A 72,089-nucleotide genomic window follows, 5' to 3' on the forward strand; every position below is an offset into this window, starting at 1 on the left:
GGTTTACTGACATTGACAAAGGCCAGGAGGCCGAAACGCGTTTGTCCGTTTCTTTTCGATGGTTGCATGATAATAAAATAATTACCTATAATTATCTGATTCTACACCCTTGCTCAGCATTATTTTCAACAAGTAGTATTTTATATATATATATACATATATATATATATATATATATATATATATATATATATATATATATATATATTTAAAAATATGTATTCTATATATATAAATATATACATATATTATACAGATTTATAAGCACCTGTGTCGTACTAACGCTTAATTGGTGAACCTCTGTACCTATGATTAAGGCAGTCGCCTAAATGTGTCAGCATTATATATATGATCATGGTGCATTTTATTATATTTTTTATTATGGTTTTATTGTATTGTTCCATGGACTGCCAGTAAACGGATTTCATGTAAATATATTTGCTGAGGGTGAAGAAATCAGTATCAAAGCAGCACACTTTAAGGCAGAGAAGACTCCACAGGAATATGAATCAGTTATGAAACACACAAAAGACAGGCAGGCTGTAATTTTATGTCAATTATGCAGAATCGCTGATTTAGGTGGAACACAGGATATTCATATTATTAAGTAAGAGCACTACATTCAAGGTACAAATTAAAATGCATGACTAACTTCTGGATGCTTGGCAATTAATACGAATGAGTGGGTGAAACTTGTCTTCCTCAAAAAGACAATAAGCAAATGTCCTACAAAATAGAGGCTAGGTCTTTTGTGATCTATGGTCTCCAGTGTCCAAACTTGAAAGGCAGAACTCAGTGATTCATCTAAAAAGCAATGGTTATTCAGCTGACAGCAGCTATTAAGGAGAGGATTGTTGCACAGTCTACTGTTGCAATTTACCTCATGATTAATATTTTAACTTGCTTGGGAATTGTTGTACATACTATACCATAACATAACATACCATACCATAACATAACCATGATAAGTGGTAATGCCCTGATCAGAGAGGGGATTTAATGTGTAAGATTCCATACTAACATTCTAACATTCCATACATGCATGTAAGATTTCGTACTAGCATTCCATATTAAAATAGGAACGTAATTTTTTCCGAATTTTGAAAAAGAACTGCATGAAATAGGGTACATCAAAAGGCCATGGACTTGATTCGCCGAGCTATGCGTGTGTAGTAATCAGTCCGCTCTTATCTACCTTCATTTCCTCCCTTTACATAAAATGTTCACATTTCTTGGTGTTCACAGTGGTCAGAGATCTGGCAGCAGAATGAGTACTGCAAATGTGAAAACATCAAAAAGAATGTAATCGATTTACTTTATTTTTTACTCATTCTTTCAATTGGAGGAACGGCAATGCCCATAGATAGACACTTATGTTTCTGCTCTAATTCACACAGACAGCACGCCGCACTTTGTCTCCCTCATTAGCTCACCCTGGACCCGCCAAAAGATCAGTGTGTCGCATGACAAGGCATATACCGGTGGCAGGGCACAGGACACGATTGCACCTTGACCTCTGTGAAGATTGAATAAGAGGATGGCAGCAAGGGGGCTTGCCCTGAGCAGTGGATTGTCTTCAAACCTGTGGGGTCTGTCTGCGGTGCTAGTGGTAGCCGCCATCCTTGATCTGGAAGGCATATGGGAGAGACAACTTAAGCCATTTCACAGCTATTACACCAGCTTATTTGACAGGATAGATAGGTTGAGTTGTAATCAGTGTCTGCTGTATATGGGAAGAACAGGCCATCTGATATTGAGTCCCAGTGACTGTTATGTTATGTTATGTTATGGTATGTTATGTTATGGAATATTTATATAGCGCCTATCATCGCCGGTCTCTAAGCGCTTAACAGAAGAACATAACACACTGGTACCCATAGAACCCTCAGCTGTTCCACCGACTAAACTGTCATCAATGCCTTTCTGAATAGATGGGTTTTCAGTTTTTTCTGAAGGGTAGTAGCTGTGATTCTTCCTTCAGGGTGGCCGGGAGCTCATTCCACAGTTGACTGCAGCAGTTGTGTAGTAAGAACTGGAGTGTTGTGTATTCAGCATTAGAGAAAAGGCAGTGACAAAGTCAATAGGTTTAGCCCATTAAGCATAATGGTTTTGTCAATTATTTTTTCCCCTCGATGGTAGCTTTGCATGCACTTACAGGAGATACGACCACATTAAAAATGATTTTTCTTAAAACCAAACAAAAAGCATTCAAAGATGGTTGTCACAGATGTGTGTGAAGGCATGGTGGCCATATTTGAATGTTTTTTTCTTTTGTTAACTATTACAGGGGTAGCAGTTGTATGATTGTTAGCACACATTCAAATGATATCAATAATTGTTCTAAGAGTCATAGATTACATGTTATTTTAGATAGTGGTGGTACACAATAGGAAACCTTGCCATTATGGTTATCAATACGAAAAGGCTAAAAAAGATTTCCAGCCAAAGCAAACAATTACAACTGTAATCAAAGCACACACATACAATTAATAAGTAACATATGCGATCAATAGGTTTCTATCACCAGAATGAAAGTGTATTCATAACCATGGCAATTTAGACCCAAGTCATTTTGAAATCAGAAACAATTTAGATAATAAATGCAGAGATATTTTTACAAATGAAAGCAAAATACCAAGGAGTCGTCATGTGTTTAATCCCTTGAGGACTTCTTCAAGGCAGAATAATTAAACGTAATCTGTTATCAATGTGTCTTGACTTAAACAGGAAATTACAAAAAAGTGTGTTTATTTCACTCCAAGTACAGGCTTCTTTGTCTCGTTCTTTGCTTTCAAGAGTGATCACCGAGACTACCCAAAACAATTACTTTCTTTTTCTATTTCTGTCTTGCTTTGTCTCTCCCTCACTGAGGACCACTAATTGGTTCACACAGACATCCAGCCAGGATTAACCAATCATGTTCACTCCCAGAGACTGGCTTCAGTGTTTTTCTGGATGAGAACACAACGTAGAAGTTGGTGCCCACCTTCAATGTCTCAGGTTTGTGGAAATCCACCAGACTTCTGTGGGTCATTTTCCATTCTCAATAGGCGCATACATGTACTTCTTTCAAGGCCATAAGTAAATGTTATTTGAGGTTGGTATAGGATTTTTTTTTTTTTTCAAATGATAGGGGCATAGAGGGAGAGGATTCTCAATTATTAACTATAAAGAAAGCTTTATATGTGCAAATGCACTTTTGTAAATTTCCACACATGTAAATGTACACCTGCTTCATTTCGGTATTTGTAAATGGTTAGGCAGTGAGTGTGGTTATTTATTTAAAGCATGCATAAATATTCAGGCATACTGATACAATTGTGTCTGAATTGCAAACAAGTTCAAAAGTTACTGCACTATACTTTATTCATGTAGGATTTCGTTTTGATAGCATTTCTTATCTGTGACAGGTCTGTGAAATGGTCCAATTCACAGTGCACTGCTGATGCACATAGGAGTGCGCGTTCAGTAGTGTGTGAACTCGAGTTTCCCTACTTTATTTTTCCTTGCAATATTATATAGCGCGAACTCGACAACAATGCATGAGCACAATTTACATTACAGAAGAACACATTAATTTGTGGAAGGCACGGGGAGACAAAACGATTTGCCTGGAATCACAGGATGTTGAGCTGATGCCGAGATTCGAACGTAGCTCCTCAGCTCTAAAGTTCGCAATTCTAGAACTTGTGGCGGGAGGTGTGTCTAAAAGTGTATGTCGGTGCTGGCCACCAATGAGAGAGACCTGTGCATTTTTCAATTGAGTGGTGAAAAAATATGAGTATGTTGCTGGGGATGTGGGCCTCTGTGCCACCAATGTACTTACCGGGCGAGGGTAAACACCCATTGATCAGCAACTTTCTTTCCGCATACCATCACTCCACATACTTTCATTACGAAAGTACCATGACTCCGCAATGCCATTATAACGCATGGCATTACATTTTATATGCTTTTACCACACATACATTTACAACGAAATTCGTTGTAAATGCTTGAATGGTAAAAGCATGTTTTTTTAATGTTTGGATAAGGTAAGTATGAATATAAGGGTATATGTTTTGGGGTACTGAGGAATATATTTTATGGTGTTTGGGTATTTTAAGGGTTCAGATATAGTTTTGGGGTATGGGGTACAGGGGTAGTTTTAGGGTTTAGGGATAGGTTTCGGTTTTGGGGTACAGGGGTATTTTAGGGTTCAGGGCTAGGTTAGGGTTTTGGGGTATTGGGGTATTTTTAGGGTTCAGGGGTAGGTTGAGGGTTTGGGGTACAGGGGTATTTTAAGGGTTCAGGGCTAGGTTTGGGTTTTGGGGTACAGAGGTATTTTTAGGGTTCAGAACTAGGTTTGGGTTTTGGGCTACAGGGGTATTTTAGGGTTCAGGGGTAGGTTTGGGTTTTGGGGTACAGGGTTATTTTTAGGGTTCAGGGCTAGGTTTGGGTTTTGAGGTACAGGGGTATTTTTAGGGTTCAGGGGTAGGTTTGGGTTTTGGGGTACAGGGTATTTTAAGGGTTCAGGGCTAGGTTTGGGTTTTGGGGTTCAGTGGTATTTTAGGGTTCAGGGGTAGGTTTGGGTTTTGGGGTACAGTGGTATTTTTAAGGTTCAGGGCTAGCTTTGGGTTTTGGGGTACAGGGGTATTTTTAAGGTTCAGGGGTAGGTTTGGGTTTTGAGGTACAGGGGTATTTATAGGGTTTAGGGCTAGGTTTGGGTTTTGGGGTACAGGGGTATTTTTAGGGTTTACGGATAGGTTTGTGTTTTGAGGTACAGGGTATATTTATAGGGTTAAGATTGGTTAGTGTTTAAGGGTGTTGGGGTATTTTAAGGAGTAAGGGTGGGTTATGATTATGGAGTGCCGGGGTATTTAAAGGGAGCAGGGTGGGATTAGCACACGATATGAGACATGACATGAAGGGTGGAACGTACCACATGCCCCCAGCGTTTGTCACGCCCCCAGTACACGCCCACAGCAAAATGCAGACACGCCCACAAGGGACTACTTTGCTGGCACGGTTCTTTTACCTTTCACATTTATACGGTGGGCGTCTACATAGCCTATGTCCGTCTGCTGCAACTGCCCTTTCCAACGCTGTATTGGGTGTTGTGATTGGTGCTGTGGTTCCTGAGATTACCCGCCTCAAAGGTTTGGGCTCTCTCTTTATTATATTATAGTATGGATTTGTTTTCTTTTATTTAGGTTGTTCTAAGAAGTCTGTTTACAGAACAATCAAGAACAATTTGATTAGAATTTGCATACAGAATAACAGCACGTTCCATATAGGATTGAATTCCTATCTTAATCTGAATGACCTAACCTATCCTAGCAAGAACCCATAAGGAGTTCTTTTGGGAAGAGCAAGAGAAAATTTGGACAACATGCTAATGGCTGTGAGAGGTCAAACTCCCCATAAAGAGTACGGTAGTTCTGAACACTCAGCTGAGTTCCCTAACAGCTGCAATCTCAACTGTTAACACAGGTGGAAGGAACTAATTGCAGCAGTTGCTATGATCAGCATGAAGAACAGTTTAAAAAAAAGGCATCAGAATAAGGGTTAATCCCCGTTAGCAGTAGCTCTCAGCAATTTAAGGTGAGAGGAGCACAGTCTATATTGACACACATTTCCTAAGTCAATGTTAAGACATATTTCTACATTGTCATGTGGTTACTTTACATTAAAAAATTCAACTTCCTCAACAGCAAGACTTAAATACTGTGCCCTACGTGCAATCATACACTCTAAGTTGGTGAGAATAAAATACAGGCAAAGACTAAACATTAGCGAAGATGGATTATAACAGCTTTACTAACAGATAGGCAAGGTATCCTATGTAGTAAAAAAATATAAAAAAAGAAACATAGTTTTGAAGGAAGGATGAGTGAAATATTAATGGTAATGTAATATAACTACATAGTGTACTGATGACATCTTTTGAGAAATATATGTGTAAGAAATCAGGTATTGGTTTAGGTGGTTGGAAATCCCACTGAGGAAACAGCCATAATCCTTGTCAGGATGAACAACAAAAGTCATAAAATTAAACTTTGCTTAACCATCTAGTAGCTTGGCACAAAAACATTCAGGTTTAACTAACAGGCAATGTTTAAAGTATTCTTGCAGTATACAAACAGTAATAAATTAAAAACACAATACAAATAAAATCCCAAACCAATTTAGAAAAATAGAGTAAATTGTAATAAATAAATTTATACCAGAATGGCAAAAATCAAATCAGTGTAACCTGAGATATTTAATTACAAAATTAAGTGTCAGTAAGTCAATTTTTTTAGGCCAATTTAGCCCTAAAATACAAACAGATTTTATACACCTGAAAGCTTTGAACTGGCTTCCTATTGAGGCTAGCATACAGCTTAAACTGGCCTGCATCACACACAAGACCTTATACTCAAACTCCCCTCTTTATCTTGCACAGAAACCTGTGGTATCCGGAGGAATCAGAAACTCCTGATCCGCCAGAGACCTACTGCTACAACCTGCACGCTTCCACAAAAAAAAACGTACAATTGGGTTTTCTCTGGGGTTGCTCCAAGAATATGGAACTCTCTCCCGCCAGCAAACATCAGGTGAATCCCTTCTCTAGCACACTTCAAAAAGGAGGCCAAAACCTTCCTTATGGGTAAATTCCTCGGTTAAATGTTGCCTCTAACCAGCACAGAGACCCTGATCAACTCCCGACTAGCGCCTCCCCTTGGATTACCAAGTCACCTCTCCTAGAAACTTGGGGACTTGTCTCGAGTAACTATAAAATGCAAACTGTACATATGTGTCCTCTATTCTTTATATGTCCTACACCCTGCCCCTCTTTACCTTTTGTATATTATTGTGATTCCAAGCCTATTGTACATTTCTATGATTCCTGTAAAGCGCTCTGATACCCTAACAGGTCAAGTTTGTGCTCTATTAAACACAAAAATAAATAAATAAGTAAAATAAAGCAGAAGATAAGATTATACAAGGGAATGATCATAAAGTGATAATGGTGATTAAAGTGTAAATATGTTGCCATAATTAGTGTGATAAATATAAAAAAAATTGTCAAGTATAATACATTAGAACATTTTAAAACATTGAATAGATAATAACCCGCTTGAAGAAAGGACATATCCGCTTGAAAAATAAATGAAGCAAGAAAATAATGTGTCAGGTAGAGTCAAGTCATTCAGTTTGCTCCTAATTCTCAATACTTGGTGAACATTACATAAAAATAAAAAAATCCAGCCGCTGTAAAAACAGAGGCTGGGCCTGCAAAATCTTAAATTGTTTAGGCGTAAAAAGGGCCTTAAGATCTGGACTTCATGAATAGCATAAAAACCACAAAAAAAAAACATTAAATGACGACAGACCATGTCCATAACCTGGGTCTTGTGGTTGCTCTATAATATCAAAAAAAGAGATTTTACCCTAGCCCATGATTTTTTGTCGATTTCATTTGGGCAATTTAACAAATTTTGTAGTCCGAGTTCTGTGAATGTTTTTATAATTTATATGAGCCATGGGATATAATTCCTGTGATCCAATCTGATAAAATCCACAAAAACTTGTTGTGAAAAGTTGGTGTAAGGTGAGTGCCATATCTTCCACCGCAGTAAGAGGGGAGCAATTTTTATTTTATCATCTATTTAAGGAAGACCATCTTCTGTGTGAGGTAAAAAGCTGCCCATACACTTTGGGACCGCTAACTGTCTTCCAAGGAATTTACTTTCGATGACCTGCAAACACTCTGAATCGGTGTAGCCCCAAACACTCACTCCATATGTTATAATCGAGAGACATTTGGCATTTTAGAGTGAAATTAGTTCATCTATGGTTTTCGACCACATTTTGAGCAAATTCGAAAATGGCCTCCACAGCCCCTGCAGTTTTATAAGCTCTCTGTGCTAAAAGCTTATCCTGCTTAAATGTGAATCCATCATGTTTCCAATTTAATTAAAATTAGGGACCTTTATAATAGGGATCTCACCAATAATGAAACGGCGCAAACGAGTATTCTTTGGCACACAGGTGCTACTGTATGATTTTAAATGGTTAAGTTTTAATTTCAATTTACCCATGAATTCATTAAAACAGTCAAGATAATACTGTAGGCCATTTGCAGTGTGAGAAATAAGCACTGCATCAACCACATTGAGGAGGACAGGCATGGATCAGTCACCAACCCTTGGAGGGTCCTTCCCTCTGAACCTCAAAACAAGGAGTGAGTATGCAGCCCTGTCTAATCCCGCTTTTTGTCCCAAAGAGAGGAGTACATTCTCCTTCCTGGTCATACCACACTTCGCCGTAGTATCCCAATGACAGTGTTTTAAGAGTTCTACCAATGAGTCCTCGATCCCTGCCTCCCTCATTATGTCCCAGAGCCTGCCCCTGTCAACCAGGTAAGAGACACTGGAGATGTCCGTATAGATAGATGGAGCGAACCTTCCCTAGCCTTCATATACTTATCCAAGAGCAGGAGCAAGTTCAGGGACTGTTTAACTATGCCGACACCTGGACGGAAGCCGAATTTAACCTCTGAAAGAAAGCCCTACTCCTCCACTCACTCTTCCAATTTATTGAGGATCCCCCTCCCTAAGATCTTAGTGGAGGAATCCAAAAGGGAGATAGGGTGATAGCATGTCGTTTGCCTTCTATCGCCCTTTTTAAAAATGGGAATAATAGTAGATTTCTTGCAGGACATGGAATTTCCGGTCTAACAGCTGCACGGAATACATTGGTGAGTAAAGGGGCCCAATATTTTGGGTTTTGCCTACAAATATCTATAGCAACCCAATCTGGCCGGTAGCCTTGCCATCAGCACTCTTTAAGATAGCCATAGCTACATTGCTAACATCAATAGAGTTGGCAAAATGATATGCGCCCTCTAAACCAAAATAAGGCTTGCCTGGCGAAGAAGAAGCAGGGCTCTCTTGATAAAAATCCCTAAAAAATGACATACCCACTCCTCTGAAGTGACATGACATTCCATTTTAAGATTCTTGTCTTCGGAAAAGGAGGGCCAATAGATAACCGCCCAAAAGGCCTCAGGTGGCTTGAGTTCTGCTGCTGGTTGTAAGTCCTCTCCCATGCCTTTATTTTAATTCCTTTTATTCCTTTATTACAGAGTAGCCTTGTAAATCTGAATGGTATGTCTAATCACTTCTACATTTTGTGGTCGGAGTTAGGTAGCCAATTTCAAATTTTTAGATACACGCGAACAGGCACGGTTAAACCCTCAACAAGTAGTAGATCTAATAGGATTATTTTTAAGTTGTTATGTTGGTCACTGTTTTACAAAAGAAATCAGTTTTCTAAAACTTCATGTGACTTGACATCATCTGATAGACAACACATCACATTATCGTTGGATTCTTTTGTTAGGCCCTCAAAGACTAGAATTTGGTCCAAGTTCTCCCATTAAGGGGTCAATTCCGAATCAAGGAAAAAAACGTCCGTACGATTTGTATCCGGAGCCCGCTCCTTACGAATCGTACCCGTCCGTCCGAGTCGCTTAGTACGATCCGTATTCCGTGAATCCGTCCGAATCGTCGCGATACGTACGTATTGCAAGGCTGAAACCGTGAACCGTACTACTCGTACACATGCCGTACGACTCGTACACATGCCGTACGACCCGACGAGTACGATCCAGACCGGGGTATGAGGACGCAATTCGTACGGTCCACATCAGGTAAGGGCTAGTCGTACAGAAAAGCACACAAACACATGCACACCGTACGGTCCGTACACCCCATGATCGCAGGGGTACGGTGCGTACCCCTGCGATCATGGGGTATACGCACCGTACCCCATGTACAATGGGTGTATGCACCGTACATGGGGTATGGTGCGTACACCCATCGTATATGGGGTACAGTGCGTGCACCCCATGATCGCAGGGGTATGCACTGTACCCCTGCGATCATGGGGGTACGCACCGTATCCGGGGGGGCCATTCCGTACCTGTTTTGACGTGAACTCTGTTTTTACGGCTGTTTTCAGCTCCCGTATAAAAAGGGTCGTACGGTGCGTACCCGACACGTATCGTACTTGCTGGGTCATAAAAACCAGCCGCGAACCGCACAGATGTCGTACGGAGATTAGAGTCGTACTGTCTCTGTACGACTCGTACGGAGTATGGCTCCTGGTACAAATCGTACTTCGTCGTACTCACGGGGGACGTTGCAGGGTACGATTTATATGGGAAAAACGCTCCGAACGGCTATTCGGAGCGGTTTTTCCCGAATCGGAATCGGCCCCTTAATGTGCATCCCCTATTTGGACAGAAATGTAATTGGGGGTAAAAAATGCTTTTGAAATCTTTATGATAGGACAATTTAAACTGAGAGAAACTGGGTTATGGTCACTAATGCTGGACACTAAAATATTTTATTCTATTACAAGTGGGGCCAAATAAGAAGAAAGCAGAATAAAATCAATGGTAGACCCACTACCCTATCTGTAAAGGTTTGGTATAAAGTGCATCATCACAGAAAAAAATCAGAATTAAACAGTAAATTATATTCAGCGACAATTTGATGTAATGCCCCACCATATGTATGATGCAAAAAATGATCAAGTTGTCTCCTTACCAGTTAGTTAGGCCACACACATGATCAACCTGTAAAGGACATGTTGTTATATTAACATCATCCAACCATACAATGACCAACCTCTCTGCATGTTTTTCAGTAAACTCCACAGTAAAGGCACCTATTTCTGAAATGAGTTCTGATGGTTGGTTAGCAAAGAAATTAAAATAACTATTTATCAACAAAATCACATCAAAACCGTACAAAAAGTAGAATTTGGAAACAGGAAGTACACAACATTGCTTTGGTTTTGATATTGCTAAGTTTAAGCGATAGACCATCCATAAAACTCCCTTAGGTCAACCAAAAGTGGAAGGAGTTGCTGCGAAACAAATGGATTGAAAACCATTTAGATACAGGTTTTCAAGAGCCCACATCTCTTGAAGGCGATTGGCACTGACCATAATGGGCGGAGCAGTAGTTCATGTACTTAAATTGGGATACTCACCTGCTCCTTGTTCGTCACACCCACGGCGCTGAAGAAGGCTAAAGACGCCGAAATGCCTTCGCCACTGCGGGTGTTTGTGAATTTCTTTGCCGGCTGTTTGTGGAATAAAGCTGCTTTCAACGTTTCCCCCGCTGTGGCCTTTTCTTCCTTTGGAGGAGTGTTCTGGACATAATCACAGTGTGTTTTCCAGTGTCGCGCTTTAAAGGCTCCCGCATCATCAAGGGCTATGGTCTCACTGGTTTCCGCTTTGGTGGGACATTTTCGTTATCCTGGTTGCAGGAATGCCCTAAGCCTGCCTACTCGCACTGGAGGAGAAGGGGCGGAGTAGTTGTCTTTGACATCATGAAGGGCGAGGTAACATTGTTACTGTGCCCCCGCCACGGAGTATCCAGTGACGTGGTGGGAGATGCGGTTTGGGGACTAGAGGAAGGATCCTATTTCGGGACTGCTGAACATTGGGGTTCCAGGCGGCACTGTTCCACCCTTCGCATTGCCTTCCAGCAGTTTTCTGGTGCATGCTGGAACCTGTAGGTGCTGGATGAGAGAAGTCTTGCAGGAGGCTAAGGCGATTGGCATTGACCATAATGGGCGGAGCAGTAGTTCATGAAGCAGGTTGTGGAAGGATACTTAAATCGGGATACTCACCTGCTCCTTGTTCGTCACACCCACGGCGCTGAAGAAGGCTAAAGACGCCGAAATGCATTCGCCACTGCCGGTGTTTGTGAATTTCTTTGCCGGCTGTTTGTGGAATAAAGCTGCTTTCAACGTTTCCCCTGCTGTGGCCTTTTCTTCCTCTGGAGGAGTGTTCTGGACATAATTACAGTGCGATTTCCAGTGTCGCGCTCTAAAGACTCACGCATCATCAAGGGCTATGGTCTCACTGGTTTCCGCTTTGGTGGGACATTTTCGTTATCCTGGTTGCAGGAATGACCTAAGCCTGCCTACTCGTACTGGAGGAGAAGGGGCGGAGTAGTTGTCTTTGACATCACGCAGGGCGAGGTAACATTGTTACCGTGCCCCCGCTACGGAGTATCCAGTGACGTGGTGGGAGCTGCGGTTTGGGGACTCGAGGGAGGAGCCTATTTCGGGACTGCTGAACATTGGGGTTCCAGGCGGCGCTGTTCCACCCTTCGCATTGCCTTCCAGCAGTTTTCTGGTGCATGCTGGAACCTGTAGGCGCTGGATGAGAGGCGTCTTGCAGGAGGCTAAGGCGATTGGCACTGACCATAGTGGGTGGAGCAGTAGTTCATGAAGCAGGTTGTGGAAGGATACTTAAATCGGGATACTCACCTGCTCCTTGTTTGTCACACCCAAGGCACTGAAGAAGGCTAAAGACGCCGAAACGCATTCGCCACTGCCGGTGTTTGTGAATTTCTTTGCCGGCTGTTTGTGGAATAAAGCTGCTTTCAACGTTTCCCCTGCTGTGGCCTTTTCTTCCTCTGGAGGAGTGTTCTGGACATAATTACAGTGTGATTTCCAGTGTCGCGCTCTAAAGACTCACGCATCATCAAGGGCTATGGTCTCACTGGTTTCCGCTTTGGTGGGACATTTTCGTTATCCTGGTTGCAGGAATGACCTAAGCCTGCCTACTCGCACTGGAGGAGAAGGGGCGGAGTAGTTGTCTTTGACATCATGCAGGGTGAGGTAACATTGTTACCATGCCCCCGCTACGGAGTATCCAGTGACGTGGTGGGAGATGCGGTTTGGGGACTTGAGGAAGGAGCCTATTTCGGGACTGCTGAACATTGGGGTTCCAGGCGGCGCTGTTCCACCCTTCGCATTGCCTTCCAGCAGTTTTCTGGTGCATGCTGGAACCTGTAGGCGCTGGATGAGAGGCGTCTTGCAGGAGGCTAAGGCGATTGACACTGACCATAATGGGCGGAGCAGTAGTTCATGAAGCAGGTTGTGGAAGGATACTTAAATCGGGACACTCACTTGCTCCTTGTTCGTCACACCTACGGTGCTGAAGAAGGCTAAAGACGCCAAAATGCATTCGCCACTGCGGGTGTTTGTGAATTTCTTTGCCGGCTGTTTGTGGAATAAAGCTGCTTTCAACGTTTCCCCTGCTGTGGCCTTTTCTTCCTTTGGAGGAGTGTTCTGGCTATATATATATATATAAACGGTTTAAACCCTCAGTAATGTCAGCCCACTAGAGGGCACCAAATATGTCTGATGAAATAAGACTTGGAAAAATAACCCTGCTTTCTATAAAATGTTTTACGTTTTTTTATTTTGAAAATTACTTTATAAAAATTTTGGAGGTAACACCTCATTTACAGTTAAAGAGAGCAAAAATTATTAATAGCAGGGAGAGGGTACTGGAATAAAAAACACTAAGTAGGTGTGAAATGCATTTATGTTTACATAAATTGGAATGGAAAACTACAATTCCCAGAATGCCATTGTGAAAGTTAACAAATGGTTGTAATCATGTGACCGAGATAGGAGGGACTCCCTTTTTAAAATACATCCAGCAAACAGTGTTTGTAACAACCGTGATCAAGTTAGTGGGGAGCTAACGAAACGCGTTGGTTTTGCGCTGTGAATAATGCTGCAGAAGATCTGAAAATAAATTAACTTGCCTCATACAAATCGAGTGACTGGAGTGGCGGCTTCTTTTGTTTTGGACCGGGTGATTTGGGATCCCTGGGGGAAACGCAGTTTGAATATAGAGCGGTTTTGGTTCCACCGCATGAAGCTACGCACTTGCAAGCAGCGCCTATTTCGGAAGGAGACTTGAACCACCCAAGATTGAATATATATATGGTTATTGGTGACCTAAATTTACATTTGGATAACCCTAATGATCTTTCTGCTGATAATTGTATAAATGACCTTGCTGCCATGAATTTGACTTTACTTAATAAGGGCCCTACCCATAAGGGTGGTCATCTCTTAGACCCTATTTTTTCAAATTCCTCACATATTATATGTTCTCCTGCCTTGCCTGTCCCCTGGTCTGATCATTATCTTGTCAAATTCACTATAACAAAAAACAAAACACAGACTGCAGCCAATCCTGCTATGTATCTTAAAAAGAGAGTTTGGAAAAATCTGGACATAGCCGCTCTCAATAAAACTTTATATGATCTCATGTCTAAATACCCGCTCAACTTAGACAATATAAATGCATCTGCTAACTTGGTAAATTCCTGGCTCTCCGAGGCTATAAATACTTGCCTCCCTCTTACAAATAAGAGAAATACTGTCCACAATTCCCCTGCTCCATGGTACAACGAAACCCTCCGTGCTCACAAATCTCAATGCAAGAGACTTGAGCGAACCTGGAGAAAAGACTATTCAACCGCGGCTGGGCTTACATATAAAGCTGAACTGAAACTTTACCATAAGGCCTGTGCACATACTAGAGCTACCTATGCCAACAACTTGATAACAGTAGCCATTAATAAATCCAATGTTTTATTTAAGGTGGTAAAAGACCTTGCTGGATCACATACAGCTGCTATACCCCCCCTCTCTCCAACACGAAATGTGATGAACTTGCTCAATATTTTACATCTAAAATTGATACCATTTACAAAGACATAACAGCCCAAGAGAAATCCGTCGTTGACGTATTTCATTCCTTCACCACTTCTTGTCCTCCTCCGGCCTTATTGCAGACCTGGCCTAATCTTGTACCCGCTACCCTTTTAGGAATTTTAAACAACATTAAATCTGGCTCACCTTTGGACCCCCTACCTATTTCGGTTTTACGTCAACTTGAGTCTTCTCAATTAGATGTAATCTGTACTTTGTTAAATGCTTCTCTTGATTCAGCCACGATGCCTCAGAGCTGGAAGCATGCAATGGTGACCCCACTTCTTAAAAAACCTACTGCAGATCCAAACGTTGCTGCCAACTTCCGTCCCATTTCGCTGTTGCCGGCTTTCTCTAAAATTTTGGAACGGCATATTCATGCACATTTATCTCGTTTTGTTGTTACCAACAATCTTCTTCACCCCTCTCAGTCAGGCTTCCGTCAAGGTTTCTCCACTGAATCCACTCTTTTAGGAGTAACTGAGAATATTCGCCAACTACTCGATCGAGGTGAAACAGCTGCACTGATATTGCTTGATCTCAGTGCAGCCTTCGATACTGTATCGCACAGTATCCTTCTCAGTAGCCTTGCCTCTTTTGGTATATGTGACAAAGCCTTACATTGGCTCTCTTCTTTTCTTACTGACCGGACCTTTCAAATTTTTTCCAATACTTCCACCTCTAATACTTATCCTTCTCCATATGGTGTCCCCCAAGGTTCTATTTTAAGCCCTCTTCTCTTCAATCTTTATGTTGTTCCTTTAGCACATGTTGCTCATCACTCTGGTCTTAATCTTTTTACTTATGCAGATGATTCATAAATTGTGTTTTCCTTATCCCAAGCTGACCCTTCATCACCTTCAATTCTTTACAATCAGGTCTAAGGGACATCTCCTGCCCCTCAAGCTCACGCCCAGCGAATAAATGTAACCACTTTTTCAGAGTCTCTTTTGGCTAATCGGCCAATTTTGCCGTCTAACCTAGAGTCTGCTGTGGATTTATTCAATGCCTGGGTTAAACAAAGCGCCGTCGTGCCCACCAATAGAGGTGGTAGTAAACGGGTCAGGTCATCGCCCTCTAAACCCTGGTTCTCCCACGCTCTCAGGGAACTCAAATCCGGCTGTAAAAAACTGGAGCGAGCCTGGCGCCTTGAATTTCGCCCTGACCTGAAGAGCGATCTGCGGAGGGCGCAGAAGGTTTACTATGCCGAAATTAAGGCTGCTAAAAGTAGGTACTTCTCAGAAAGGATAGAGAAGGCGGACAACAATGGCAAAGAAGTCTTTGCCATTGTTCAGAGTTTCCTCTCTCCCAGTGCTGCCACCCCAGTTCTTCCGGCTTCTGATCTTTGGTGCGAGGAACTGTCCTGTTTTTTCGACAATAAAATCGCTAAAATCCAAGAAGAGCTCCAACATTCCTGTGGTCTTCTTCAGCCTTTGTCACCCTTTGCCAGCTCTGGTGGAAAGCAATCCATCAGTCAATTTTCCATCTTCGAGCCAGCTCTGCAAGCGGACGTGCTGGCCATCCTGGAGTCATTAAAGTCGGGTTCGCCCTCTGATCCGTGCCCCGCCAGGGTTCTGGGAGGAGCGGCGAGCTTGGTATATCAGGAGGTCACTCAGGTTGTTAATCTGTCTCTGGCCTCTGCCTTTGTGCCCATCTGTTGGAAACAGGCGAAATTACTTCCCCTGCTAAAGAAACCTGGCCTGGACCCTCTAGCCACATCCAGTTATCGTCCGATATCGCTGCTCCCGGCATTGGCGAAGGTCTGTGAAAAGGTTGTCTTCAGACAACTGAATAATTTCATTGAGTCCTCTAAAGCCCTTCACCCGGCTCAATCGGGTTTCAGGGCGGCTTTTAGCACTGAGACGGCCCTGGTGGAAGTCTCAGAGGCTATTAGGGAGTGCCTTGACGGAGGCGGCAGAGCGGTCCTGGTTTTGCTGGACCTATCTGCCGCCTTCGATACGGTACCCCATGCTCTGCTGCTGAATCGGCTGGCGGAGGTGGGACTGTCAGGCGCGGTTCTGGCCTGGCTGTCCTCATTTCTGTCGGAGCGGACGCAGCAAGTATGGATACCTCCTTACGCCTCGTCTCCCAAGAAGCTCAGCACAGGGGTCCCTCAGGGGTCGACGTTGAGCCCTCTGTTGTTCAACGTTTATATGACTCCGTTGATCCATCTGGCTGAGCAGTGGGGAGCCAAAATAATGGCGTATGCCGACGACACACAGCTGTTGTTTACCTGGCCTAAGAACTGCTTAGATGCCAGTGTCGTCTGCTCCTGTCTATCTAATGTCTTTCGGTGGCTCCTTTCAGCCCAACTCAAATGTAACGAGGACAAGACAGAGCTGTTGTTTTATGGCAACTTCCCGGCCAATTTTAAGGATCTTATTTGGCCGCCTGATTTTGCCTGTCCCAGCTCTCTCAGAGGCCTGGCCAAAAACTTGGGGGTCTGGTTTGGACAGGATCTCAGGTTTGAAGTGCATCTAAAAAAACTTACGGCGACTTGTTTCCTGACCCTTAAGTCACTAAAAAGGTTCCTCCCACTGCTTCATAGGGAAGCAAAAGAGACGGTTCTGCGTGCTCTGATCTTATCAAGGCTAGATTACGCCAATGCCCTTTTTAGCGGTCTCCCTAAATATCTTATCAATCGAATGCAGATCATTCAGAATGCTGCGGTTCGACTTTTATTTCACCTCCCGAGAAGAACTAGCGCATCTGCCCATCTCCGAATGCTCCACTGGCTTCCTGTGGCCCATCGTATTGTGTTTAAATCACTGGTCCTGGCCTTTCGTGCCTTGCACCAACAAGGACCACAATACTTGCACAAGAGGTTTACTTTCTATATTCCTAGCCGTGCACTCCGATCAGCTAATCTCCTTCTGATGACTACGCCTAAAGTCAGATATGTGAGATTGGGTGGTCAGTCTATTTCTGTCCAAGCAGCTCGGTCGTGGAATGCCCTGCCGCTCTCTTTGCGAGCTTCAGCCACATTGACAGAATTTAAGAAGGGGTTAAAAACCCACCTTTTTAATCTCAGTATCTAATTGCGTTTTTCTTTCTCCTTCTGGTTTGGCCCTGTTTAAGCTCACATATCGCGCCAGGATACTCTGTAGTAGCAGAGCGCGTAATAAAATATTTTATACATACATATACATACATACATCTCCCGCTGGATGAGCTGTAATTTCCTAAAGCTCAACAGCGATAAGACGGAGGTGCTCATCTTCGGTAATAAGCCTGACCTATGGAGCTCGAGACATTGGCCGTCAACTATGGGCGACTTACCCATTCCATCGGAACGAGTGAGAAATCTCGGGGTCATTATCGATAGGGAGCTATCTATGAAGGATCAGGCTAATAAAGTTGCAGCCACCTGTTTTATCATCCTTAGATGGCTGCGAAAAATCTTTTGGATCCTACCTTCTGACACCCAGAGATCTGTTGTGACGGCGCTGGTGACCTCTAGATTGGATTATAGTAACGTGCTCTTTCTGGGGGCGACCAAGGCGGTCATGCGCCGTCTCCAACTAGTCCAGAATGCCGCTGCTCGGCTTCTGTGTGGCTGTCGGAAATATGATCCAATTACTGAACGCATCAAACAACTCCATTGGCTCAACCTTGATAAACAAGTCAAATTCAAGGCACTATGCTTTATGCATAAGATAAAAATTGAAGTTGCCCCCACTTATCTGCAATCCCTGGTCAAACCCTATGTTCCCGCACGCTCCCTCCGTTCCTCCTCCCAACACCTTTTCTGTGTGCCTAAGTTTAGGCTCACTAGAGTGGGTGGCCGTTCCTTTTCTGTACTAGGACCCAGACTTTGGAATTCTCTTCCTCTGGACTTACGAGTGGAGCATTGTCATCTTCGTTTCCGCAAAGCCGTTAAGACCTGGCTTTTTGCCCAATAACTCTTTCGGTAAGCCGCAAAGCTTTCTTAAGTTCTGGCTTTTGCAATATATCTCCCTCTGGATTACTATGCTATACTGCCAATCAGCGCCGGGAAACCCTCACGGGTAGCTGTTCGCGCTCTACAAGATAAATAAATAAATAACTATATATATATATATATATATATATATATATATATATATATATATATATATATATATATATAAAAGCACAAAGTTTGTAGCTGTTCCCGAGCCTCTATTTCGGCAGGCTCACGGCCGGGGTAGCCACCCCCAGAAATTCTACACGTACAACCCAGCGCAATCCTTCCAAAGTTGGTCGAAAAGGAATCACACAGGAGCCGTGGCCTCTTTTCAAGTGCAGGTTTATTGCAGACACAACGTCCTATGCGTTTCGCATTTCATCATTGTTAATAAAGTAAAATAACGTGTCACGTGATACAATCAACATAAACAAAATACTGCTTCATATTATTACATCATATGAGTATTTCAAGTTTGTTAAAAAAGGTTTTTTGGAGGGAAAGGTGATTGACTAGCATAGTTTGAACACTATTGTAAAGTCCCAAATGTATTATAGGATGTAATCTCATGGTATTCGAGTAACGCGTTAGACAAACCACATCAATTTGTAACGGTTTACGGTCACTTCTTATACTTTTCGTCCATGTACTTAAATAAGACTGATATTGCTTACAATTGTGGACGTCCAAGAAAAAATATACAACATTTAAACATATGTCAACCGTCCTGAGATTCGAACCCGTCATCTCAAAAGGCAAAACCAATACTTGGGTGTATTAACCAATGGTGCTACGTGCAATTCATATTGCTCCACCCCGAAAGTTGCAGTAATAGCAAGTAAAGTCGGCTTTTTCTTGGCTAACCTTACAAGTAATCAGATACAATGGTTAAGGAACATATATTATCAGAATGGATTCGTGATTTACAAAAAGTTAACGCCCAAGTGGGCAAAAAATTCAGTTTGCTGCACCCGGTTTTAAGGGCAACAGGATTACTGACTAGCATGGTTACAATCATACTAAGTCACAATTGAAATTACTTAGGGTAGCGAGTTAACATAACATCATAGGATTCTTTTGCGTCACAATTGGAATTACTTAGGGTAGCGAGTTAACATAACATCATAGGATTCTTTTGCATCAATGTAATTGATAATTCATGCACTTTTGGAAAGCAAAAACATTTCAAACATGATCAGCCATCCTGAGATGCGAACCCATCATCTCAGAAGACAAAACCACTGCGTATGTGTATTTAAACACAGAAGCTACGCGTAATTTGCAGACTATTTAAGTGGAGTCAGCTAATACTTGGTTGACTAAGCAAATGTCCAAATACAGTATTCATGGAGCATAAGGATCTGAGAAGGACTCATACATCCCGGTCAGCACTGGAAGTTAACGCCCCAGTGGGCAGAAACTTCCAGTGCTGATGCGAAACGCGTAGGACGTTGTGTCTGCAATAAACCTGCACTTGAAAAGAGGCCACGGCTCCTGTGTGATTCCTTTTCGACCAACTTTGGAAGGATTGCGCTGGGTTGTACGTGTAGAATATATATATATATATATATATATATACATTACCTACTGGCAGTAGCCAGTAGTTATATATAGTTAGGACCTAGTTTCCATAGGAAATCCACAACATTCTATTGGGAATAACTTTGGCTTCGGTTAATGAATCTACGTGAATTTCTCAAAGAAGATGGCCCGTTATGCTCCGCTCCTTCCCTGAAAGTTTGAGGGGGGTTCGTCAAGTGGGGTCTGAGATAAAAGGGGGGTCCCAAAACGTGTTTTCCCCATGCAAATTTCCATAGGACCTTTAGACACGGCTACAGCCCGAACGGCTGAACGGAATTATTTGAAATTTGGTAAAATGGAAGGGACTGGTTCGCAGATTACGCTTTTCTTTAAATGGTGTAAATCTGTCCAGTATTTGCTGAGAAAATTGCATTTAAAATCAATTATATATCTATCGGCGCGCACCCGTGCGCGCACTGTCCCTGCCTGAAATCGGGCCGCCGCCGACCCGGAAGTGCTGGGGCCGGCCGGCCAATCCCAGCGCGGCAGGCTGGAAATGCCCGCCCCCGCCGCGAGGGGGAAGAAGGAAGATTGCGGCTGATTCTGCAGGGCTCCCGTGATGGGAGGGAGCCCTGCCACCTGCAAGAGAAGCGTCGTCTGCGGCTGAATGCCCACCTCGTTTTTGTCCCCGCCTGCCTGCCTGAAATCGGGCCGCCGCGCTGCCCGCGGCGACCCGGAAGTGCTGGGGCCGGCCGGCCAATCCCAGCGCGGTCGGCCGGGAATGCCCGCCCCCGCCGCGAGGGGGAAGAAGGAAGATGGCGGCTGACTCTGCAGGGCTCCCGTGATGGGAGGGAGCCCTGCCACCTGGAAGAGAAGCGTCGTCTGCGGCTGGGGCTCCCGTGTGCTGAGGGAGCCCCGAGGAGAGAAGGAAGCCGCCGGCACCAGGACGAAGAGGAGGCGGGACGGACAGGTGCGGGCTCCCCTGTGCCGAGGGTGCCCCGGAGACCAAGAGGGAGGCTGGAGCAGTGGCGGAGGGGGCGTGGGGCACATTGTCGGTGCCCGCCCCCACCGCAGAGCAGCCGGTGAGTCATAGCTACCAAGGACGGACAGGTGCGGGGCTCCCCTGTGCCGAGGGAGCTCCGGAGACCAAGAGGGAGGCTGGAGCAGTGGCGGAGGGGGCGTGGGGCTCATTGTCGGTGCCCGCCCCCGCCGCAGAGCAGCCGGTGAGTCATAGCTGCCAAGGTTTCAAATTGCCATGTGTGACATTTTCATCATTTCAGTGATATTATGAGTGACATTTCTACGAATATGAGTGACACTTTTTAGCGATTAAAATCATGCAATGGAGAGGAGGGAAACTTAAATAGCAGAAAATTACAGCCATTTGAGCAACAAGAAACGCCATGAAGTTATTAAAACTGCTGCAGAGCACCAGAAAGGGAAGGGCACTAAGTCTGGATTGGTAACCTAACCTACATACATACTGCATCTCCGAGTCAGTCAGTGCTACCTGATTAAACACAGGGGTTTCGTTTCCATTTAGTTGCCACTATTTTATGCTACTAGTACCTGTTCCACCAAATAAATTTTGCAAGCATTGATGCTCGAGAGGACGTGCTGAACAAACATAAATAAGAGACACCGGCGTCACGTGCGCAGCGCGGGCTGACACTTACTTATAGTTGAGTGACCTGCTGCTGCCCCAGTCACGATGTGCAGCACTGCCACTGATTATCTTCCTCCAGGCAGCTGCTGCTGTCTACTCGAGTCGGACACTCCTCGGCCGGGCCCCTGCCGTGGCTGCTCTCGTAGTTCTCCTGGTGGTGGTGGCGGCTGGCTTGTGCTGACTTTCGCCAGCTCAGGTGCCCAGGAGGTCAAGGTGCTGCAGCCTGCAGTGTTTACCGGGGCGCAGGCGGCCGCCCGCAATCGAATCATGCGGCCCCCCCTGCGGCCGCGGTGGGCAGCCATGGCATGAGAGAGACTGTGAGCAGGCAGCCTGCACTCTTTCAGATTTTCCCGCCGCGGCCGCTTCTGCTTACTTCCTGTTCATCCGGACCTGACAGCACTCTTATCGCCGCACATCCGGATTTAATCCCGGCCCCCTGGTCGGTGATTGAAAGCTGCAGTAATTGAGTGAGAGACAGTCCGGCCCCCCTGCAGTGTGCTGAGTGAGTCTGAGAGCTGAGCGCCGCGCACCGCGCTAGCGCCCGGCACCATTTGCAGCATCTTGTTTCCCGGGCACAGCCTGGTGCTGCTGGTGGCACCCCTGGCAGCAGGTGCCAATTATGCGTGACAATGCATTTCAGTGCGGTGATGCGGATTACCGCACTGAAATGCGTAAGCTTCACACCTGTTGCGTGACGCTTGGCAGGACTGGTGAGTAACGCCGATATCCACTGAAAACAAACAGCTCTGCTAAGCGTAAGTCTTCTGTACACTGAAGTCAATGGCATGCGCAGCCCTGACAACTGCCCGTGCAGCATGATTGAAAAGCACTGTTTTACATTCAGTCACAAAAGTAGAATGAATGCTGCTTCTTAAGGAAGACATACTCCTAAAACGGTTTTGGGAGATTATCATCACAGGGTGGAAACTGATTTTGGGAGCAGTGGCTGAGCCACATGAAATTTTGGATCCTCTCACTAAGCAATACATAGAAGGAAGCACAATGGACACGTATTTGAGTGACCTAGGTAACGGACTATGATTTCAGGTATGAAGTACACCAGTCTGTCAAAGTAAACACCGGAGCCAAAACATACCTGTCCTAATACCATTCACAGTAAGGCTAACTGACCCTCCACACACACACACACACACACAGTGAGCAAGGGCACGGACTTGCCCGAAACGCGTCTGATGAGATTTCTTTCACCCATGAGGCGTCTCACGTGGCTACGTGATACGTCACGTAATAAAGAATATATTTTATAGCTATAGATATTAGCTTTTAAAAAACCAATGAAATTCACTGAAAAAACCATAGGCTATAGACTATATATAGTTAGGAATTTGCATTTACAAAACCTTGAAAATTCACTGAAAAAAACATAGGTTAGAGACCATTTATATAGTTAGCTGCACATTTTATTGATATAAAACCAATGAAATTCCACATATAGTTAGTTGCACTAACTATATATTTTGCGCATCCGCAATCCAATGCTGATGATGTCACATATTACATCATTCATGACATGGTCAGTGACATCACTGATGACATCACTGATGACATCTCAAATGACATCACTGATGACATCACTGATGACATCTCATTTTACATCAATGATCACACCACTGATGCTATACTTCATGTGATAATACAAAGCACCTCCTTAAACTCTAATATAACCTCTGTTACACCTAGTGTAAAATACAGAGTATCATTTTTGAAACCATTGACACACGAGTAACATTCACTACATACGCACTCACTGATTTCTACATGTACCCACACATTCACTCATTCACCCATACAATCACTCGTACATACAGTCACTCATCATTACAACACTATCATATGCACTCATACACCTATGCAGACACTCACACACTGCCACTCATCCATGGAGTTACTCACACACCTAGTCAGTCCTGTAAAGAATCAATCATACTTTGATTTCTTCATCTATACAGTAAAACACAGAACACCTTACATTTTCACACTTATACTAACACATACTTACTCACTGATACAATCAAATTCTTCATCCATACTCTTATACATCCAGTCATTCTTCAATATGTAAAACCTATTTAAAATTTTTAAAAACACACAGTCACTGGATGATGTCATCAGTGATGTCATCAGTGATGTCATTTGAGATGTCATCAGTGATGCCATCAGTGATGTCACTGACCATGTCATGAATGATGTAATATGTGACATCATCAGGATTGCGGATGCGCGAAATATATAGTTAGTGCAACTAACTATATGTGGAATTTCATTGGTTTTATATCAATAAAATGTGCAGCTAACTATATATGGTCTCTAACCTATGGTTTTTTTAGTGAATTTTCAAGGTTTTGTAAATGCAAATTCCTAACTATATATGGTCTATAACCTATGGTTTTTTCAGTGAATATATATATATATATATATATATATATATATATATATATATATATATATATATATATATATATATATATATATATATATATATATACTATATATATATATAGTAACATTTTTTTGGGTTGGTGGGTGGAAAAATCTTTATGGGCTGTGATTTGAGAGCAGTCAGTATCATTGGCATTCATAACCATTAATGACACCAGTATCACAGTTAACACATTTGTTGGTGTTAGAGCCTGATCAGTGTTTGTTCTTTTATGTAAAGCTAATAATTGCCATAATTGTATCCTCCCTATTCTTTGCTTTTTCCAAATTAATATTTTTAAACACTTACAGAAAGACAGTCCTTATATCAGTGCATTCTTCAACTCTTAATTCCTATCGGTCATTAGAGATGTAGGTATATTTTCATTCTGTATGCAGTATTTTTCTGTAATGAGTTTCTATAGCACTAAAATAAGTGTGACGAAAAAAATGCATTTTGTATGACTTCAGTTTAATTGGAGGAAATACTCGAGCACAAAATATTACCATTTATCTGTTCATGTTCATTTTTCAGCTACGCCTTTGTCCTCATATTTCCTATATGTGTCTGGAATGTTTTGAAGTATTAAGATCACTATTAATAAGCCCACTCAGTCTCTGGATAGTGACTCAATGTTCCTGTGTATGTACCCTTTTTATGCAGTGATCTCAGAGGCAAAGACCAATTGGCAAAATCATGTGCAAACTTTGAGCAGAATTCTGCTGGACCCAGAATCAAGCACACTTGATATTTATTACTAAGCAACAGTACCTATTGTATACTATTGACTAATTCCAACTTGGGGCTAATCACTTCAGAAGATATTGTGTGACCCAAGAAAGTACCTGACATCACTCTGAATTTGCACATTTCCTTTTTAAATGTAAGACCAAACCTGTGCATTTTAGCACACACCATAAAATGTCATCATGTTCTCACTTGTCCTCCCCTGTTACAATAATGTCGACATGAAATACTAAACCTTTGGGTATATCTGATAGAACATTTTGAAAACACGCTGCTGCTGTTCAGTGTCTGAATTCAACAATGAAGGAAATCTGGTGATAGGATGACGACAAGTCCATCACTCTAAATAATTTGGTCTTACCCAGGTTTGCAAAGGACCCAGATATAAAGGGCAGAGGTTTTCAGTCAACACAAACGTGTTTGCTGAGATCATGCAAGTCAACACACATCCTGATTTTCTTTACACCCTCCTTGCACGCCAAAACTAGCGGGGCAAGCATCGCAGATGATTCAATTTGAGCAACTTTGTCTAAATCCAAGAGTTTCTGAAGTTCTTTCTTCACTGGATCTAACATCAGATGAGGAACCTTCCACACCTTATGTATAGAAAGAACAGCATTCTTCTTCAGAGTGACCTTATGTTGAAAACCCTTCAAAGAACATAGGGTACTCTTGAACACATCAGGAAAGTCATGGCAACATAATTTGCAAGAAGGAGAACTTTCTCAGTGGCAATAGGTTTAAGTGTGCTACCCATGTCACATTGGTGACTTTACCCTAATAAATTATCCCCTCATCTGGCCACTTACACCTGCCCATGGCCTCCCTGTACCAGAACTATATCTCCGGAACAGTGTAACCAGGCACATCAATTTTAACCCCACCATATCCTACTGGATTAATATCAGATGATCTCAACTCAATGTTTTCAGGATCAAAAATGGGGGAATTATTGTAGGTGGGGGTATTCACCCTCAGCTAGTAATATTACCACCATCACCAATAGGTCAGTTAAGTCTCAGTAAATTAATCCTTGCTCAACCTTTGGTAGCTTGGCAAACGAAAAGTCAGGGGTAACGTAGTAAACAGGCATTTGTAAAGCATGTAAAACCACCAATACAACAAATAAGTAATAGACACAACAAAATAAAAATCCAACACCCATTTATAAAAATAGGAATTATTTCTATCTTTACCATTACACCAAAATGACAAGAATCCAATGTAGAGAACCAGAGAAATGAATTTATAAAGATTTAGATAGAAGTAGCGCCAACATGCACAAAGTGGCAACTTAGGATATCTGGTTGCCCTGGACTACAAAGTCACAAGTTAAGGCTGACCTCACTGGAGTGCAGGCAGGACCACACGCCCAGTTAGTCCTCTAGCACTGGTCAAGTTATCAAGGGCTCTAGGTTGCCACTTTGGGGCTAGGAATCAATATCACACAATGCACTTACGCAGTCCAGTTACAACTGGTCAGTTGGGGAGTCCTCTCTTTGACTTTGATAGTGACTTCGTCAGCTCTTCTGAACCATTTCCTTTTGGAGTCAGGCACATTTGTTTCTTTGTGGAACCTTGTGAGTGCAGCAGGTGCATTCTTCCAGACTGCAATTCTCTCTCTGCTGAAGTCCAGTGGTCCAGGAGGGTCCTTCATCTCTTCTTTTCCAGGCAATCATTTGGTGAGCTCTGCAGAGATGCCAGTTATTTGTCCTTTATTTCTGGGCTTGATGGAGGGGGTTCCCAATTGGAACAAAGTATATCTCTCTAGGATGACTGCTTCCTGTGAAGTGTGGCAAACATCTAGCCCAGAATGCAACATTCTCTCAAAAGTCAATATGGAGGCAACCTCTTCTTGGAGTGTGTGTCTTTGTACTCCAACCCAGAGGTATGGCTAACAACTGACTACACTGCCCTGCCAGCCCCTCTCCTAATCTAGTTAGGGGGGCTCCCATCTGGCAGAGATCAAATAAGGGGGAGTAGTCTGGGTTCTGTGACATCTGTTTTCTGTAGAGGCTCCTGCATTTGAAGTATAACTTATCTAACCACCCATTTTCCTCTCCCAGGCTTCTCTAGGAAGGAGATCTTCTCCCACCAAATGGTTCTATTGTTGCAACCCCAGACCCCTTAACACATCTCAGTGAGAAGCTTGGCTCAGGTTGTCAAAGGATGACCCAGCAGAAGAGGCTGCTACAGGGCTGCTTTAAGTAACTTCAGGATAGTTAGTCCTAAAACTACTTTCCTGTGATAGTTATATTAAATCAGACCATGGCAAGTTGTTGGATTTAATGTAACTACTAATTTGTTATTTTGAATGATATGACTAGCTAGCTCCAATGCAAAGTTACACATTAATAAATCTAATAAAGTCCTCACCATGCTCGCCCATGGTGCTGGCAGCAATACAATAGGGGAAAACAACTTTGGCTGTTTTTCCATACCAGGACATATAAAAACAGTTACAATATGGTCCCTGCTTTGTATATTATGCACTCCACCCTTGGAGCACCTGTAGTGTAGTTCCTATAGTACCCCGGCAGGACCTGCACTTTTGGATAACATACATTGTGGGTCTGGTGGTAGACTGATTCTGTGCACCCCCACCGCGTATGTTAGCTGTGTTTGCATTAGCTAGATCACAGTGCCACTAGAATCTTCCTTTATTAGAGAGATTCGTTTTTGGTAATCTCAGAACATAACAACCCTGATTCCTCAGACTTGTGGAAACAATATACTACTTTTGACCCAGTCACTTGGACTTGCTAATTCAGTCTCAGAGAGATACACAGAAGAAACAGTTGAGCGTGTTTATAATAAGAATTTATTGCACCGTTGTTCTTCTAGTGTAAAATATATGTGCTGCTACAACTATTACACAGTATCTGTTGTGACGGCGCTGGTGACCTCTAGATTGGATTATAGTAACGTGCTCTTTCTGGGGGCGACCAAGGCGGTCATGCGCCGTCTCCAACTAGTCCAGAATGCCGCTGCTCGGCTTCTGTGTGGCTGTCGGAAATATGATCCAATTACTGAACGCATCAAACAACTCCATTGGCTCAACCTTGATAAACAAGTCAAATTCAAGGCACTATGCTTTATGCATAAGATAAAAATTGAAGTTGCCCCCACTTATCTGCAATCCCTGGTCAAACCCTATGTTCCCGCACGCTCCCTCCGTTCCTCCTCCCAACACCTTTTCTGTGTGCCTAAGTTTAGGCTCACTAGAGTGGGTGGCCGTTCCTTTTCTGTACTAGGACCCAGACTTTGGAATTCTCTTCCTCTGGACTTACGAGTGGAGCATTGTCATCTTCGTTTCCGCAAAGCCGTTAAGACCTGGCTTTTTGCCCAATAACTCTTTCGGTAAGCCGCAAAGCTTTCTTAAGTTCTGGCTTTTGCAATATATCTCCCTCTGGATTACTATGCTATACTGCCAATCAGCGCCGGGAAACCCTCACGGGTAGCTGTTCGCGCTCTACAAGATAAATAAATAAATAACTATATATATATATATATATATATATATATATATATATATATATATATATATATATATATATATATATATATATATATAAAAGCACAAAGTTTGTAGCTGTTCCCGAGCCTCTATTTCGGCAGGCTCACGGCCGGGGTAGCCACCCCCAGAAATTCTACACGTACAACCCAGCGCAATCCTTCCAAAGTTGGTCGAAAAGGAATCACACAGGAGCCGTGGCCTCTTTTCAAGTGCAGGTTTATTGCAGACACAACGTCCTATGCGTTTCGCATTTCATCATTGTTAATAAAGTAAAATAACGTGTCACGTGATACAATCAACATAAACAAAATACTGCTTCATATTATTACATCATATGAGTATTTCAAGTTTGTTAAAAAAGGTTTTTTGGAGGGAAAGGTGATTGACTAGCATAGTTTGAACACTATTGTAAAGTCCCAAATGTATTATAGGATGTAATCTCATGGTATTCGAGTAACGCGTTAGACAAACCACATCAATTTGTAACGGTTTACGGTCACTTCTTATACTTTTCGTCCATGTACTTAAATAAGACTGATATTGCTTACAATTGTGGACGTCCAAGAAAAAATATACAACATTTAAACATATGTCAACCGTCCTGAGATTCGAACCCGTCATCTCAAAAGGCAAAACCAATACTTGGGTGTATTAACCAATGGTGCTACGTGCAATTCATATTGCTCCACCCCGAAAGTTGCAGTAATAGCAAGTAAAGTCGGCTTTTTCTTGGCTAACCTTACAAGTAATCAGATACAATGGTTAAGGAACATATATTATCAGAATGGATTCGTGATTTACAAAAAGTTAACGCCCAAGTGGGCAAAAAATTCAGTTTGCTGCACCCGGTTTTAAGGGCAACAGGATTACTGACTAGCATGGTTACAATCATACTAAGTCACAATTGAAATTACTTAGGGTAGCGAGTTAACATAACATCATAGGATTCTTTTGCGTCACAATTGGAATTACTTAGGGTAGCGAGTTAACATAACATCATAGGATTCTTTTGCATCAATGTAATTGATAATTCATGCACTTTTGGAAAGCAAAAACATTTCAAACATGATCAGCCATCCTGAGATGCGAACCCATCATCTCAGAAGACAAAACCACTGCGTATGTGTATTTAAACACAGAAGCTACGCGTAATTTGCAGACTATTTAAGTGGAGTCAGCTAATACTTGGTTGACTAAGCAAATGTCCAAATACAGTATTCATGGAGCATAAGGATCTGAGAAGGACTCATACATCCCGGTCAGCACTGGAAGTTAACGCCCCAGTGGGCAGAAACTTCCAGTGCTGATGCGAAACGCGTAGGACGTTGTGTCTGCAATAAACCTGCACTTGAAAAGAGGCCACGGCTCCTGTGTGATTCCTTTTCGACCAACTTTGGAAGGATTGCGCTGGGTTGTACGTGTAGAATATATATATATATATATATATATATACATTACCTACTGGCAGTAGCCAGTAGTTATATATAGTTAGGACCTAGTTTCCATAGGAAATCCACAACATTCTATTGGGAATAACTTTGGCTTCGGTTAATGAATCTACGTGAATTTCTCAAAGAAGATGGCCCGTTATGCTCCGCTCCTTCCCTGAAAGTTTGAGGGGGGTTCGTCAAGTGGGGTCTGAGATAAAAGGGGGGTCCCAAAACGTGTTTTCCCCATGCAAATTTCCATAGGACCTTTAGACACGGCTACAGCCCGAACGGCTGAACGGAATTATTTGAAATTTGGTAAAATGGAAGGGACTGGTTCGCAGATTACGCTTTTCTTTAAATGGTGTAAATCTGTCCAGTATTTGCTGAGAAAATTGCATTTAAAATCAATTATATATCTATCGGCGCGCACCCGTGCGCGCACTGTCCCTGCCTGAAATCGGGCCGCCGCCGACCCGGAAGTGCTGGGGCCGGCCGGCCAATCCCAGCGCGGCAGGCTGGAAATGCCCGCCCCCGCCGCGAGGGGGAAGAAGGAAGATTGCGGCTGATTCTGCAGGGCTCCCGTGATGGGAGGGAGCCCTGCCACCTGCAAGAGAAGCGTCGTCTGCGGCTGAATGCCCACCTCGTTTTTGTCCCCGCCTGCCTGCCTGAAATCGGGCCGCCGCGCTGCCCGCGGCGACCCGGAAGTGCTGGGGCCGGCCGGCCAATCCCAGCGCGGTCGGCCGGGAATGCCCGCCCCCGCCGCGAGGGGGAAGAAGGAAGATGGCGGCTGACTCTGCAGGGCTCCCGTGATGGGAGGGAGCCCTGCCACCTGGAAGAGAAGCGTCGTCTGCGGCTGGGGCTCCCGTGTGCTGAGGGAGCCCCGAGGAGAGAAGGAAGCCGCCGGCACCAGGACGAAGAGGAGGCGGGACGGACAGGTGCGGGCTCCCCTGTGCCGAGGGTGCCCCGGAGACCAAGAGGGAGGCTGGAGCAGTGGCGGAGGGGGCGTGGGGCACATTGTCGGTGCCCGCCCCCACCGCAGAGCAGCCGGTGAGTCATAGCTACCAAGGACGGACAGGTGCGGGGCTCCCCTGTGCCGAGGGAGCTCCGGAGACCAAGAGGGAGGCTGGAGCAGTGGCGGAGGGGGCGTGGGGCTCATTGTCGGTGCCCGCCCCCGCCGCAGAGCAGCCGGTGAGTCATAGCTGCCAAGGTTTCAAATTGCCATGTGTGACATTTTCATCATTTCAGTGATATTATGAGTGACATTTCTACGAATATGAGTGACACTTTTTAGCGATTAAAATCATGCAATGGAGAGGAGGGAAACTTAAATAGCAGAAAATTACAGCCATTTGAGCAACAAGAAACGCCATGAAGTTATTAAAACTGCTGCAGAGCACCAGAAAGGGAAGGGCACTAAGTCTGGATTGGTAACCTAACCTACATACATACTGCATCTCCGAGTCAGTCAGTGCTACCTGATTAAACACAGGGGTTTCGTTTCCATTTAGTTGCCACTATTTTATGCTACTAGTACCTGTTCCACCAAATAAATTTTGCAAGCATTGATGCTCGAGAGGACGTGCTGAACAAACATAAATAAGAGACACCGGCGTCACGTGCGCAGCGCGGGCTGACACTTACTTATAGTTGAGTGACCTGCTGCTGCCCCAGTCACGATGTGCAGCACTGCCACTGATTATCTTCCTCCAGGCAGCTGCTGCTGTCTACTCGAGTCGGACACTCCTCGGCCGGGCCCCTGCCGTGGCTGCTCTCGTAGTTCTCCTGGTGGTGGTGGCGGCTGGCTTGTGCTGACTTTCGCCAGCTCAGGTGCCCAGGAGGTCAAGGTGCTGCAGCCTGCAGTGTTTACCGGGGCGCAGGCGGCCGCCCGCAATCGAATCATGCGGCCCCCCCTGCGGCCGCGGTGGGCAGCCATGGCATGAGAGAGACTGTGAGCAGGCAGCCTGCACTCTTTCAGATTTTCCCGCCGCGGCCGCTTCTGCTTACTTCCTGTTCATCCGGACCTGACAGCACTCTTATCGCCGCACATCCGGATTTAATCCCGGCCCCCTGGTCGGTGATTGAAAGCTGCAGTAATTGAGTGAGAGACAGTCCGGCCCCCCTGCAGTGTGCTGAGTGAGTCTGAGAGCTGAGCGCCGCGCACCGCGCTAGCGCCCGGCACCATTTGCAGCATCTTGTTTCCCGGGCACAGCCTGGTGCTGCTGGTGGCACCCCTGGCAGCAGGTGCCAATTATGCGTGACAATGCATTTCAGTGCGGTGATGCGGATTACCGCACTGAAATGCGTAAGCTTCACACCTGTTGCGTGACGCTTGGCAGGACTGGTGAGTAACGCCGATATCCACTGAAAACAAACAGCTCTGCTAAGCGTAAGTCTTCTGTACACTGAAGTCAATGGCATGCGCAGCCCTGACAACTGCCCGTGCAGCATGATTGAAAAGCACTGTTTTACATTCAGTCACAAAAGTAGAATGAATGCTGCTTCTTAAGGAAGACATACTCCTAAAACGGTTTTGGGAGATTATCATCACAGGGTGGAAACTGATTTTGGGAGCAGTGGCTGAGCCACATGAAATTTTGGATCCTCTCACTAAGCAATACATAGAAGGAAGCACAATGGACACGTATTTGAGTGACCTAGGTAACGGACTATGATTTCAGGTATGAAGTACACCAGTCTGTCAAAGTAAACACCGGAGCCAAAACATACCTGTCCTAATACCATTCACAGTAAGGCTAACTGACCCTCCACACACACACACACACACACAGTGAGCAAGGGCACGGACTTGCCCGAAACGCGTCTGATGAGATTTCTTTCACCCATGAGGCGTCTCACGTGGCTACGTGATACGTCACGTAATAAAGAATATATTTTATAGCTATAGATATTAGCTTTTAAAAAACCAATGAAATTCACTGAAAAAACCATAGGCTATAGACTATATATAGTTAGGAATTTGCATTTACAAAACCTTGAAAATTCACTGAAAAAAACATAGGTTAGAGACCATTTATATAGTTAGCTGCACATTTTATTGATATAAAACCAATGAAATTCCACATATAGTTAGTTGCACTAACTATATATTTTGCGCATCCGCAATCCAATGCTGATGATGTCACATATTACATCATTCATGACATGGTCAGTGACATCACTGATGACATCACTGATGACATCTCAAATGACATCACTGATGACATCACTGATGACATCTCATTTTACATCAATGATCACACCACTGATGCTATACTTCATGTGATAATACAAAGCACCTCCTTAAACTCTAATATAACCTCTGTTACACCTAGTGTAAAATACAGAGTATCATTTTTGAAACCATTGACACACGAGTAACATTCACTACATACGCACTCACTGATTTCTACATGTACCCACACATTCACTCATTCACCCATACAATCACTCGTACATACAGTCACTCATCATTACAACACTATCATATGCACTCATACACCTATGCAGACACTCACACACTGCCACTCATCCATGGAGTTACTCACACACCTAGTCAGTCCTGTAAAGAATCAATCATACTTTGATTTCTTCATCTATACAGTAAAACACAGAACACCTTACATTTTCACACTTATACTAACACATACTTACTCACTGATACAATCAAATTCTTCATCCATACTCTTATACATCCAGTCATTCTTCAATATGTAAAACCTATTTAAAATTTTTAAAAACACACAGTCACTGGATGATGTCATCAGTGATGTCATCAGTGATGTCATTTGAGATGTCATCAGTGATGCCATCAGTGATGTCACTGACCATGTCATGAATGATGTAATATGTGACATCATCAGGATTGCGGATGCGCGAAATATATAGTTAGTGCAACTAACTATATGTGGAATTTCATTGGTTTTATATCAATAAAATGTGCAGCTAACTATATATGGTCTCTAACCTATGGTTTTTTTAGTGAATTTTCAAGGTTTTGTAAATGCAAATTCCTAACTATATATGGTCTATAACCTATGGTTTTTTCAGTGAATATATATATATATATATATATATATATATATATATATATATATATATATATATATATATATATATATATATATATATATATATATAGTAACATTTTTTTGGGTTGGTGGGTGGAAAAATCTTTATGGGCTGTGATTTGAGAGCAGTCAGTATCATTGGCATTCATAACCATTAATGACACCAGTATCACAGTTAACACATTTGTTGGTGTTAGAGCCTGATCAGTGTTTGTTCTTTTATGTAAAGCTAATAATTGCCATAATTGTATCCTCCCTATTCTTTGCTTTTTCCAAATTAATATTTTTAAACACTTACAGAAAGACAGTCCTTATATCAGTGCATTCTTCAACTCTTAATTCCTATCGGTCATTAGAGATGTAGGTATATTTTCATTCTGTATGCAGTATTTTTCTGTAATGAGTTTCTATAGCACTAAAATAAGTGTGACGAAAAAAATGCATTTTGTATGACTTCAGTTTAATTGGAGGAAATACTCGAGCACAAAATATTACCATTTATCTGTTCATGTTCATTTTTCAGCTACGCCTTTGTCCTCATATTTCCTATATGTGTCTGGAATGTTTTGAAGTATTAAGATCACTATTAATAAGCCCACTCAGTCTCTGGATAGTGACTCAATGTTCCTGTGTATGTACCCTTTTTATGCAGTGATCTCAGAGGCAAAGACCAATTGGCAAAATCATGTGCAAACTTTGAGCAGAATTCTGCTGGACCCAGAATCAAGCACACTTGATATTTATTACTAAGCAACAGTACCTATTGTATACTATTGACTAATTCCAACTTGGGGCTAATCACTTCAGAAGATATTGTGTGACCCAAGAAAGTACCTGACATCACTCTGAATTTGCACATTTCCTTTTTAAATGTAAGACCAAACCTGTGCATTTTAGCACACACCATAAAATGTCATCATGTTCTCACTTGTCCTCCCCTGTTACAATAATGTCGACATGAAATACTAAACCTTTGGGTATATCTGATAGAACATTTTGAAAACACGCTGCTGCTGTTCAGTGTCTGAATTCAACAATGAAGGAAATCTGGTGATAGGATGACGACAAGTCCATCACTCTAAATAATTTGGTCTTACCCAGGTTTGCAAAGGACCCAGATATAAAGGGCAGAGGTTTTCAGTCAACACAAACGTGTTTGCTGAGATCATGCAAGTCAACACACATCCTGATTTTCTTTACACCCTCCTTGCACGCCAAAACTAGCGGGGCAAGCATCGCAGATGATTCAATTTGAGCAACTTTGTCTAAATCCAAGAGTTTCTGAAGTTCTTTCTTCACTGGATCTAACATCAGATGAGGAACCTTCCACACCTTATGTATAGAAAGAACAGCATTCTTCTTCAGAGTGACCTTATGTTGAAAACCCTTCAAAGAACATAGGGTACTCTTGAACACATCAGGAAAGTCATGGCAACATAATTTGCAAGAAGGAGAACTTTCTCAGTGGCAATAGGTTTAAGTGTGCTACCCATGTCACATTGGTGACTTTACCCTAATAAATTATCCCCTCATCTGGCCACTTACACCTGCCCATGGCCTCCCTGTACCAGAACTATATCTCCGGAACAGTGTAACCAGGCACATCAATTTTAACCCCACCATATCCTACTGGATTAATATCAGATGATCTCAACTCAATGTTTTCAGGATCAAAAATGGGGGAATTATTGTAGGTGGGGGTATTCACCCTCAGCTAGTAATATTACCACCATCACCAATAGGTCAGTTAAGTCTCAGTAAATTAATCCTTGCTCAACCTTTGGTAGCTTGGCAAACGAAAAGTCAGGGGTAACGTAGTAAACAGGCATTTGTAAAGCATGTAAAACCACCAATACAACAAATAAGTAATAGACACAACAAAATAAAAATCCAACACCCATTTATAAAAATAGGAATTATTTCTATCTTTACCATTACACCAAAATGACAAGAATCCAATGTAGAGAACCAGAGAAATGAATTTATAAAGATTTAGATAGAAGTAGCGCCAACATGCACAAAGTGGCAACTTAGGATATCTGGTTGCCCTGGACTACAAAGTCACAAGTTAAGGCTGACCTCACTGGAGTGCAGGCAGGACCACACGCCCAGTTAGTCCTCTAGCACTGGTCAAGTTATCAAGGGCTCTAGGTTGCCACTTTGGGGCTAGGAATCAATATCACACAATGCACTTACGCAGTCCAGTTACAACTGGTCAGTTGGGGAGTCCTCTCTTTGACTTTGATAGTGACTTCGTCAGCTCTTCTGAACCATTTCCTTTTGGAGTCAGGCACATTTGTTTCTTTGTGGAACCTTGTGAGTGCAGCAGGTGCATTCTTCCAGACTGCAATTCTCTCTCTGCTGAAGTCCAGTGGTCCAGGAGGGTCCTTCATCTCTTCTTTTCCAGGCAATCATTTGGTGAGCTCTGCAGAGATGCCAGTTATTTGTCCTTTATTTCTGGGCTTGATGGAGGGGGTTCCCAATTGGAACAAAGTATATCTCTCTAGGATGACTGCTTCCTGTGAAGTGTGGCAAACATCTAGCCCAGAATGCAACATTCTCTCAAAAGTCAATATGGAGGCAACCTCTTCTTGGAGTGTGTGTCTTTGTACTCCAACCCAGAGGTATGGCTAACAACTGACTACACTGCCCTGCCAGCCCCTCTCCTAATCTAGTTAGGGGGGCTCCCATCTGGCAGAGATCAAATAAGGGGGAGTAGTCTGGGTTCTGTGACATCTGTTTTCTGTAGAGGCTCCTGCATTTGAAGTATAACTTATCTAACCACCCATTTTCCTCTCCCAGGCTTCTCTAGGAAGGAGATCTTCTCCCACCAAATGGTTCTATTGTTGCAACCCCAGACCCCTTAACACATCTCAGTGAGAAGCTTGGCTCAGGTTGTCAAAGGATGACCCAGCAGAAGAGGCTGCTACAGGGCTGCTTTAAGTAACTTCAGGATAGTTAGTCCTAAAACTACTTTCCTGTGATAGTTATATTAAATCAGACCATGGCAAGTTGTTGGATTTAATGTAACTACTAATTTGTTATTTTGAATGATATGACTAGCTAGCTCCAATGCAAAGTTACACATTAATAAATCTAATAAAGTCCTCACCATGCTCGCCCATGGTGCTGGCAGCAATACAATAGGGGAAAACAACTTTGGCTGTTTTTCCATACCAGGACATATAAAAACAGTTACAATATGGTCCCTGCTTTGTATATTATGCACTCCACCCTTGGAGCACCTGTAGTGTAGTTCCTATAGTACCCCGGCAGGACCTGCACTTTTGGATAACATACATTGTGGGTCTGGTGGTAGACTGATTCTGTGCACCCCCACCGCGTATGTTAGCTGTGTTTGCATTAGCTAGATCACAGTGCCACTAGAATCTTCCTTTATTAGAGAGATTCGTTTTTGGTAATCTCAGAACATAACAACCCTGATTCCTCAGACTTGTGGAAACAATATACTACTTTTGACCCAGTCACTTGGACTTGCTAATTCAGTCTCAGAGAGATACACAGAAGAAACAGTTGAGCGTGTTTATAATAAGAATTTATTGCACCGTTGTTCTTCTAGTGTAAAATATATGTGCTGCTACAACTATTACACAGTATCAGACATACAGGATCAGCAGTACAGTGAACAAAAAGGGAATAGTACTGTTGTTACCATTTTGCAATAGTCATAAACATAAACATGAATACAAAATGCATTTAAAAAATAAAGCGCATACTCTTACAATGCCTGTCTAGTTGTACCTAAGTGTACCTAGCATGTGAGTAGGTGCTAAGAAGCCTAGGAGCCAAGAATTCTGCTAGGATTTAGTCGAACCCCATTACCCGAATAATGAGAGTGTGGGACCTCGTCCTGGTCTTGAGTTGGACACTTGTAAGGGATGTTTAGACCACTGTCAGCTGGAGCGACTGCATGCAGGAGCCTCAGCATCTCTGGTCAGTGTGTCAGCATTGAAGTCTCAGTTCCCTCCAACTATTGATAGAAAGAGGTGCTGCATTTATACAGAGTCCCTTTGTTCCTTGTGCGTGTGTCAGCCATTGTTTAGTATGAGGATGATGTATGGGATAAACCTTGTGCATAGATAGAAGGAAGGTGAAGTATACCCCTGGGCAGTATTCTCATAAATTATTCATATGTGCTAAGGATGATGTCCTAGCAGTATTGATTGGGAAAAACTCTCCCTCTGCATGGAACTAGGTGAAAGGTTTAGTCCATAAAAGGCGTTCAAGGCGTTATGTCCCTAAAAGGCTCGTTCATGTGAAATGTAGGGGAGATGATGTACGTGAAAGGGTACGATGTTCCCTGGTCCTCTATTAGAGTACCTATATGAAACATAACACCCTCTCCTCCTAATACTCAACAATAATAATACACAAATGAGATACACATTTTACTAGGTGTCAGTGCATGTAAATGATCAATGAGCCATCCAAAATGTTTTGAAAAACATTAATATCATTTAAAAACAGTTTTTAAAAAACGAGGTCGAAAAAAATGTTCTCTTGAAATATGACTTTTGTTTTAAAGTTCTGCAAAGCACAGTCCTAAATGAGTTTGATCTTACATGTTGAACTACTACAAGCATACTCAGAAGGCCATGCTTTGTTATTGAAAGTGTCAATTTAAAGAACTTTGTTGAATAAAAGGGGAAAATCGGAATTCTTTTCCACCACGATGAGACAGATTTAGATTAAATGTCCTGGCTGGGAGACGCAACATCATTGCTGCCTGCTGCCGCAGGGGACAAACATTTAATGCCTCGCATAGCACTTAAAGGGTGCATAGATGAAATTCAGTGCTGCCAACAGCGGTGGAGAGGCAGCTGGTGCTGTAGTCGAGACAGTGGTGCCAATGGTGGAGCTGAAGTGCAACTCAGTTGAAAAGGGCACCTTTGAGGAATGCATTTGTCAAGATGGGAATATGCTGAGGACATAGTCGAGCATTGGACCCCAGTGGTTCCAGCCTGGAGTCTAAGTCCACTGGCGTCACAGTTTCAGGTGTCCGACTGATGTCCAAGTCGCATTCTCCTCCGCAAAACAGGCATTGAAAAATAAGTACGATGCAGTCCTCAAAGACTGGTCTGAATTATAGGAACCAAGAAGCACTTTGTTGTCGAAGGCGAGGTGCACTCAAATGTTGTACCATGAGCTCACAGTAATACCTCTCCAGGAGAGCTTTTGCCATCTCGCTGGTGGTTGCGCCGTCCATTTTGTAGCAGGTAAACGACAAACAGGATTCCCGCTATTGCAAGCAGGATCAGAGGTAGACCCCCGAAAATGCTTCCAAATAAGGAGTGTATAAAATTTGGAATAACTCTGAGGATTATCTGAAACGTATTAAGGAATCTTGACCCTATGGTCTTAAATAGGTGTACAATACCACTCATATTTGACATATTAAAGATATGACCCACCATTTCTACAAAATGTAGGGTAGAGTTTGTGCGTATAAGCACCTGTATCTCTGTCAATGTCCTTGTGATTTTAAGTTCAAAGGTTTCTCGAGCGGAGGTTAAGGGTTTGGTCTGCAGTAAAAGCATGACTTTCATTCTGCTCAAAGCATCAAACTGTATAAAAGAAACATTCAGTGAAGGCCATAGTGGCGCCTTCCTGAATATATTTGCCAGAGGAAACAAATACTTGCATACAGTAAGTAACCCTGGTGTTCACAGTGACCAGATAGGCAATGCCCGGAAACATACCACAGTAACCTTGATCATTCAGCATCAAGTAACTCCCATTCAAGAGAAACTCGAACACCGGTCTAACCACGGCAGCTGGAGTTCCTTTCATGTGGCAAGACAAATTCGCTATTGAAACATTACATGCTCCATGCAAAACAATATCTTGGCACATGAGAGAACAGCTGAAAGCGTTCTTGTAGTTTGTACCACTAAGAAACACTTCTCAGTCCCTACTCCGGCATCACAATCTATATGGTAAAGCCCAGGATTTAAGAATGTATTCTTCACTCATTTTTTCATATCTGCCTACCTGCCTTTGCTCAAGGCAATAGTGAAACTGAAAGGCTGTAACTGGGAGAGTGATTTGGCCGTGAAGTAGCCTTTCTATTGATGGTGATTCCGCCACTGTCAATGGTAGCCTATCAGTTTTTCAATTTGCAGCATTGTATATTTAGCTCCTCTTTGTGTCATTTCTCTCTGTGAATCTGTTAGATTGTGTTCTGAAAACAGAGATGAACTATTTATAAAACGCCAAGGCAGAAATCCTGCATACAAAGATTGTAGCTTCCAGCTTAATAACATAATAGAACGTAACTGAGATTGGCTGTGTTGTAATATGGCTAAATCCTGTTCTAGTATGTCAATAGCGTAAGATTTAATGTTGCCCAATGAATATATCCTGGAGGTCCAAGTTTTTAACCCATTGTCTACCGCAGCTAAAGATTTTTCTAAGTTAATACAGTCTATTTCCCGTATTCTTTCTGCGGCCTCTTGTTGGGATATTTTCCAGATTTCATTATAGGCAGCGTAAATGCCAGCATATATAAAACATTTCTGACGCTGCTTCCTGGGTCCTTGTAAAACGCCCCCAAGATCCATGTCGTGTGAGAGTAAAAATAAGTGTTGTTTCACTTCTGCAAGTGTTAAGGTTTCTATCCAATCGAGGCACAACTTCCCAACACTATAGGATGTCACTACCCCTGGATGTTCTCTCTGTACATACCGTGGGTCTGGTCCATGGATACTGAGTCCCTCGGTGATGTTCAGGAATCTTTTATGACATATGTTCGTGTCTATGGGTCCACTCCTTCCAATTTGGGTCTGTTCTTTTCTACTTTAGTATGTCATCTACTGTTGCCCCTTCTGTTGTAGTTGAATTCTGTCACCCGTGTGGTGGAAACCTAGGAGTGTTCATGTCCTTGTTCTTGGCTAGTCCAAGACAGGATATTTGTTGCACAGTATCATTGAAAAAGATCATGTGCAGTGGAATGAGGCATGCTCTAAATAGTGCCTCAGTTCTATGGACATGCCAGTCCCTCGAACCCCACATTGATTTTGAGAAAATGTCATCTTTCCAAAGGTTGAAACCCCTTCAGACAATTGGGCCAAAAAGGAAACATCTTTTTAGTGTTTGCCAACATAATTTTCAGTGCTGATGTTGGTGCAACCTTATAGTAATACGAGGCTGGATCTGTGATGTAAAACCCTGAAAAGTATGAACATTTCAGTGCAAATGCTTGTGAACTACTTTTTGGTGGTGTTGGGCAATCCTCCCACTGATGGTACTTAAAAACATTCCTAGCTGAAATGGATTTGTGAAGGAAATAGTGACCATAATGTTGGTAACAGTACAATGTGTCATAATCTGAAGAACCCTCTAACATTTCATTATTAGAAAATGCAGCAGTTTTTTCTAAATGAGACAACATGTTATTGATTGTTTTAGTTAGTGCCCCAATCATCAGGAAATGTACTTGAGGTAATGCTAACATTTAATGAAATTTTAAATACATGATTCATTTTTAAAAGCTCGGTCGGGCCCAACATGTTAAAATCAACTTTGTCCCATACAATACCATCCGGTATAGGAACTGCTCTAATAGTCACGGATGACAAGTCTCTTTGTTCACGATGCGATGATGGATGTGGCTTCAGTAGGATGTTGACCTTTTAGCCCACTTTGTGGTAGTGTCCATTAATAAGCATACTAAAAGTTAGAACTAAGCCTAGCCAGAAAAGAAAAAACAAAATCCCAGAAATTACCCAGAGTTCAATCCAAGGTGATACCAGGTATGTATTTTTAGAAAGAGAAGGTAGTTCTTTATTTGTTGCTTGAATGGTGTTTTGGCTGACGTTGTTTCCGGCTCACTTGGATCCAGTGAAAACTTATCAAAGTTCATGAAATAGCCAGAAGCAGTTCGATCAATTGTAGGAATTGCATCGGGATTAGTTGAAATATTATTTTGCTCTTGACGAGGCATGTTGATGTAGATTTCTGTTTTTGGTTTAATTGCAACTTGGGTGTTGCTTTGAGCTTTATTTTGAAGCTTGGGTTCAAGAGGAACGAGTTCAATAGCGTTGTTGCTTAGTCCATCCTTCCGTACAGGAGGCTCTTCAAATGTGATGAGTCCTTCTGTTTGAACTTCTTGGAGTGTAGCGAGAGGACGGTGTCTGCTACAGCGGAGTCCACAAGGCCTACTATTCAGTATCAACCACATAGTGTGGTTTGAATAAGTCAATTGAGACAAATCTTTTCTCCTTTTCCCCGGCAAGAGGTGGCAAAATTACAGTTCTTGTCCCGTGTCCTGCAAGGACTGGTACAGATGTTCTGTATGAAGGTCCAAATTCCTTTTTGTCTTCAATTTTCTCTTTGACCAGATTCCCAACTTTTGGGATCCAGACAGGTCTTGCCGTGACTGCCTTAACTTCCCCAGTGGTGGTCTGTTTCAGGTGGAGGTTGCTTTGTTGTGTCCTGGATTCATTCAGATCCTGTAAAACAGCCAAACGATCACGGATATCAAATAGTTTTTCCTCCGCCACTGTGAGGAAATAGAAATTTTTAGGTAGCCAATGTGTCCCCCACTCGCACCCTATCCATGCATCCATGTTCCATGTATGTCGTATAATTCCCTTCCTGTGTATGCCATGAAGACGCATATGCATTTGCGTCCAACGTTAACATGTCAGTTATTCAGTTCTTCAAGAAAACCACGTTAATTTGGCTTCTAGGCCTATGGTGCCAACGTCTTTACATGGTGCACTTTTGAATATCGCACACGTTCTCCATGTTTTTCTGGCTCAGCCGAGCCAGGCCCTTAATTGAGACCCCGAGTCTCTTCTGTCTCTGAAAGCTGCAGTTTAGGTATGCATCCCTGACCTCTACCTTACTTCCCGCCCAGGCGAGCGGTGCCCGGGTCGGCCTGGCCTGCCTGCCAAGACGGTATTTTGCCTACAGTTATCTGCTCAGCCTCCGCAAAAACACATTCCAGTCTAGTGAAATAGGTAAACATATTCCCGGCTGCAGAGCAAAGGGCCCTGTCTTCCTGTCTCCATGCAAGTAATTTACTGAACCCGTTACCATGGTAGGCCCATGGCCCCCGTACATTGCATGAAGAACCATATGCACGCACTAGCATTCAGTATTGAACGGCCTCTGCCCGAGAGACCTTTTACTTCAGATAATACATCCTCTAAACACGAGATACCAGATATGCTATAGGTGCAGGTCGTTCTGACATCCCAGACATCAGTCTCCTCTACTAGTGCTAAAGTCAAGACCCCCAGCTCTCCCCAGTACACGTCATGCTTAGTTGCGCGCGCATCTGTAACAAAGGTTTCTGCTGATCCTGCAAACTTTCTCTAAGCATCCACCCACTTGTGACGTTCCTCTGACTCGTCAAGTACACGCCTACGTGTACGCCCCTTTACACGCCTTCTGTTACGCACATGTGTTCTTATCTCTCTCTTTTTACCTGTTACGCCTACTGTATTCATTTCAATTATACTGTTTTACTATATATATAATGTGTGATGTTAATAAAATGTTGAATATCCCTTCCTGAGCGTTAGTGGTGATGGAACCCGATGTCCAGTATCTCGAGATACTTAATTAAAGCTCGTATGACTCAGATACCACAGACTCTGCCTCTCATTTGATTGAGCTATCCTTATTGTCATTTAATGTATAGAAAAATAGTTTCGGTAATTTTATTTACCACATAAATCTGGCGCCCGAATAGGGACCCCTCCCCTTCCCCACTCGCCGGCGATGTAACGCAGGCCCCTGACCCCTTCTACAGCCGTGACGGATTCTGTGCACACCTGCGGGTTTTCCTGCTATCTCCCTCAGGCCCACGGAGGAGACGGAGACGGAGACCCGGCATCCAGACGAGGCGGTGAGGAATGCGGAGGATCCCGACCAGAGCCCCAAGCCGAGAGAGCAAGGTCCGAGGTATCCGGAGGCCCACCTGTTCCGAAGCGCATGCGTTGAAGCCGTAGCAGTCCAGTCCAGTCCAGTGTCAAGTTTCCGAGGCCTTCAGTTTCTGCTTCCCGGTGAGTACCGTTGTTGGGAACGCATCTAGACGGGTTCATTAATTTGTGCCCGGTCAAGACGGGTCTGGGTACACAGACTCGGTCCAGACGTGTTCACTTAGGTGAATACGGTATGACGTGTCTCTTTATGGGACCGGTATGTCTGTACTGTTCTAGCAGTGCATCTAGTAATCCAGTATTCTAGTGTCTAGTATTGTACCTCGAGATTTTCAGAATTGTGTTTTCATGTACTAGGTAGCATCTGTTCGAAAATGTTTTAATGTGTTTTAATGTCGTGGTATGAATGATTGTTTGCAATTCATTACTGTGTTTATTGTGTTCACGTTCAAGTCAGTTCAAATATGCCACTGTTCTCGAAATTACGTCAGATAGAAACTAGGAAAGGGATACTCGAAGAAGCAGTTCCCGTCCCGCCTAGGGACACTCCTGGACATTTTATGTACCATAAGCATGGCTTAGATGCCATACTGTATTTAGACTTATGGGTTGACTACACCAAGGATCTGGAAGAGAAGTTTAGATGGCCTGTCTCAGGGACATGGGATGCTGAATGCATCATGAGAGTAGAAGAAGCATTATGGAAAAAGAAAGCCAGACAATCCCAGAAAGATGCCATAGAATTATGGCGTAAAGAAGCACATAGAAAAACAGAGAAAGAAATCAGGAAAGCAGAGAGAAGTAGAGAAGAATCCGAAAAAGCTAAAGAAAGAGAGCTACTAGAAGAAGGAGAACGCGTCAAAGCAGAACAATTAGACAGACAAAGAAATGCCCTTATTACAGGTCTGTATCCTGTTCTTGCCGAAGGCCTGCCTAAGGCGACCCCGGAAGTACCCCGTAACTTGCCGCCACCATTGGTCCCTACTAAACTCCGCCATAGACAGACCGCAGCGGACATTTTCCTTTCTTCCTATTTAGACGATGTCGCTCCAGAGTATACCAATGCACGTGTACCACCTGCTAATAATATTCCTCAACACCCTGTTCAAGACGACACGAGTTCCCCTATTGTTTCTCCCCCCACTGTCTCACCTGCCACTGCTCCGGCCACTGGTCCTAGCAATCCTTTTACTCCACCTGCAACCCAGAGTCTGCCTACATTACCTACACCTACTATACCGCTTGCACTGCCACAAGCGACAGCACAGCCAGTAATAGTTGATGGTCACACTTCAGGAGGGGCCGTAGGAGGTCTCCCTGTCACCCCGCCTCAAGTTAAACGACTAACACTTAGAGAAGCAGCATTACAACGTACACCAAAAGTAACTACCTAAGCAGCCCTTAAAAATTACCTTATTGATTGCAGATATGACCCAGTACCAGGCGAAGACCAGATGATACTATATTCAATACGTTTACGACGGGTTACAAACTATTTGACTATTTTACCAAATATGAGAGAACATTTAGATAACATATATCACTTTATTAGAACGGGGGAGAGACCAGAAAGTATTCACGAAGCCATGGCACACAACAAGGTGGAGACACAAAATATGATCTTACAGTTTTTGATAAATTGTTTGATAAGGGAACAAGATCGGCCAGGTAAAAGCAAAGAAGAGATGCAAGTCCTGATAAAATGGAGTGACAACATAGCTGACGGTAAACATAGTAAACAAAGTTGTATAGAATCCATGTACAGAAAGATTCGTAAAGAAATTCCAGACATACACGCAAAGGAAAAAGCAGCTAGGGAAGCCGAGAAAGCAGAGGAAGAAATATCAGAGGGCGAAGATATAGAAGATACTGAGGACCCAGATAGAATAGCGTACGTAGGTAGAGCAAGACCTTTTGACAGACCCATACGTCCAGAATGCAAGAAACGTTTCCTTTCTCCCATACCAGAACAATGTTCTCTTGAACATTTATTTCAAGCCACTGATAAAGTACTGAAACAACGAATAGGTTACAGTGAACTTAGTACCATGCATGAACAGGAACTAGCCCGGTCAGCAGTACAATGGGCTGGCAATACTAGCGTATATAAAGATGACTCAGTAGCGCAAACATTTTTTAATCTTTCCCCAGACGAACAGCGATTAGCTGGTATGTACATGATCCAGCATCTCATTACACTGTATGAGAGTCAGCATTCTGATCCAGGTCCCCTATATAATATATTGGAAGAGTTACTCCTAGGTAGATGGAGAGGCTTAGGTACCAATTTAATTAATATCTGTCAAGAAGCGTACCTGAACTCCAGTGATTCTGTGGGAGTGGATGACGTGAAGATGGAAACCCAGATGCTGATTTCCCAACTCCCCCACACCCCTGGACCCGAATCTCTCCAAGACCAGGAATGACGGGGAAAGGGGAAGTGGATATAGAGAGACTGTCACACTGGTGTCTTCGACAACTCAGCAAGGCTGGCCAGCGATCACCTAGAATAATAAGCACACTTAGTACAGTTCCCTATATATTAGTACTCTCCTACCTAAGAATCCCCTCTCTGAAGTTATATACCTGAATATGTGTGAAGCTTTGCCCCTCTCTAAAGATCTTTAGCAGAGTTCGAAGAAACGTCAGATTTGGTAGGAGTTCAAGATGTTCCTCGCATGTAGATAACTCTAGATGGTGTAGACACTAGGTTGGTAAACAAACGTATCTATCATATGCATATAATAATACCCCTGTATACTATGCAGCTGGCTGTTACTCCCTTCGAACTGGGCTGAAGAAAATACTGTCTCTGACAATTACGAGTTACGTCACTCGCAAAACGTGAGTATAGTCTAAATCTCTCACATGTACTCTGACTGACTTATATCAGCTGTCAGCATAGTCTCTGTAATACTCTGGAACTCCTGGATTCTCTATGACTCTTATTCCCAGCAATTTCAGAATGTTCATTAATCACGAAGAAAGTTCCTCTTACCGCTTCACTGAAGAACGGCAAAGTTAAAACCTGGCCCCAACGAGTGCTGGAACAGCTGACAGCTTAAACTCCTCAGCGCTGCACCAGAAGCTCCTGTCAGGGAGAATTCGTCACAGGTTCAGAAAGGGAAGCGGGACCAAAATTGCAGAGCGGGGAAATAACTGGGACTACTAGGAATGAGGACTCTAAATTCCTCTCAAAGTTTAAACAGGAAAAAATCTATGAAATGCGAACGCGTAACGGGAAACACCTCCGTATGCTAGAATTAATCAGTTGAAGTGCGCCGCGTATAGAACGCGAGCGCACGAAATGGCCGACCTAGAATTAAACTAGAGCGCTAACCTCTCTTCTAAAATGGAACAACCAGGAAGCGCATCAAATCGACCAGGTTGATGCCAAACGCTGTCTCCAACTCCATAAGGAGAGTGGCAACGATCGCAAGGCACTGACCTTGAGAGAAGGACCTGGAGCCTGACTTTTTGAACTATGCTGGATTCTGACAGTACCCCCCACCAAAGTCCCCTCTATAGGCTTTTGTGGATGTGTCTTGTGAAACTCCGAAACCAATCTGGGAGCATGAACATTTTTACTTGGCTCCCACGACCGGTCCTCCGGGCCGAAACCCTTCCAATCCACCAAATAGAATAAACTGCCTTTTCTCCATTTTGAGTCCAAGATTCTCTTTACCTCAAACTCTTCTGCAGATTGAACCTGTACTGGGGCTGGTGGAAGATCTCTCCTAAGATTTGGTGGACTTCGTTTGATCAAGGATACATGAAAGGTGGGATGAATCTTCATGGACTTAGGAAGAGCCAACCTGACACTGACTGGATTAATCATCTTCACCACTGGATAAGGACCCACAAATCTAGGCTGAAATTTTCTATTTCCAACCAACCGCATATGGCGGGTGGATACCCAAACCAAATCCCCTGCCAAAAATGTAGGAGCCTCCCTGCGCTTCTTATCGGCCTGCCTCTTGTAATCTGCTTTTGCCTTGGAGAGATTAAGCGAAGCTGACTGATAGGCCTTCTGTAGATCTTGAATCACCTCCTCAGCTGCGGGGACCTCAACCTCCGATTTACCCACTAACATATTTGGATATCTACCAGAATTGAGGAAGAAAGGAGAATATCCAGTAGCCGAGTGAACTGCGTTGTTGTAGGCAAACTCCGCAGTACTCAATAGAGAGGGCCACTCTCCTTCCTGTTCCATCAAGTACATGCGGAGATACTGCTCTAGATCCTGGTTTACTCTTTCCGTCTGTCCATCCGTTTCCGGATGAAAACTGGTCGACAGACGGGAATCTACTCCTAAACCTTTTAAGAAGGACCTCCAAAAACGAGAAACAAACTGTGAACCCCGGTCAGAGATCACAACCTTTGGAACCCCATGCAATCTGACTATGTGTTGGAAGAAAAGTGTAGCCAATTGAGGAGCTGTGGGCAACCCTTTCAATGGAATGAAATGGCTCATCTTAGAGAACTGATCCACCACCACCCAGACGACAGAGAATCCCTGACTCGAGGGTAAATCTACAATAAAATCCATAGAGATAGTGTGCCAGGGGGATGGGGCTACTGGCAACGGCTGAAGCAAACCCTGCGGGGACTGTCTGGAACTCTTGCCCTTAAGACACTGCTCACAAGTAGCGATGTGCTGTCTCACCTGCGCTTCCATCCCAGGCCAGAAAAAGGTCCTCTTCACCAGTTCGAAAGTCTTCACTGCACCTTTATGACCTGCCAACGGGTGTTCATGAAACTGCCGGAGGATCTTGTTCTGTAACTCTTCACTAGGAATAAACAACTTCCCTTGAAAGTAAGGTTTCCCATCCTTGACTTCGCGATCTTTGCCTTCTTTTTCCCAATTTGAGAATTCACTTCCTTGAAATACTTCTCTGACTCGATTTTCCAAGTCATCCTCCACAACTGTGGCAACGATCTTTTCCTGCGGAATGATAAAGCTTTCTTCTACCTTTTCGGAATCATCTCCAAGACTGAGACGAGAGAGGGCATCTGCTTTCCCACTGGCGGATCCAGGCTTGTATGTCAAAACGAAGTCATAATCTGCAAAGAAAAGGGACCACCTTAATTGAAGTGGAGTTAAAGTTCTGGCCGACTTAAGAAACTGCAAATTGCGATGATCGGTGAACACTGTGATCACATGTCTTGCTCCCAGTAGGTAATGCCTCCATACTTTAAAAGCATCCTTTACTGCCAAAAGTTCCTTATCTGCAATTGAGTAATTGATTTCCGCAGGGGATAGCTTTCGAGAATGATATGCCACAGGATGCAACTGACCAGTCTGTTTCTGCCGCTGGGACAAAATTCCTCCTAGAGCCAAATTGGAAGCATCCGCTTCTACAAAGAAAGGTTCACTTAAGTCTGGATGCTGCAAAACAGGTGCCGAAACAAACGCATTCTTCAACAATTGGAAGGCTTCTTCTGACTCTTTGCTCCAAATGAATCGTTCATTCTTTTTCAACAGGCGGGTGATTGGACTTACTTTCTCTGAAAAGTTCTGAATGAACCGCCGATAAAAATTGGCAAATCCCAAAAAACTTTGTATCTCCTTGACTGATCTAGGAGCTGGCCAAGATTTTATTGCCTGTAATTTGGTATCATCCATAAAGACACCCTTTGGGGAGAGAATAAACCCCAAGAATTCCACTTCAGAAGTGTGAAAGACACATTTCTCCAGTTTGACGTACAATTGATACTTCAGCAAACGCTCCAAAATGATTCGCACATGATGAACATGTTCCTCGAGATTCTCTGAAAAGATGAGGATGTCATCGATATAAACAACTGCAAAACGGTCTAAACATTCACGAAGTACATCATTCACAAAATGTTGAAAAGTGGCTGGGGCGTTACAGAGGCCAAAGGGCATTACTTGATATTCAAACAGCCCCAGCCGAGTTCGGAATGCCGTCTTCCACTCCTCTCCTTCTGCCATCCGCACCAGATGATAAGCCCCCCTCAAATCCAATTTTGTATATATATTAGAATTCTTGACTTGATCAAGTAGCTCCGAAATGAGGGGTAACGGATAGCGGTTCTTCTTGGTGACCTGATTTAAGGCCCTGTAGTCAATACAAGTTCTCAAAGACCCATCCTTCTTCGGAATAAAGAAGAGAGGGGAAGAAACCGGGGACTGTGAAGGTCGGATGAAGCCTCTTGCCAAATTTTGCTCGATATATTCCTTCAAATGTAGATTCTCAGGTTCAGAGAGAGCGTAAATGCGACTGCAGGGTAAAGAGGCTCCAGGTTCAAGCTCTATCCGGCAATCATATTCTCTATGAGGGGGTAATTTACTAGCTTCCTTTTCATTGAAGACTTCTTTCAAATCCAAATATTCCTCTGGAATTTCAGGAACTTCAATTGTACAAATCATTTGCACTTGTTTGGCTAAACTTGCAGATACAGTTGGTTGTGGATGGTCCAAACGATCATAAAAACAGTGTTCAGCACAAAACTTGGAATTCATCTCCACAGATCGCTTGGCCCAATCTATCTGTGGGTTATGTTCCGTAAGCCATGGCAAGCCTAATATCATTTGAAACTGTGGAGCATCAATTAAATTGAAACTCAGGTGACTCCGATGCTCTCCAGGACCCACGACGGTTATCACTTCTGTATCAAAGGCAATGGGACCATATGATAGTTCTGTGCCATCTACTGCACGCACTGGTTCAGGCTTCAATTTCTTCTCAAACTTAATCTGCAACTTCTTGGCAAACTGTAAGTCACAAAAATTTCCAGTTGCCCCGGAATCTAACATTACTGATACAATTTCCTCACGACTTCCTCCAAATCTGATAACACAAGACAAGATCAGATGCGGAGCCTCCAATTGCAACGTATTTGCCAACTGTTGAGACTTGGGAGTTGACTCATGTGCCGCTTCCACCAGAGCAACTCCGTCTACTGGTGGAGCCTGTCTTTTACCGAAGGATTGGATTTGGGTCTTCTTGGGCATTCCTTAACAAAATGACCGGACTGGCCACAGTACATACAAAGTTTGCCTTGACGTCTCTTCTCTCTCTCTTCCTGAGAGAGAGGACCTCTTACAGTTCCAATTTGCATTGGTTCCTCACTGGAATTCCAATCACTGTTCTTTGGGGGATCTGAGCGAACTCGATCAAATCGAGGCGGAATAGGTTTGATGTCTCTTCGCCTCTCACTCCGACGTTCAGACAGCCTTTGATCAATTTGCAGGACCAGATCAATCAATGCTGACACTTCGGTTGGTCTCTTCGGGATTTGAGCCAGACCGTCCTTGAGCTCATCCTTGAGTCCACGATAAAAAATAGCCGCCCTCTTTTCCGCTGGCCAGTTGGTCTCAACGATTAACTTGTTAAATTGTGCCAGATATGCCACCAAATCCCTGTTTCCTTGCTTTAAGTCCAGCAACTCATTATCTGTGGTCTGGGAAACAGTTTGACGGTCAAAGATGCGCAGGAATTCGGCTTTAAAATCTTCAAACTTATACAAGACTGGATCATTAGAGGATACCAAAGGCAGGGACCACGCAGCTGCGTCTCCACTGAGATAAGACAGCACGAACGCCACTTTGGACTGGTCTTCTTTAAACAAAATCGGCTTGCAAAGAAAATGCAAAGAACATTGCGTCAAAAAGATCTGAGCTTTATGTGGATCCCCCTGAAATCTTTCTGGTGGGGCCAAAGGAATTGAAGGGGACATAGCATGCACTACCTGCGTAGTCAGGGCAGATGATGAGGACGAAGAGGGGGCAAATGTTGGAGACTTAAGCCCCCCAAAGTTAGGACTTGGACTTGCAGAGAGCTCATCTATTCTTTGTCTTAAAAAACTAGCCTCCTGATTGGACTTACGAACCTCCTCCCTAGTTTCACTAAGTTGTTTCTGCAACCCCTCCAGAATGGACGCCAAAGCCTTGACATCCAAACCTTCAGCCATCCTACTCAGACGGAAGGAAGAACTGGCACTTCAATCTGTCAAGAAGCGTACCTGAACTCCAGTGATTCCGTGGGAGTGGATGACGTGAAGATGGAAACCCATATGCTGATTTCCCAACTCCCCCACACCCCTGGACCCGAATCTCTCCAAGACCAGGAATGACGGGGAAAGGGGAAGTGGATATAGAGAGACTGTCACACTGGTGTGTTCGACAACTCAGCAAGGCTGGCCAGCGATCACCTAGAATAATAAGCACACTTAGTACAGTTCCCTATATATTAGTACTCTCCTACCTAAGAATCCCCTCTCTGAAGTTATATACCTGAATATGTGTGAAGCTTTGCCCCTCTCTGAAGATCTTTAGCAGAGTTCGAAGAAACGTCAGATTTGGTAGGAGTTCAAGATGTTCCTCGCATGTAGTTGGTAAACAAACGTATCTATCATATGCATATAATAATACCCCTGTATACTATGCAGCTGGCTGTTACTCCCTTCGAACTGGGCTGAAGAAAATACTGTCTCTGACAATTACGAGTTACGTCACTCGCAAAACGTGAGTATAGTCCAAATCTCTCACATGTACTCTGACTGACTTATATCAGCTGTCAGCATAGTCTCTGTAATACTCTGGAACTCCTGGATTCTCTATGACTCTTATTCCCAGCAATTTCAGAATGTTCATTAATCACGAAGAAAGTTCCTCTTACCGCTTCACTGAAGAACGGCAAAGTTAAAACCTGGCCCCAACGAGCGCTGGAACAGCTGACAGCTTAAACTCCTCAGCGCTGCACCAGAAGCTCCTGTCAGGGAGAATGCGTCACAGGTTCAGAAAGGGAAGCGGGACCAAAATTGCAGAGCGGGGAACTAACTGGGACTACTAGGAATGAGGACTCTAAATTCCTCTCAAAGTTTAAACAGGAAAAAATCTATGAAATGCGAACGCATAACGGGAAACACCTCCGTACGCTAGAATTAATCAGTTGAAGTGCGCCGCGTATAGAACGCGAGCGCACGAAATGGCCGACCTAGAATTAAACTAGAGCGCTAACCTCTCTTCTAAAATGGAACAACCAGGAAGCGCATCAAATCGACCAGGTTGATGCCAAACTCTGTCTCCAACTCCATAAGGAGAGTGGCAACGATCGCAAGGCACTGACCTTGAGAGAAGGACCTGGAGCCTGACTTTTTGAACTATGCTGGATTCTGACAATATCATTCTAGAACAGCGCCATAAATACAGAACTTTCCTGACTCCACATTTCGTTCCTGTTCCACCTCCAGTAAGGAAAACATTTTATATAGACAGACAGAATCCTTTACGAGAAGTTCATCCCATCCGGACGGAAGGGGGTGAGCTTCAACGAGTATTCGTATACACACCCTTGACCAAAATGGAATTATTGGAAATGAAAAAATTAGTGCCCTGTCATGATAAAGATCCAGCAGGTTTCCACCGTGAATTAAAAGACATGCTCCTCATGGGGGAGTATACTTTTCCCGATATCCTTAAAATGTTAAAGGTACTGTTGCCTGCCGGCATTTACGAAAAACTTAAAGAAAAAGAATGGGAAGTGGGAGAGAAAAAGATTGACTGGACAGTATTAGAAAACGAAGAAAACACACGAGTCCCAGGTACTGGTCTCGGGGAAAAAGCCAAAGCATTACCCGAGTTGTTAATACAGGTTCTTCCAAGATTACTAACTACGAAAAAGGAAGACTGGGATGCAATCTCAGCCTGCAAACAGAAACAAGACGAAGACACTAGTGATTTTTATTCCAGATTCGAGAAATGTTTCATTATTAATAGCGGCCTGAAAACAAGTAGTGAATCGTATCCACATCTTTTTGTGACCAAATTAGTAGAGAATTCCTTACCACAAGTCAAGAATAGAGTACTGAAAGTCGAGAGTACATGGCAAGCTAATACCCCTTCCCAAATGTTACAAATGTTACAGTACCACCAGAACCGAATTAGAGAGGAACACGACCACGAACAGAGACGTATTAAAGACACGAAAATGAAAGTACTAGTTGCCCAGTCTGTTCCAGCTGACGGTCAGAAGAAGGGTATGGCACAGCCAGGTCATTCTGCAGCTCCCGTTAAAGGGAATTGCAATTATTGTAAGCAGCCAGGTCACTATATAAACGAATGTGCCGTTCTAAAATACAATATCGCAACAGGCAGGACGAAAGAAAGACCGCGTCCACCTAGACAAGAACATGTTCCACAACATATTCCACAGAACACGCAACCTCCACAGAATACACAACAGACAGTAGCTGTACCCCAACCCCAACCCATCGCTGCCACACAACATGTCACACAGCAAATGTACCAGTATGCACAGTCAGATTACCCCGATTATCAGCAGTACTCATGAAACAGCCTAGAGAGGGAGGTTGGCTTGCCCCTTATCGAGGTTCCTGTAGATCAGGAGGGTCCCTATGTACATAGTCAGGTATTAGGGAAAGACAGAAAATTTTTGATTGACACAGGGGCGAGCAGAACTACCATCAGTCATGACGAGGTTCCAGGGGCACCCCTCTCAGGCTCACAGAATGTTTCCCTGGGTTTTTCAGGAAAGCCTATTGTTAATGAAGTGTCAAAACCAGTTTCCCTAGAAGTTGGTCCATTGTCTCGTACTACAGACTTGTTACTTACGAAGTCATGTCCTGAAAACTTGCTTGGTATAAAAACATTGAAAGCACTAGGAGCAGTAATATGTTGTTCTCCGGAAGGAGTGAGATCGTTTTTACGTGATTTTAAAGGACATTATGCGTTGAGAGATTTTGATCCAAGATTGCAGAATGTACCACAGCATTTATGGGCACAAGGTCCGACTGATGTTGGTTGTATGCACATTACACCATATCGTGTTACTCTCAAACAAGGTGTTGTACTGCCCCGAATCCGACAATACAAGTTGCCACCTGAGGCTGTAGCAGCCTTACTGAAAATTTTTGACGAACTGATTGCACAAGGAGTAGTTGTAGAAACCGACTCCAATGTATGTAATTCTCCAATCATTCCGATTCTTAAACAAACTGACCCAAATGCACCACCGGTCTACAGACTGGTGATTGACCTTCGAGAATTAAATAAATGCATCATTCCCCAGTACCCAGTAGTACCAGACATTTCTTCTCTATTGACTGCCATTGATTCCCAAGCAGCGTTCTTCACTGTAATCGATCTCAAGAACGCCTTCTTTAGTGTCCCCATTCATCCTGAAAGCCAGTATCTCTTCGGATTTTGTTTAAATGGCCGAAGCTTCAAATTTGCACGTGCTCCTCAAGGGTTCACGGAAAGTCCTAGTATTTACAGCCACGCCCTGAAACGACAACTAGATAGTATTCACATGCCTACTGCCACTGCCCTACTCCAATATGTTGATGATTTGTTAATTACAGCACGGACCGAACGTGACTGCGAACGCGCGTCACTGACTGTCTTGTATTTCTTGGCCGAAAAGGGGCATAAGGTGTCCCCTTCGAAGCTACAATTCTGTGCCCAGCAAGTGGTATACCTTGGACACTTGCTGTCCAAGTGGGGTAGACAGTTGACACCAGACCGTATCCAGTTAATTGCACATCTGCCACAACCCAAGACACAAAAGGAAGTACGGGCCTTCACTGGCCTCACTTCGTACTGCAGACAATGGATTCCTCAGTATGCATATCTAGCCAAACCACTCATACAGTTGACAACACAGGAGGCAGCGACTTCGACTGTCCTCCCTTGGACTCAGGAACATACACAAGCTTTTGACGAATTGAAGAAAGCCCTATGTCAAGCACCTGTTTTAGCGACACCATGTTACAGCAAACCTTTTACACTTTTTGTCACTGAACGCGATGGCACAGCATTATCTGTTCTCACACAAGATCAAGCAGGAAAACACAAGCCTTGTGCTTATTTTTCTAGTAGATTGGATCCAGTAGCCCAGGCTCTGCCTGCGTGCCTAAAGTCAGTTGCAGCAACAGCTCTTGCAATCAGACAAAGCGACTCAATAGTATTAGGACATCCCCTGACAGTACAAGTTCCACACTCCGTGGAAGTTCTCCTGAACCGAACCCAGACACAGCACCTGACCATAGCGAGACTGACCGGATATGAATTGACATTGTTTCAGCCACACATAGAGATCAGACGTTGCAACACATTAAACCCTGCCACATTGTTACCCTCGAGCACAACTGACCCTACACCACATGACTGCGTGGAAGTCATTAATACTGTAACCAAGCCCAGACAAGACTTGACAGACATTGCATTGCCCGACCCAGACCTGACACTTTACGTGGATGGTTCATGTATGAGAACAAGCACAGGAGAGTTAGTGGCCGCATATGCAGTGACCACTGAAACTGAAGTCATAGAAACACATCGTATTGACACATTATCTGCCCAAGCAGCAGAGCTCATCGCTCTGACCCAAGCCTGCATACGAGCCAAGAACCTGAAAGTTAACATATACACAGATTCACAGTACGCATTTGGAGTCGTCCACGACCTTGGTATCCTTTGGCAAGAAAGAGGTTTTTTAACTTCCCACGGCGCCAAGATACAACATGGTCCCCTCATTCAAGCACTGTTAGATGCCATACATCTACCCGCATCCATTGCTATCATGAAGTGCAAAGCACATACGAAAGTTACTGACACCATTTCCCAGGGTAACGACCTGGCAGATCGAACAGCTAAACTCACAGCTCAGACTCAAACAGACATACCGACTGATCCGACAAAGACTGAAGTATCAACACAGACACATTGTATGACGGTTAAGGATCCCATTCTAGATGTACTTGACATACAGACACATGCAACTCCAGACGAAATCAAGAAATGGACTGAACAAGGAGGGATCCAGACAGATCAGGGATGGATGACGAAGGGAAAAGCCACATGGTTTCTCCCCGACTCTATGGTTCAAGTTATCATTAATACAGCACATAGTCCAGCACACTTAGGAGAAAAAGCCATGTTAGACAGCATACAGAATATCTGGTCCAATAAGCATTTACGTGCAGCAGCAAAACAGAAAGTGCGTACCTGCATGATCTGTTGTCAGTTCAATCCAGGTAAAGGCATTCCCGTGGAACAAGGTGGATTCCATCCTCCTGGCCATCCTTTTGAAGTCCTCCAGATGGATTATATCCAGATGAACCGTTGTAGAGGATTTAAGTATGTCCTCGTAGTTGTATGTGCCCTTTCCAGATGGACAGAAGCGTACCCAGTCCCAGATTACAATGCCGTGACCACTGCCAAACAGTTGGTCCGGGAATATTTCCCGCGATACGGCTTGCCCCGTGTCGTGTACTCAGATAATGGACAGCCATTCTCGTCCAAACTCATGAAACAGGTATCACTCCTGTTAGGATACCAGTGGAAATTTCACTGTGTACGACACCCCGAAGCAGCCGGCCTGGTCGAGAGACATAATCAGACTCTGAAAACACGATTAGCGAAGGTCTGTGCAGAAAAAAGTGTAGATTGGATAGTAACCCTGCCAGTTGCCCTCTTTTACATGCGTATGGTAGCTCATTCCAGAACCGGACTATCTCCCTATGAGGTAGTCTTCGGCCGACCTCCAAACATGTGGGGTACGCCTATGCCTCGTAAAATTACAGATGTCGATAGTAACATGCTGACAGATTACCTAGCTTCCTTGATGTCTGCACTACGCTCTTGTCGTTCACAGGTCGCGGCTGCCTTCCCGGACAACACCCAAGTGAAACCGCATAAAATCGTTCCAGGAGACCTGGTGTTGGTTCGCAATTTTGATCGTACAAGCCCTCTGGAGCCCAGGTGGAAGCAACCGAAACTGGTGTTGATGACCACGAGGACCGCGGTGAAGATCGAAGGAAGAAAAGGGTGGCTCCATTCCAGCCACATTAAACGCTTTCATGGACTGTGTCCAGAGACTGTTTCCAAGGACTGCCCCATTTCAGATACTGACTCTAAACTCCCCCTGTTAGAGAAAACTCCACAACAGGAGTACCGAGCAAAGTTAAGGTCTAGTAAGTCAGACAGCGTTTAATTGTTTAAGTCCCCCTCGGGTGAGGCGGTTAGACAGGTTTCTGACATGTATAAGATAGACCCAAGTAGTCAGAGAGATAGGCGAATCGAAAAGAGAGAAAAATATTGCAAAAACCTGCACAGCAGATGCGTCATTACTTTAATTTTTATGTTTATTCTGAGTGTAACGATTATATGCATAAGCTTGATGCTACATGTTTTCTTTCCTCCTCTTGGTTCACATGTACATACTTCCTCTAATGATACCGTAGAGCACACTTTCAGCGACCTGCCCCCTCACAAGCTGTCCTATCGACTAGCAATGCGCAACAACACTTTCATTCGTATGTTACACCATACTCACCAGACCAGCAATGCCACAAATTGCTGGGTATGTGGCCGACTCCCACCTTATCAGAAATACAAGGGAGCTCTGCCCCTCTTTCCCTACCCGTTTACACATAATGGTTCGTGCGGTGCATGGTTTGCTTTAATGTCCTCCCTAGATAGTAAGTCCAAGGTTTCCCAAGGAAATTGGATATGGGGGAACCTGAATACAGTCATGAATAAAGCATGTTTTCCAGACGCAGACGGTCTTCCCCAAAGGATAGGGACCGATCTAGAAAATGAAGTATATGAATTAGGTAATTTTTCCCTCAATCTCATGATTCTGAACGTCCAGTCCGAGACTAATTCGGACTTGCCGTTTATAACAGTTTTACCAGTGAAAGGCGAATTATGCGTTAGAAAGAATGGTTCAGTACATCTAGGACACAGTGATTGTAATACTGTGGTCGACTTCAGCGATAAAGGAAGGTCTACTTTCAAAGCCTCTCGCCATTCCTATTTTATTTGTGGTCAGACAGCCTATCTACATCTACCCTTGGATTGGGATGGAACGTGTTAAATCGCGTTCCTATTGCCACCTGTTTTTCTAGCCCCACCTGATTATCATCGAAATTCACGCCTTGTGCATGTAAGACATAGAAGGGAGATCAAGACCCCGATTGTCGATCAGACTGAGACAACGTGGGAACAATATACAGATTTCAATAAAGGAATCTTTTTCTTTGTAGGTCCTGTCCAAAACAGTAAACTGATACGCAAATTGACCAGAACTTTGGAAGCAGTAGTGAATGAGACTACTTCTGCTTTAGGTAACCTGACCGAAGAGCAGTCTGCTATGAGACTTGTTGTTCTTCAAAACCGCCTTGTCCTTGACGTCATCCTGGCCAATAGGGGCGGGGCTTGTAGAGTGATCGGATCCAGTTGTTGCGTGTTTATTCCTAATAACGCGCCATCAGTGTATAAAGCTATCACAAGGCTTCATGAAATAGCTCACCTGATACACCAGAATCCTGGCACCTGGACTTGGTCCGGTTGGCTCTGGAGTGTGATATCCGCCTGGGGATGGAAAGTGTTATCATTCCTAGGATTAATACTGCTCATTTTATTCAGTTGTTGTCTCTGTCTGCAATGTGGGCCAGCGATTTGCGGCTTGTGCGCCACAGCTTGTATTCCCCGTCCAAGTTCACGTTCCCGTTCCCGAATAAAAAAAGATGAGCAAATGATGTTATATGAACAGATAGATGGTCTCATGAGAATAGATATATCCTAAGGGTGAAGTAGGGGCCAAGGAGGGAATGAGGAAATAGAAATTTTTAGGTAGCCAATGTGTCCCCCACTCGCACCCTATCCATGCACCCATGTTCCATGTATGTCGTATAATTCCCTTCCCGTGTATGCCATGAAGACGCATATGCATTTGCGTCCAACGTTAACATGTCAGTTATTCAGTTCTTCAAGAAAACCACGTTAATTTGGCTTCTAGGCCTATGGTGCCAATGTCTTTACATGGTGCACTTTTGAATATCGCACACGTTCTCCATGTTTTTCTGGCTCAGCCGAGCCAGGCCCTTAATTGAGACTCCGAGTCTCTTCTGTCTCTGAAAGCTGCAGTTTAGGTATGCATCCCTGACCTCTACCTTACTTCCTGCCCAGGCGAGCGGTGCCCGGCTCGGCCTGGCCTGCCTGCCAAGACGGTATTTTGCCTACAGTTATCTGCTCAGCCTCCGCAAAAACACATTCCACTCTAGTGAAATAGGTAAACATATTCCCGGCTGCAGAGCAAAGGGCCCTGTCTTCCTGTCTCCATGCAAGTAATTTACTGAACCCGTTACCATGGTAGGCCCATGGCCCCCGTACATTGCATGAAGAACCATATGCACGCACTAGCATTCAGTATTGAACGGCCTCTGCCCGAGAGACCTTTTACTTCAGATAATACATCCTCTAAACATGAGATACCAGATATGCTATATGTGCAGGTCGTTCTGACATCCCAGACATCAGTCTCCTCTACTAGTGCTAAAGTCAAGACCCCCAGCTCTCCCCAGTACACGTCATGCTTAGTTGCGCGCGCATCTGTAACAAAGGTTTCTGCTGATCCTGCAAACTTTCTCTAAGCATCCACCCACTTGTGACGTTCCTCTGACTCGTCAAGTACACGCCTACGTGTACGCCCCTTTACACGCCTTCTGTTACGCACATGTGTTCTTATCTCTCTCTTTTTACCTGTTACGCCTACTGTATTCATTTCAATTATACTGTTTTACTATATATAATGTGTGATGTTAATAAAATGTTGAATATCCCTTCCTGAGCCTTAGTGGTGATGGAACCCGATGTCCAGTATCTCGAGATACTTAATTAAAGCTCGTATGACTCAGATACCACGGACTCTGCCTCTCATTTGATTGAGCTATCCTTATTGTCATTTAATGTATAGAAAAATAGTTTCGGTAATTTTATTTACCACAACTGCGCCTTCACAATCAAGATCAGGTACCCACATTCGTGTCCCAAAGAGGACTTCATATGGAGTGACACCCTCTAGAGAGTTTCTTGGCAAGTTGTTTACTGCCCGCTGTACCCCATAAAGGTGTTTGACCCAACTACCGCCATTGCCTAATACCCTAGCTGTTAAAGATTGCTTTAAGTCCCTCTTTTTCCACTCCACAATGGAATTTTCTTTGGGATGGTACAGAGAGGAGCACCGCAATGCTATGTCCATTCCTTCCATGGCCTGAAAGCTAAACGCTGGGCCGCGGTCACAATGTAACGTGCTAATTGCGTATGTGGCGATAAGGACTCGAAAATCTTTCATAACAGTTCTAGTTTCAACCGAGCACTGAGGCGATACCCATAGGAATCTCAAGCAGGAATCCCCTGCAACCATGATATATTTGTGAGCCCCGTCCGTTTGTAAGGGGCCGTAGTGGTCCAAGTACACACATGCAAGAGGTTTGTCTGCTTTTAATAACGGCATCTGCATGGGTTTTGCTACCGTGGAACCTTTCATCTGCTGGTAGATGTTGCAATTCGAGACACAGTTTTTAGTTTGCTTAGTTAGCCATGGCCACCAATAGGGCTGCTTCAATAAAGAAATAGTGGCTGTAACCTCTGTGTGCGCAGAGCCCAAACCCTTGTGTGCAGCTAGTATTAAACCTTGCCTACGATCCATATTTGTTATTACTCTATCCCCAACTCCAGGAATCTGAGCATATGGAATGTTTTGTGCATCTAACTTGTAGGAGTATTTGAGTGGAAACCTTTTAGGTACTGCTGTGCTGCCTTTGCGTGAAGCGATGACAGCTACCATAATATCTCCGTCTATTCACGTTTTTGAATGAAGTTGTTTACGAATTTAAGATGGCTGCCGTTATGTGAAAAATGTATGGTATTTAATTTAGGTCTGAAACGCAAAATGGTACTTCATAATATCTTGTACACAGAGTAGGCATAATGATAACACAAATATCGGTATACATATTAAAACAGACACATGATTTCGGATCGCCGTTTTTGAATTCATCAGTTACATCTAGAAGTAGCAAGTATCTAGGTGATCGCATTACACATGATAGCCGGTGGCATTTTCCCCAATCCAAGATGGCCGCCATTACGGACGGAATGTTTATGAACTACTGCCGATAGATATAAATCTGCAAAACTGCCTAGAGCACATTTAGGCATTGAATATATTCAGGATCTTTAAATAGATCCTGAGATGATAGTGCACCATTACCGCCGTTCTGTTAGGCGTGAATAGGTACTTCCGGGTTATCGTACCTGTGTTTATCTAAACAAAAGGGTTTTTTTATCCAAAAAAACGGGTGAAATTAAGTTGCCTAATTAACATCATGGCGACATACTAGGGATAAATAATAGGATCCCTGGATAGATAACCTTAGGGACGAGCACCAGTAGGTCTCCACTTCCGGGTCAATCTAGGAAGCGGCAGTATAAAAAACACCGATTTTGGAATCAAATATTTTATCTTCTGATTGGAATGAAGAGCACAGCACGGAGGAACAGGGAGGCCGATTCCGATTGATAAGGTATGTGAGACTGGACTGGGTGGGCACTCTGACTCCTAGGCAGTAAGCTAAAGCACCAGCCAGCTATGTTTCCCTAAGTGTAATTAAGTCTTTGCTTAGCTATGTATTGAACTGGGGGGAATTTTCCTCCCCAAGTAGTAAGTTAAACCTCTAGCCAGCTATGTTTCTAGACTAATGGTGTGAATGACATAGCTCTGCCCTTATAGATACACTGATACAAGGATGCAGAATTGTTTATTTTGGACTCAGTGAAAGTACATAGAATAGTGGCCATACAGAATACAACTATTGCACATGATGAAGCCATTTCAATAATCTAGTGGTGGCTTAAAGATGTTTTAAACAAATTAGAAAGCATAATACTGGCAGTATCCCCCCAGCAGAATTAAAATCTTTGCTTATCTATAAAAAGTAGAGCCCTGGATAATGACAACTTTATCCTTATCTTTATACCTATAGAGATCAAATTCCTGGGTTAGAAAAATAACCGGCTGCTTGGTGAAGACTTATTAACTGTATTCATACGCCCAACTCATACAAAGTTGGTGAGTATCTAGTTATTGTACAGAGAGTAGAATGTGATGCCTGGTAATTAGTTATAAAAAAGTGGAAGGCTTAACAGACGTGATCTTTATATACATAGGTCCCGAAGAAAAACTATCTAAAGTAACAAGTATCCATTAAGTAGCCACTCCTATTGACAACAGTGGTTCCTCCGTGCACACAGAAAATATCGTGTATTATCTTCAAGGTAAATAATTAACCTTTAACAGAACCTTTGTGGCATCACCAGTGCGAGCAAGGAGTAAACAAGCGCACTTGTCTTCTGTATCCCCTATATATTTAAAAACAACAGTGGAAATGATTTGAGCAGCTCACACTGAGTTGATAAGCAATTGAAAAGCTTTCTCAAACGAACATACAGGTACTTGGCGACACATTTCAGAGGACTACAATGTGGGTCTTAAGTAAATGTGGGGATCAGAATGGATGTGTATAGACATCTGCAGTATGTCTATAACTGGGGTTCGGTAGTTGAAATAGTTTAGAACAATGCATAATGTCTAGTCTTATCACAAAAAAGCAGGGGATGTGGAAAGTAGACGACAATAGTATACAATGATGCTAAAACACTGTTATTTATTTATAGATACGGAGTCAAATGTCCTTAATGTCCTGATGAAGGTGTCAAGATTGACTAGCACCGAAATGCCGCGTCGACTTTTTTAATACTTTGACTGTAATTTTATAGATTGTGCTACCACTTTTGGTGGTCTTTTTAAATGTTTTGCATTGTGTTTTAAAATGTAACCCAATCGGGAGGTTGTGAATAAATTTTGCACATTGTTTTTATAATTCAGTTGTATTTGCCAGTGACTTCAGTGTACTTTAGTTACTTACTGTAGTTTAGCTATGTAGTTTGTTCTATAACATCCCCACTACCTTAGATCCACAAACAAACCCCCTTCCCCACATAAAATTTCCTTCAGCGATTCTAGTCTGCTACGATTACAACAGGGACTTCCAATCTTTTGTGACAAAATATCCCCCTCCCTGGTATACGTGACAGGGGAACCTTCCTTGTTTTGAAGTTTGAATGAGTGAGTGCAGCTACAATCAATCAATCAATCAATGACATTTATAGAGCGCACTACTTACCCGTAGGGTCTCAAGGCGCTTGGGGGGGGGGGGGGGTGCCGCTACTGCTCGAACAGCCAGGTCTTGAGCTTCTTCCTGAAGGAGAGGTGGTCTTGGGTCAAGCGCAGGTCAGTCGGGAGGGAGTTCCAGGTCTTGGCGGCCAGGTAGGAGAAGGACCTTCCTCCTGTTGTCGCTCTTCGGATGCGGGGGACGGCGGCGAGGGCGTGGCTGGCTGATCGAAGGTGGCGTTTGGGAGCGTAGAAGTTGATTCGGTTGTTGAGGTAGCTCGGGCCTTGATCGTGTAGGTTTTTGTGTGCGTGGGTGAGGAGACGGAAGGTGATTCTTTTGTTGACGGGGAGCCAATGCAGGTTCCTCAGGTGTCCAGAGATGTGGCTGTTTCGTGGGATGTCGAGGATGAGTCTGGCTGAGGCGTTCTGGATCCGCTGGAGTCTCTTCTGGAGCTTGGCGGTGGTTCCGGCGTAGAGGACGTTGCCGTAGTCCAGTCGGCTGGTGACGAGGGCCTGGGTGACTGTCTTCCTGGTCTCCGTGGGGATCCACCAGAAGATCTTCCGTAGCATGCGCAGGATGTTGAAGCACGACGAGGAGACGGCGTTGACTTGTCTGGTCATGGAGAGGGAGGAGTCCAGGATGAAGCCCAGGTTGCGTGCATGGTCCGTCGGTTTGGGTGCGGTGCCCAGGGCGGGGGGCCACCAGGAGTCGTCCCAGGCGGAGGGCGAGGGGCCCAGGATGAGGACCTCCGTCTTGTCTGAGTTCAGTTTCAGGCGGCTGGTCATCATCCACTCGGCTACATCTTTCATCCCTTCGTGCAGGTTGGCTCTGGCGGCGGCGGGGTCGTTGGTCAGGGAGAGGATCAGCTGGGTGTCGTCGGCGTAGGAGATTATGTTGAGGTTGTGTTGGCGTGCGATGGCCGCGAGGGGGCTCATGTAGACGTTGAAGAGGGTGGGGCTCAGCGAGGATCCTTGAGGGACGCCGCAGATGACTTCGGTGGCCTCTGACTTGTACGGTGGTAGGCGGACTCTCTGTGTTCTTCCGTCGAGGAAGGAGACGATCCATTCCAGTGCCTTCTCCTGGATTCCGACATTGCTGAGGCGCTGCACTAGTGTGCGGTGGCAGACAGTGTCGAATGCCGCGGAGAGGTCTAGTAGGATGAGGGCCGCTGTTTCTCCGTTGTCCATCAGGGCCCGGATGTCGTCGGTGGCGGCGATGAGGGCGGTCTCGGTGCTGTGGTTGGCTCGGAAGCCAGACTGTGAGGGGTCGAGGGATCCATTCGTCTCGAGGAAGGCAGCCAGCTGTTTGTTGACGGTCTTCTCGATGACTTTTGCAGGAAACGGGAGGAGCGAGATGGGGCGGTAGTTCTTGAGTTCGGTGGGGTCCGCTGTAGGTTTCTTGAGTAGAGCGCTGAGTTCGGCGTGCTTTCAGCTCTCAGGGAAGGTGGCGGTGTTGAAGGAGGTGTTGATAATGTCCCGCAGGTGAGGTGCGATGACAGCGTCGGCCTTGTTGAAGACGTGGTGAGGGCAGGGGTCGGTCGGAGATCCGGAGTGGACGGAGTTCATCATGTGGATGGTGTCTTCGGTGCTGATCGGAGTCCAGGCGCGGAGGGTGGTGGTGGGCGGCGTTGCTGTGGTCGTGGCATGCGTCGGTTGAATGCTGAAGCTGTTGTGTATGTCCGCGATCTTGTTGTGGAAGTAGGAGGCGAGGGAGTTGCAGAGGTCTTGCGATGGGGTGATGTCGTTGTTTCCGGCGTTGGGGTTGGAGAGCTCTTTCACGATGTTGAAGAGTTCCTTGCAGTTGTGTGCGTTGTTGTCCAGCCGGTCCTTGAATGCAGTTTTCTTGGCGGCGCGGATCAGTTGGTGGTGCTTCCGGGTGGCAAGCTTGAGAGTGGTCATGTTGTCCGGTGTTGGTTCCCTTCTCCAGGCTTTCTCGAGGGCTCGGCAGTTCGTCTTGGAGCTCTTGAGTTCGTCGGTGAACCATGGGGCCTTCTTGCTGCCGGGTCTGCTGGGCGGGGTCCTCAGTGGGGCGAGTTCGTCCGCGCAGTTGCTGATCCACTTCGTGAGGTTGTCGGCGGCCTGGCTGGGGTTCGCTGAGCTGGCAGGAGGGTGCTGGCTCAGGGAAGCGGCGAGCTGGTCGGCTGTGATCTTGTTCCAGCTTCTTCGGGCAACCTGTTGCTGGTGGTGGTGGATCGTCGTTCTTTTGAAGGTGAAGTGGACGCAGCTGTGGTCCATCCAGTGGAGTCCTGTGGCGTGGCTGAAGGTGATGTCTTTGCTGGATGAGAAGACGGCGTCGAGTGTGTGTCCGGCGAGGTGGGTGGGGGTGGACACCAGCTGCTTGAGTCCGAGGTTGGCGAGGTTGTCGAGCAGGGTGATGGTGTTGCGGTCGCTGCTGTTCTCCAGGTGGAAGTTGAGGTCCCCCAGGAGGATGTAGTCAGCGGAGGGGAGGGCATGCGGGCTGATGAAGTCGGCGATGTCCTCGCTGAATTGTGTGCGTGGTCCCGGGGGTCGGTAGATCAGGGTGCCTCTGAGGGTGGTCTTCGGGTCGGTGTGGATCTGGAAGTGCAGGTGTTCGGCGGTTGTCAGGGTGTCGTCGGTGTCGGTCGTGATGCGGATGGTGTTCCTGTGGATGACGGCGATGCCTCCTCCTATCTGGATGGCGGAGCGGTCCCTCCGGGTGATCTTGTATCCCTCTGGGATGGCGATGGCGATGTCGGGCGCAGAAGAGGCGTTCATCCAGGTCTCTGTGAGGAAGACAACGTCAGGGGCTGTGGTGTCGAGGAGGTTCCAGAGTTCGATGGCGTGTCTGTGGACGGAGCGGGTGTTGAGCAGGATGCACTTGAGGTGGTTGCTGCTGGTGTTCGGCTTGGCGGGTGCTGGTGTAGGGCAGGTCCGGATGCAGGTGAACTTGCAGGCGTGGCAGCTGAAGGGTCCGTGGGTGCGTCGTGGGGTGGCTCGGTAGCATCCTGGGATTCGGCCGGAGTTGAGAGCGATGAGGGTGGCGGCGGTGTACGTCAAGCGGGTGGGCAGGGGTCCTCGAGGGCCAGGGGTCCTGGCACTGGGCGTGGTCCAGGCGCGGACGGGCGCAGACGGGCTTACCTTTGGCGTGCCTTTGGCGCACAATCGGCGCGCCCGCTGCGCGGGACCGCTGCGCGTTCGCACGGTCGCCATATATGGCGAAGTGCGAGGGGGGGCGGAGCAGCTGGGAGGCGGGAGCGGGGAGGGTACAGAATGAAGAAAGGGGCGGGGTTTAGCGGCGGTGGCGGGAAGCGGGGAGCGGGGAGGGATGAGACGGCGCGAACAAGGAAAAACAGGCAAGCAGGCAAAAAGGGGGGAAAAGATTACAAATTACAATTTACAACAAAGTACTATTTAGAAACACAATTCTACAGAAACAGTGGCGCAAGGCAGGATAGCGAGCACAGACCACGCTGCTCGAGGCAGGGGGCGTGGTCACGCGGCGGCAGCCGGAGCAGAGAGGCAGGCAGTCGGGGGGCACACGCAGCAGCTGGTGGCCGTGCGGCGTGGGGGGTGTCCTAAACTAGGTCACACTCACCTGCGTCGCACGGTCGCCATATATGGCCAAGTGCGAGGGGGGGCGGAGCAGCTGGGAGGCGGGAGCGGGGAGGGTACAGAATGAAGAAAGGGGCGGCGTTTAGCGGCGGTGGCGGGAAGCGGGGAGCGGGGAGGGATGAGACGGCGCGAACAAGGAAAATCAGGCAAGCAGGCAAAAAGGGGGGAAAAGATTACAAATTACAATTTACAACAAAGTACTATTTAGAAACACAATTCAACAGAAACAGTGGCGCAAGGCAGGATAGCGAGCACAGACCACGCTGCTCGAGGCAGGGGGCGTGGTCACGCGGCGGCAGCCGGAGCAGAGAGGCAGGCAGTCGGGGGGCACACGCAGCAGCTGGTGGCCGTGCGGCGCGGGGGGTGTCCTTAACCTAAGCTACGGAAGCTGTGTGGACAGCCCCCTTTGCGGCTTCATCAGCCAATTAATTCCCTTCACCGTGAACAACAGCACATTGATGACTCAGTGTATGGATCACTTGAGTCCTTGGTAGCTCGTTTTCAACTCTGCTACCTGTTCCCATAACATTTTATGCTTAATTGTGCCACCTTTTGCATCTTTAAACCCGTTTTGCTCCCAACGTTGTAAGTACTCATTGTACGACTGTACACAGTACAAGGAACCACACACGATTAGTGTGGGGAATTCGTGATCTGTATTTACAAGTGCCAGTATCAGCTCTTTTAGTTCTGCCAACTGAGCTGTGCAGTCTCCTAGAGATTGCGTTTTAGTGCAACTAGGATGGAATTGCCATTATGCATGTGACCTTTAACTATAGCACACACCGAGCTGTATTGCTGCTTACTTCCTATGGCCGGTTGTGCAGATCCGTCAGTATAAATAATATATTCATACTGATCGAGAGGCAAGATTTAATTTGGTAGAGGATATACTTGTTCGTATTACAGGAATGCTTGTGTTTTTAAGCTTGGATCAAATCTGTATTCAACGTCTGTTGTAGTAAGAGAAGTAGCCCATTGTATCCATCTTTGATGTAACGCTTTCGCATTTGGAATGCTGGCCTTTGTAACAGCTTCTAAAGCCGGTACCGGGGTTATGACAATAATGCGTTTCTCCTGAGCCAGTGCTCTTTCTCTTGCTACTTTTTAGTATGAAGGAGTTAGGTCCTTAGGTAATGGGGAAGGCTGGACCTTAATACAATTTAAATAGAGAAAATGCCCCCCCACTTGTTTTTTAGAAGAAGCTTCTTAATTATAAGCAACACATCCACCTGGGTTTAGATAGGTTAGGTATTTTTATTTTTACCTTGATTTCATCAAATTGTTTAGGAAATTCTTGACTTTACATGTCAGACAAAGAACACCACAAGTATAACATGTACATATACCAATTTGAACATCACATTTGACACAAAAAAGAAAAAATCACAAGTATATACACTATACACAACAAAGCATTTACGTCTTCATTCAGACTGTTCCACGAGAAAAATCACGATAATTAATCTCATTAACCAACAGTGAAAAATTATGGAAACAGTAATAGACTAAATCATGAGTGAAAGGAGATATTACGACACATAAATTATACCAGTCAGTACAGAAAATAATTTGTGGTCGTATTAATTGTTTGGTATTGGTGCTGTTATTTTTATCCCCTTTCTTGCCGACGCGTTTCGAACTTCATACATCAATTACGAGTTCTCATCAGGGCCTTGTCATTACTATCTGCATGTGTGTAAAGTAAAAAGAGAAACACTGTTTCAGTCTCAATTCTACGGCCTCATCTCCTTAAGCCCATTTTCTGCCTTTAAAAGCAATTTACCTGGATAGTAGCCGAGTTTGTCCTATGTCTTGTTCAGGGAAATTAAAGTTGCAGTCTACAAGAGGTTAAGAATTTAATTTAGAGTCAAGTATAGAGATAGCTCTAAAGTCACTTCGGTCAAAGCACATTGCGAGACATACCTTCAATTTGGTTTGGGGGTACAGTAGGGCACTCCCTATGGCACGGTAAAGCTTCAAGGACCTGGGGAGGACGAGGAGGACGTCAATACTTGCAAAGTTGAGTCCTTAAAACCCTAGAAAATAAGTTGAAGGGCTGCCCCTACCTCATACGGTGCCCCGTGGGCTTCAGGAGCGGCTCATTTCATGCCTCACAGTTTTTAGTTCTTCGTACTGATTTAGAAGTACCGCGTGAAAACTTTCAATCATCCACCGATCTTCAAGGCTGTTAGGAAAGATCGGTATCTGTTTGAGTTACTGAATTTGACCAGCCGAATTCGTGTGTGCACCCAGTCCCTCCGCTCACCTTTCGCGTTGCGGTTTGCTTCCCGAATGATTCAATGTCGAGGGCGGCGGTCAGGTTGCCTGGATACTAAATGCGGTCACATGACCGCGAGTTTTCTGGGAATTGTAGTTGTCAATGCGCGCGTACCGGTTTGGTGGCCTGCAAGTGTCAGAAATGCTTGGAAATTCCGCTCGTTTTTCCCCATATTGCACCCCTTAATCAAAGAGGACCATCAGGCCCCCGTGGAGTCCCATACAACCTTGATTTATAGTCTAGACACCTCGGACAGAGTGTTCAGTCCATTTTGTGCACTATTAAATTTAAGGATCAGGTACGCCTCTTTTCTTAGCAAGGTTTCTTCAATGTCTATCGGTCCCTTATTTCCAGAAGGCACTACTGTACACAGTACAGTCCATTTGAAGTCCATTTCGTTATGGTCTGAATCAAGAAAGTGTTGGACCATGGGAGCACTCACCACCTTCTTTTTAATTCGTGACCTGTGTTGGGTGATGCGACTGTTGACCTGTTGTGTCGTTTTCCCTATATATAATTTTTGGCATGCACAGGTGATTGCATATACCACATTGCGTGTCTTACAATTAGAGAATCTATTGTTTTTGCATTTGATTCCCCTGTGTTCGAATTCGGAGCCTTCAATTGTGGATTTACATGATATACAGTTTCCACATCTGTGGTGCCCTACTATTGGCTTCAGGCCCCATTTCGAGATGAGATCACTTTTAGGCTTGGGGGTTAGTACATCCGCCCTGATTACATTTTGGCCAATACTCTTATTCTTCTTATAGGCAAACAACGGTCGCGGGAAAGGACATTCAAGTTCCTCTAACAAATGCCAATTCTTCAATATCATTTGTCTTACTCTATGTGTGTCTGGCCCAAAGGTTGACACACATACCAGCCGGTCCATTTCTGGTTTTGCTGTTCGCTCGAGTAAGCACTCCCTTGGGGTGTAGTGCGCCCTCTTTTTTGAATTGTTTAACAATTTCTTGGGGTACCCTCTGTTCTTCAGTTCCTCACAGAACCTGGTTGCATGTTTCTCATATTCTGCCAATTCCGAGCAATTTCTTCGAACCCGAAGTAATTGCCCGTAGGGCAAATTGTCCCTCAGGCTTCTTGGATGAGCACTTCGGTGGTAAAGGATTGTGTTTTTATCCGTCTTTTTTCGGAAAAGAGTGGATTTAAGGTGTCCGTCTATGCATGTTATTTCAAGGTCTAGAAATGTCATTTTATGGTTGCTTGACTCCAATGAGAACTTAATGCCTTCCACCTATGGATCAATGATAGACACCGTGATATTAAGTTCTCATTGGAGTCAAGCAACCATAAAATGACATTTCTAGACCTTGAAATAACATGCATAGACGGACACCTTAAATCCACTCTGTTCCGAAAAAAGACGGATAAAAACACAATCCTTCACCACCGAAGTGCTCATCCAAGAAGCCTGAGGGACAATTTGCCCTACGGGCAATTACTTCGGATTCGAAGAAATTGCTCGGAATTGGCAGAATATGAGAAACATGCAACCAGGTTCTGTGAGGAAATGAAGAACAGAGGGTACCCCAAGAAATTGTTAAACAATTCAAAAAAGAGGGCACACTACACCCCAAGGGAGTGCTTACTCGAGCGAACAGCAAAACCAGAAATGGACCGGCTGGTATGTGTGTCAACCTTTGGGCCAGACACACATAGAGTAAGACAAATGATATTGAAGAATTGGCATTTGTTAGAGGAACTTGAATGTCCTTTCCCGCGACCGTTGTTTGCCTATAAGAAGAATAAGAGTATTGGCCAAAATGTAATCAGGGCGGATGTACTAACCCCCAAGCCTAAAAGTGATCTCATCTCGAAATGGGGCCTGAAGCCAATAGTAGGGCACCCCAGATGTGGAAACTGTATATCATGTGAATCCACAATTGAAGGCTCCGAATTCGAACACAGGGGAATCAAATGCAAAAACAATGGATTCTCTAATTGTAAGACACGCAATGTGGTATATGCAATCACCTGTGCATGCCAAAAATTGTATATAGGGAAAACGACACAACAGGTCAACAGTCGCATCACCCAACACAGGTCACAAATTAAAAAGAAGGTGGTGAGTGCTCCCATGGTCCAACACTTTCTTGATTCAGACCATAACGAAATGGACTTCAAATGGACTGTACTGTGTACAGTAGTGCCTTCTGGAAATAAGGGACCGATAGACATTGAAGAAACCTTGCTAAGAAAAGAGGCGTACCTGATCCTTAAATTTAATAGTGCACAAAATGGACTGAACACTCTGTCCGAGGTGTCTAGACTATAAATCAAGGTTGTATGGGACTCCACGGGGGCCTGATGGTCCTCTTTGATTAAGGGGTGCAATATGGGAAAAACGAGCGGAATTTCCAAGCATTTCTGACACTTGCAGGCCACCAAACCGGTACGCGCGCATTGACAACTACAA

This window comes from Lissotriton vulgaris, chromosome 10 (assembly GCF_964263255.1).
Source record: "Lissotriton vulgaris chromosome 10, aLisVul1.2, whole genome shotgun sequence".
NCBI lineage: Eukaryota > Metazoa > Chordata > Amphibia > Caudata > Salamandridae > Lissotriton > Lissotriton vulgaris.